Genomic DNA, 72,089 nt, shown 5'->3' with positions numbered 1-72,089 from the left:
TCTCAGACCACAGACTAAACTAGGAGTCAATACAAAGTGGAACTTAATAAACTATACAAATGTATGGAAACTAAACAACATGCCTCCAAATGATCATTGGGCCCACAAAGAAATTAAGACAAATTTTAAAAGTACTTGAAACAAATTAAAATGAAAACACAACATATCAAAACCTAGGGGATACAGCAAAAGCAGTGCTAAGAGAGAATTTTATAACATTGAATGACTACATCAAAAAAGTTACAAGATCATAAATTAATAGCTTATATCGAGGAACTAGAAAAGCAAGAACAAACCTAAATCAAAATTAGCAGAACAAAAGAAATAACAAATATCAGAGCAGAATTAAATGAAATAGAGACCAAAAAACACAAAGGATATATAAAATAAAATGTTAGTTCTTCAAAAAGATCAACAAAATTGATAAACTGCTAGCTAGAATAATCAAGAAAATAATAAAGAATATACAAATAAAATCAGAAATTATAACTGATATTAAAGAAATATAAACAATAATCAGATTCTAGTAAGAACAATTATATGCCCATGAACTGGAAAACCTAAAGGAAATGAATACATTCTTAGAAATATCCAACTTTCCCAAATTAAACCAGGAGGAAATACAAATTTGAATAGTGAGTAATGCGATTGGATCAGTAATACAAAATATTTTCCAAAATATAACCCAGAACCAGGTAGATTCACAGATGAATTTATACCAAGTGTACAAGAAAAAAAAACAACTAATAACAATTCCCTGAAACTATTTCAAAAAATCAGCAGGCAGGAAAAGTTCTCTACCTCATTATAAAATGCCAGTATCACCCTGATACCAAATCCAGGACAGGGGACACACACACACCCACACACCCACACAAAACACAATAGACTGATATCCCTGATGAACACAGATGCAAAAACTCTTAACAAAATACTAGCAAACTCATTCCAGCAGCACATCAAAAATAACAGCAACACATCATTATCAAAGGGATTTTATGCCATCTCTGCAAGGATGGTTTAACACATGCAATTCAGTAAATGTGAGAAATCATGTAAACAGAATTAAGGAGAATAACCATATGACCATCTAAACAGATATAGTAAAAGTATTTTAAATTCAGCATCCTTCATGCTAGAAACCCTCAACTAACTAGGCATAGAAGAAACATACCTGAAAATCATATCCAACATCTTAGAGAAAAGGTGAAATCATTCCCCCTAAGTACTGGAACAAGAAAAGGATACCCACATTCACCACTCATGTTTAACATAGTACTGGAAATCCTAGTCAGGGCAATCAGCCAAGAGAAATAAATAAGGGGCATCTAAACTAGAAGAGAGTAAGTCACATTATCCCTGTTAATTGATGATATAATCTTATAGCTAGTAAAACCTAATGATGCCACCAAAAAATCCTTTTAGATTTGACAAATGAATTTGTAAACTTTTGGGATACAGTATCAGCATACAAAAGTAAGCAGTGATTTTAAATATCAACCTGAGAAAGAAATATGGAAGGTAATCCCATTTACAATAGCTACAAAAATATACCTAGAAATATATTTAACCCATGAGGTGCAAGGAAAACTACAGAACACTGATGAAAGAAATTGTAGATGACATGAACATGGAAAAACATTCCATGCTCACGAATTAGAAGAATTAGTAAGGTCAATTTACATTTACATTTACATTTACAATTTACATTGATCTTACTACCGAAAGCAATGTAAAAATTCAATGTAATCTCTACCAAAATACCAATATCATTTCTCACAGAATTAGAAAAAGCAATCCTAAAATTCATATGAAATCAAAAATGAGCTTGAATAACCAAAGCAATATTAGGCAAAAGAACAAAGCTTGGGGCATTATGTTACTTCATACCTAATTTCAAATTATACTACCAGGCTATAGTAACCAAAACAGAGTGGTACTGATATAAAAATAGACACAAAGATCAACATAACAGGAGAGATAACCCAGACAGCACATATTTACAGCTGACTGGTCTTTGGCAAAGTTGACAAGCATATAAACTGGGGAAAGGATATTCTTTTAAATACATGGTGCAGGGAAAATTGTATTGCCACATCCAGAAGAATGAAACTGGGCCCTTATCTCTCACCATATACAAAAATCAACTCAAGAATAATTGATGCCTTAAATGTAAGGCCCTGAAGCCATATTTATAATGTAAACACTAGAAGGCTATCTTGGAAAAACTTTTCTGGACTTGGTATAGGCAAAAAAATCATGACTAAGACCTCCTCAGAAGCACAAGCAAAAACAACAACAAAATTTGATAAATGGGACTTAATTAAACCAATAAACTTTTGCTTAAGAAAATAAATAATCCATAGCATGAACAACCAACCTGTGAAATGGGAGAAAATATTTATAAACTATCCACAGGTGACTAATATCCAGAATTTACAAGGAACTCCAACTCAACAATAGCAACAAAAAACTGATAATTTCTTTAAAAAATGGGCAAAGAAAATGAAAAGACATTTTTCAGAAGAAGACATACAAATGGGCAGCAGGTATATTAAAAATGGCTCAACATCATCAATCGTCAGAGAAATGCAATATAAAACCACAATGAGATCTCTTACACCAGTTAGAATGGCTACTATTAAGAAGACAAAAAATAACAGATGTTGGTGAGAATGTGGTGAGAAGAGAACTCTTAAACACTTTTGGTGGGCATGTAAATTAGTACAACCTCTATAGAAAACAGTATGGCAATTTCTCAAAGAACTAAAAATAGAACTACCATTCAACTCTGTAATTCCACTGCTGGGTATCTACCCAAAGGAAAAGAAATCATCTTATCAAAAAGACACCTGCATCCATATGTTTAGTGCAGCACTATTCATAATAGCAAAGATACAGAATCAACCTAAGTCCATCAATAGATGAATGGATAAAGAAAATATGGTATATATACACAATGGAATACTCTTCAGCCATCAAAAAAAAAAATGTAATGATGTCTTTTGCAGCAACATGGATGAAACCAGAGCCCATAACCTTAAGTGAAAGAACTCAGACACAGAAAGACAAATATCACACGTTCTTACTTGTAAGTGGGAGCCAAATAATATGTACACGTGGATAAAGACTATGGAAACACAGTCAAGAGTTGGAAGGGTGGTGGGACTGCAGGGGAGTGAATGATGAGAAATTACTTAATGGGTACAATGTATATTATTCAGGTAATAGATGCTATAAAAGCCCTGGCTTTTAAAAAAGCAACTTGAATCAACTAATTATATATTGGGGGAAAAAAGCTTTTTCTAGCACTTTCTAAACTAGTACATTCCAATAGTGCTTATGAGAGAAATTACTTTTGGTTGTTTTTGTCTTGAACAGTCTATTACATCGTTGTGTAGAGATCAATTATTATATATTTAAAGAACTCAATAAAGTTAAATAAGAGATATTCGGGCTATAAAACTTCAAATTCATAAGTCCTAATAACAAGATAAAGGTTTTTTAAATCTACTCTTTAACAGGAAAAGCGAGGTTTTAAATATATTTCTATTTTATAATTGTCTTTGAATTAAGGATTTAAAATAGCTTTAATTATTATCTTAATTCATAACTTACCCAAAATAATCTGCAAAAACTGTATAAAACACAGACAACCACTGGGTCTGGGAAGAGCAGAATAAGGCAAGATAAGAACAGAAAAGGCATAATCTATTAGTTAAAAATATCAAATTTTCCTTTTTTTCTTCCAGATAAGGAAGGAAAAGCCCCTGAACCACTGTAAGTTTCAAGATGAGGTCAACTGCACTACTTATTGGTGAACTACGGGGCATGTGAAATTATAGACTTATAATTTCCTGGGGGTCAACTTTATTAAAAACTGTTAGAAAAATTAAAAATAACTAATAATTTGAAGAAAAATTATAATGATGTAGGTCACTCTCATGAAACACTGTAGACTCCTCCAAAGTAGGAAAAAATCATGTGCAGTAATTGGAAAAGTTGCTCATTTTTATTATCACATAACTCATGTTATTACTGGTACATTTATGTTGATGTAATGTGGCATAGTACCTTAGTAAGAACACATTAATGTCACTAGCTAGCTCCATTAATGCTAGTCAGACAAGGCAGGAGATTTGCAATTACAATTCCTAGTCCTTGGTGGCATCCAGCTTGGCTGATTTTAGAAGAATGAGTTTGTTGACTTATGAACGCATTTTTTTTTCCCAGTTTCACTTAAATGACAATAAAATTGGTTTCAAGAAACTTCTTTTACAACCTCCTGGAACTACTTAAAATAAAAAAAAAAAAGTTAAACAGGCAACCACTTTCTGCATAGGAGTTTTTAATAATAAAAATAGCCTATATTTTGGCAAGTTTGTATAATTTTAGTGTCAATTCTTATTTTCGTTTTCAAAGTTTATTCTTACAGATATATATTAAACTGATATTTTCACTGGTAGGAGTCTCCTACAAATAATTGGTTATTTTAGCAGACAATGATTACCATATTCCAATGAAGCTTTACCTTTGCATGATACCTGATGGGATTTTGTTTCTACAATAGACTGTTATTTGGCTCATAAGAAGTCACACTTTTTGGCATTCATCCTCTTGAGTCATCAACTCTCCCTGAATTAAGCTGGGCTTATGATCTGCTTTAACCAAAAGAATATCATAGGCTGGGTGCAGTTGATCGTGCCTGTAATCCCAACACTTGGGGAGGCTGAGGCAGGAGGCAGAGGCAGGAGGACTGCATGAGGCTAAGAGTTCTAGGATGTAGTCAGCAATGATTGTACCACTGCACTCCAGCCTGAGCAACTGAGCAAGACCCTGTTGTGATTTTTTTTTTTTTAAAGGAGTATCACATGAGCGATGTTGTACCATTTCCAGAACTAACCTTAAAAATGTCTGGCAACTTCCTCTTTCACACTCTTGGCATTTATATATGGCACCCTCCAAATATAAAATCTTTCTACATTGCTAGAGAGATCAGTTAACGTGAGACAAACTCACTACCCCAAGAAAAGCCCAACTGCCCCCAAATCTCAGCTGTGTCCAGTTCTCTGCCAATCAATAGCAGAGTATAGCTATGTGAATGACAACTGGTTAGAACACCATAACTACCCAGCTGAGCCCAGCTTGTCTAATCATGAGCAAATAAAACAGCTGTTTGAAGTAACTAATTGATGGGAAGTGTAGTAACAACAACAGACCACCAAAGAGTTACAGTGTGGTATTTGAATTTGGCACAGACACTACATTAGACTTATAAAGTTGTCACAGGTCTGTAGTGGTGTGCTGTGAATTAACTGGTGAGTTCTTAAGGATTTTCAGCCTGGCTGTTGAAGGCCTTTCCAAATTTTAACATAGCATTATCATCTTTTTTTTTTTTTTTTTTTTTTTTTTGAGGTGTAGTTTCAGTCTTGGTGCCCCGGCTGGAGTGCAAGGGCATGATCTTGGCTAACCGCAACCATTGCCTCCCGGGTTCAAGCAATTCTCCTGCCTCAGCCTCCCAAGTAGCTGGGATTACAGGCATGTACCACCACACAAGGCTAATTTTGTATTTTTAGTGGAGACAGAGTTTCTCCATGTTAGTCAGGCTGGTCTCGAACTCCTGTCCTCAGGTGATCCACCCACCTCAGCCTCCCAAAGTGCTGGGATTACAAGCGTGAGCTACCGTGCCCGGCCAACATCATCATTCTTTTAGGCCCATCAAAGAGAAGACTCTCTGACCATTTTTCTTAGGTAACAATGCAATAAGACATACCGCACAGTGCCATCTACTACTATTTGAGTGCCCGTAACCCACTGAAATAACTATTGTTCTTAGTTTAGGTAGTTATGGCTGATCCAATGCTCCTCAAGAACCTTCAGGCTTTCCACATATCATTTTCCACATACCTCTTCTAGAGGGAGGAGAGCCATTATCTCTAAGCACAGAGAATGTTATTCCCCACTTGGCCTTGGTGCTTGAAGTGTCATTAAAACTTCATACATCAGGCCAGGCATGGTGGCTCATGCCTGTAATCTCACCACTCGGAGAGGCTGAGGTGGAAGAATCATTTGAGGTCAGGAGTTTGAAACCAGCCCAGTCAGCTTTATACATTAAATATCATTGGCAAATCCACATTTTTCCTCTCAGGGAGAACCTCTCAGAGGGGAGATATTAAATAAAATCTACTTCTTTTCTTACATTAGAAATAAGATAATTACATTTAATTAGACCATAACAGAAGTTACATAAAGAAATTTTGAAGCATAGGGTTTCTGTTCCATTGAAAACATGCAACATAATGAAGAAAAACATGACAAATTAAAATCATCTACCTTTGTGGTAGGCAGGATTTTTTTTTTCTTTAACCTCTTCACAATTGCCTAGGTAGTGATGAAGATGATGGTACTTAACAAAATATTAAATTGTTAGCAAGAAAAGTAGTCACTACACTTTTCATATGAGGGAAATACACGTTTGCTTAAAATGTGTGTGTGCATCTGTGTATATTTTATTAACAATGCAATAAAAGTAACTTTAAGTATGTTTTTTAAAAAAAATTCCTGAACAGTAATGCAAGGAACATAATTCTTACATAATATTTTAAAAGCAGTCATAAAATTTAATGAAATTAGTGAAAATTTTAAAACTTTTCAATAAGTGAAGTCTGGTTGAAGAATAGCATAAGACAAATAAATAAATAGTATTAAAGTTTCCCTCAAGTTTCTTTTCAGATTTGCTTTATGGAGTGAAATGTGGACACGTCACAAATTCCTGGGCTTTGCAGAGTAAAAGATGCCTTGATTCAAGAGACAGAAAAAGACTATTCAATTTTTTTAGAAAAATTAAATTCAAAAGAACAAGTTAAACAACTTATTGTGTAACTTATTGTCTTAATCTGCTCCAGTTGTTATAACAAATTACCATAGACTGGATGGTACCCACAATTTCTCACAGTTCTGGGAATCAGGAAGTCCAAGATCAAAGTAAGGCCAGATTCTGTTCTTGGTTAGGGCTTCTTTCATGGTTTGCAGACAGCCATTTTTCTTTAATGTACAGGTGACAGGAAGCAAAGGGGAAATCTCTCATGTTTCTTCTTATGAGGCAATGAATCCCATTATAAGGGTTCCACCCTTCTAAACTAATTACTTCCTAAAGGCCTCATTTCCAAATACCATCACAATGGGGATTAGGGCTTCAACATAAGAATTTGAAGGAGGCAGCACAAACATTTGGTTCATGATGGTCATGTTAAGATCATTTTCTATCATAATTTCCAAAGAGCTCAATGATAAATAAATAATTCATAAGCATGTGTTTTTTAGGGGGTAGGGTACAAAATATTATGTTAGGAATAAAAGGATAGAAAATGTGTGCACAGATAGCCCCCACTCTTGACAAGCCCCATTGTAGGAATGCTAGCTCAATTCAGATTATTTTTCACATAATCCAAAGAATTTGCTCTTTCTTTTAAAGTATGATTAATGGGATGAATAAATTGTGAACAGACATCTAATTAGGCCACAGTGCAATGAGATGGGAAAGACTTTGCTAGCTTGTGCCAAATCCATGTAAATGTTATCACTGGGAGAAAGTACAAATGCACACAGGAATGAATTGGTATTGTACATCCAGGACAAATGAAATGTATCACAGTTGGTATACACCAAGGTAGAGTCAATACTTCATTGTTCCCAGTGTTGGTTTATTTAGTGACAAAGACTCTCTGCTTGATCAAACATTATTCAGGCTCTTTTGAAGTAGGTCTTGACCTTTGGGCTTCTGTGTTTGTTTTTGCATTGCCCAATTTCAGCAATAATCCTGTCAAGTAAGTGCAGTCAAAATCACCCTTTACTCTTGATATTTTAATAATTTTTCATCCACTGACCCACATTCTACCCATGGGCTTTAAATCTCCACTTTCCCTTGTTCTGTTACAAATTGATCTGAGTTCTAGGCTGAGGTATTTTTTTCCCTTATTGCAATAATATTGAAAAAAATCTGTTTTTACTCCTTTAACTATTTTCTGACCTGTGTTTTTTCTTTAACATTTGTAGACACAATTTGAGGCCAACCACAGGAATTTATTTAAACCATAAACTTTGCATATGCTATTGCATATATTAGAATTTCTATTATTGACATATTTAAAACATTTATTGAGGCCTATTATGTGCCAGACACTGTTATACAAACTAAAAAATGAAATTTTAGAATTAGACAGATTTGTTCTTAGTGACTGTTAATCATATGAAATTCTACCCATTAATCAGGGTTGAAATTTATGACATTGGTGGAAATCTAAAGGGCATAATCATCAATCACATTTGTTCTCAGTTAAGGTTTTCCCCTCAAAACACTAGACATTTTATTCATTACAGTCAACACAAGCAAACCTCATTTGTGTTATTTTGTAGATCTCTAATGTTTTCTGTTCACACACACACACACACACACACACACACACACACATGCACACGCGAGGTCTTCAAAAAGTTCATGGAAAAAGTGTATTATTAAAAAAACTATCCAAAGTTTTCAATGTTTTGGATCAGAATAAAGTTGTCATAACTTGTTATAACATGTCTAAACAGGATCCATTTTGAAGTATTAAGAAGGTTGAGACACTGATTTGAAAATAGCCCCCATCAGAGCAACATGAATTCTGCTAAAATTGAAGCAAGAACAAACATCGGACTTACAGTGAAGCTGAAGCTTGGTTGGAAGAATGGTGAAATCACTGATTCCTTACAAAACATTTATAAGAACAATGTCCCAAAGAATCAGCAATTTACAAATGGATAACTTATTTTAAGAAAAGAGGAGACAATGTGGAAGATTAAGCCCTTAGCAGCAGACCATCCACATCAATTTGCAAGGAAAAAAATTTATCTTGTTTATGTGCTAATTGAAGAGGATGAAAGACTAACAGCAGAAATGATAGCCAACACCATACACATAGCTACTGGTTCACCTTACACAATTCTGACGGAAAAATTAAAGTTGAGCAAACTTTTCACTCAATGGGTACCAAAACCATTGCACCCAGACCAGCTACAGACAAAAGCAGAGCTTTCGGTGGAAATTGTAAACAAATAGGATCAAGATCTTGCAGCATTTCTTCAAAATATTTTACCAGGAGATGACACATGACTTCACCAGTAAGACCCCGAAGACAAAGCACAATCAAAGCAATGGCTACCAAGAGGTAGAAGTGATTCAGTCCAGGAAAAAAAAAAACAGGCCAATCAAGAACAAAGGTCATAGCAACAATTTTGGGGGATGCTCAAGGCATCTTGCTTGTTGACTTTCTTGAGGCCCAAAGAACAATAATATCTGGTTATTAGGAGAATGTTTTGAGAAAGTTAGCTGAAGCCTCAGCAGAAAAATGCCTGGGAAACCTTCACCAGTGAGTTTTTTTCCACCATGACAATACTCCTGTAACAACGGCAATTTTATGGGAATTTCAGTGGGACATCAGTAGGCTTCTCACAGTGCTGATTTGGTTCTTTCTATTTTTGTTTTATAATCTTTAAAAAATCTGCAAAGGGCACTCATTTTTTAATCTATTAATAATGTAAAAAAGACTCTACTGAACTGTTTAATTTCCCAGGACCCTCAGTTCCTTAAGGATGGAGTAAATAGCTTGTATTGTCACTTACAAAAGTGCCTTGAACTTGATAAAGCTTATGTTGAGAAATAAAATTTATATTTTCTATTTCTAACTTTTAATTAGATGTGTCCATAAACTTTTTGAAGTCTCTCTGTGTGTGTGTGTGTGAGTGTTTATATTTCCCTTGTAGTTCAATGTCACAAAAAAAAAGATAACACTGGATCAGAGATCCTTTTAGCTCATTTTATGGCATAAGCAATTTGACCTCTAAAGAAGGTAAGACAAACATGGGTATTTCCATTAATGGTAACATAAAAGCATTTTCACATTTTACATTTCTACAAGAGAATTTTGAGCATCTTTCTTTAATAATTAGTCTGCTTTGGCTTGTACACAGTGTTTAAAATGATGCTATTTAAATACACATATTTGCATGCATCTGAGTTCTCAAAATATGTAATGATGCAAAAACAGGTAACCTATCTGCATGTTAAATCTGATATAGAGTGTCAGCTTTCTTCAATTCAGCACAATTTCCAAAAATTAAAAAGACTGCACACAATGTTTTCATTATATTAACAAGTAAGCCATTTTTCATCCTGCTGGTAAATAATGTAAAACATCACTTTGATAATAAAACAGCAGATATATCTATGAAGTTGAGGGAAAGTTTGCATAATTTTTTAAAAAGAAAACATGAGATGTAGCCAGCTGGCTTCAGACATGTCCTTAGGTTTCCTGGGACCACATTTTTATTAGCAGTTGCCATTAAGGTAGTTCTTTTTACAATTTTGAGCATCGTTTTAATTAAGACCAGCAGGGAGTTATCACAATGAATTCAGTTTTCATTTGCATTTAACTCATATTATCAGTTCTTTATTTTACTTGAGGTGCAACTGGGTCCCTGCCTTTGAGTATTTTTAGTCTTCACAAGGACAAAATTTAACACATGCATGAAGATGATTTTCTAGTAGGTCAGAGACTTAAAGACAGCTTTACTTCCTTTTTCAAACGTGGCATTTCACAGGTTAAGTCAAACACCTCAGAGGGACTTAGCACACTGGTGAGTGGGTAAGGGTTTATTTGACTCTGGCATTCAACTTTTGCTACTGTGGTTGATTTTTTTCTAAATTGCCAGATGGTATTTGATTATCTAGATCATAAAGAATAATTGATATTAATCATGCACCTAATGCCTTTTTTACCCTTATTTTGCATGGGACACAAAGATTGGGGCTTCTGTCATAATGTAGAAATTAGAAGTACTAAGACAGAGGAAATGTCCTTTTCCTGCTTTGAATTTGAATGGAGGACTGAAGTAAAATGCAGGAATGTTCTTAAAGTTTATTTACATTTTTTTTTCTTTCTTGTACATTTGTGTAGGTATTATTTTAATTGTACTTTGGGCTCTGCATCCTGCAGGATTGTTGCTTAAGTACATACATGCCACATCCTCCTCTCCCTCTCCCCATCACCTACAGCAGGCATTTCTCCTGGTGTTAGCCCTCCCCATCCGCCCCACCCCATCCCTCCTCTCCCATCTACCTCCACCTCCCCACTTAACTCAGTGAGTGTTGTTCCCTTCCCTTTGCCCAAGTGTTCTCCTTGTTCTTCGTCCACCTATGAGTGAAAACATGCAGTGTTTGGTTTTCTGTTCTTGTGTCAGTTTGCTGAGCATGATGGTTTCCTACATGTCTCTATAAAGGACACTAACTTGTCGTTTTTTATGGTGGGATAGTATTCCATGGTGTAGATGTGCCACATTTTCTTTGTCCAGTCTATCATTGATGGGCATTTGGGTTGATTCCAGTTCTTTGCTATTGTAAACAGTGCCACAGCGAACATACATGTGCATGTGTCCTTACAACAGAATGATTTATAATCCTTTGGGTATATACCCAGTAATGGGATTGCTGGGTCAAATGGAAAAAGAGGAATTTCTATTTCTAGATCCTTGAGGAATCGTCACACTGTCTTCCATAATGGTTGAACTAATTTACACTTCCACCAACAGTATAAAAGTGTTCCTTTTTCTCCACATCCTCTCCAGCATCTGTGGTCTCCAGATTTTTTAATGATCGCCATTCTAACTGGCTTGAGATGGTATCTCAATGTGGTTTCAATTTGCATTTCTCTAATGACCAGTGATGATGAGCATTTTTTCATATGTTTGTTGGCCTCATATGTCTTCTTTTGAAAAGTATCTGTTCATATCCTTTGCCACTTTTGATTGGGTTTGTTTTTTTCTTGGAAATCTGCTTTAGTTCTTTGTAGATTCTGGATATTAGCCCTTTGTCAGATGGGTAGATTTCAAAAATTTTTTCTCATTCTGTTGGTTGCTGGTTCAGTCTAATGATTGTTTCTTTTGCTGTGCAGAAGCTCTTAAGTTTAATTAGATCCCGTTTGTCTATTTTGGCTTTTGTTGCCAGTGCTTTTGGTGTTTTAGTCATGAAGTCCTTGCCTGTGCCTATGTCCTGAACAGTGTTGTCTAAGTTTTCTTCTATGGTTTTTATGGTGTTAGTTCTTATGTTTAAGTCTTTAATCCATCTGGAGTTAATTTTTGTATAAAGTGTAAGGAAGGGGCCCAGTTTCAGCTTCCTGCATACGGCTAGCCAGTTTTTCCAACACCATTTATTAAACAGAGAATCCTTTCCTCATTGCTTATTTTTGTCTGGTTTGTCAAAGATCAGATGGCTGTAGATTTGTGTTGTTGCTTCTGAGGCCTCTGTTCTGTTCCATTGGTCTATATCTCTGTTTTGGTACCAGTATCCTGCTGTTTTGATTACTGTAGCCTTGTAGTATTGTTTCAAGTCAGTTAGCATGATGCCTCCAGCTTTGTTCTTTTTGCTTAGGGTTGTCTTGGCTATGCAGGCTCTCTTTTGGTTCCATATGAAGTTTAAAGTGTTTTTTAATCCAGATCTGTGAAGAAGGTCATCTCACCACTCCTATTAAATATAGTATTGGAAGTTCTAGCCAGAGCAATTATGCAAAAATAAATAAATAAATAAATAAATAAATAAAAAGTGTATTTGATTAGGAAAAGAAGAAGTCAAGTTGTCCCTATTTGCAGACGACATGATCATATATTTAGAAGACCCCATCATCTCAGCCCAAAACCTTCTCAAGCTAATAAGCAACTTTGGCAATGTCTCAGGATACAAAATCAATATGCAGAAATCAAAAGCATTTCTTTACACCAACAACACACAGAGAGCCAAATCATGAGCGAACTCCCATTTACAATTGCTACAAAGAGAATAAAATACCTAGGAATACAAATAACAAAGGATGTAAAAGACCTCTTCAAGGAAAAGTCTAAACCACTGATCAAGGAAATAAGAGAGGACACAAACAGATGGAAAACATTCCATGCTCATGGTTAGGAATAATCAATATTGTGAAAATGGCCATGCTGAGCAAAGTATTCACATTTTAAAAAACTTTTATTTTCTTTTTTATTTATTTTTACATATTTTTAAAGACATTGTTTCTCCATGTTAGAGGTGTTTCAAAATCAGTTGATAGTCTTTGAACTGGTAGAAACAAGAGATTAAGAGGGTGATGAAATAAAAGACTCACTAATTTACTCCTTTTTTCACTTCCTCTTATGGATATTTCATGATACAATCATCCTCCAAACATTTCCCTGTATCAACGCTTATTACACAGCTCTCAAGACGAAGGCACTGTGACAGATTCATAATGATGAATTAGATATGTCCCTTATCCCCAAGAAGCTTAGAATCTAGTGAGGAAGACAGACATTTAACAAATAGGTTCAATAGATGACAGACATATGTGCAACGTTCTGTGCAGCCTTATGTTGGAATGGTTAATTTTACCTGGATCCAAGACTATAAGAAGGTATTATATAGAGCAGTGCTGGCAAAGAGAACATTCTGCAATGATAAAAATGTCCTCTATATGTATTGTCCAATAGGGTAACCCTGTATGTTTATTGAATATACAGAGGAGGAAATATTTCTTTTTCTCATCAATCACTTCAATCATGGCCTGAGGACTCTATAGCAAAAGACAGATTAACAAGGGAAAGGCATGCAAACTTATTTAAAATAAGTTTTACATGTCACAGAGGCATTCATAAGGACATGAAAACCCAAAGGAATAAGAAAACATGTATATTTATGCTCTGGTTTGATGAATCAATGCATAGTCATAGAGAAGTATGTTTGGACAAAAGAGGTCTGATCTAATGACAATAAACTGGTGGAAATTTGTAAGAACTAGTTTGTTCATATTCTTATCCGTGTCCCTGTGTCTTTAAGGATATGAATGTTCCTTTCCACTGGGTATAGAGAGGGCATATCTTAAATGAGTGTTTTCCGACCTGCTTCAGAGGAGAAGGGTTAAAGAAAGATGAGAATGACATTTCTGCTTCTCCTGTTTTCTGAAATAACAAGATGCCTTATTTTGGGGTAGTATGTCCTGAACAACATCAAGCATTTAATATATGCTATTATAATAAAGAAATTAAATTTCCATTTCATTTAAATTTAATTAAAGTACATGTTCAACTTTTATTTAGTTTTTTGAGATGGAGTCTCACTCTTGTCGCCCAGACTGGAGTGCAGTAGCAGGGTCTCAGGTCCCTGCAACCTTCACCTCCCAGGTTCAAGCTATTCTCCTGTCTCAGTCTCCTGAGTAGCTGGGATTACAGGAGCCTGCCACCATGCTGGGCTAATTTTTGTACTTTTAGTAGAGACGAGGTTTCGCCATGTTGCCAGAACTCCTGACCTCAGGTGATCTGCCAGCCTCAGCCTCCCAAAGTACTGGAATTACAGGCTTGAACCACCATGTCCCATCTAATGCAAAATTAAGCTGGAAGAGTTTCTTGCGGCTAGTGGCCACCATATACGCAAGACAGTGGTAGTGGGTTGAATGTAAGTTGAGTCCTTTTTGCCTCTGTTCTCATTTCTTATATTTTTATTCTGTAAATATATTTCTGAGGTCTGGATGGAACTTAAAATAGGACAAAACGTTTACTTCCCTTTAAAAGTCCAACTTTCATTTTGAAAAAAATGTGGTTTCCTAATTAACATTTTCATTAAAACTCACTAACACATTTCACTTCAGGGTGGTTCAAATTCTAGACACTTGGATTTGCTGAATTCTTTTGATACTGCCAAGTCAGTGTCTGATAAGAAATAATTTCAAGAATCCTAATTTCCCCCAATACCATAACACCATGATTACAAGTCTCTTTAGGATAAAATATATTACAAATCTTAAGAAATAATTGAAGGAAGTTATAATCTAGAGAAAAAATTTCTAAAAACTTTATATGGTGGTAGTATATATGACCATCCTTATAATCCAACTTCAAAAGACATTCTACTTTTTCACTGGTTATGAGATTAAAAATGTTTTCCTAGGTTTGACTTTTTTTTTTTTTTTTTTGAAATAGAGTCTTGCTCTGTTGCCAGGATGGATTGAAGTGGCACAATCTTGGCTCATTGCAACCTCTGCCTCCTAGGTTCAAGCAATTCTCCTGCCTCAGCTTCCCAAGTAGTTGGGACCACAGGTGTGTGCCACCACACCCAGGTAAGTTTTGTATTTTTAGTAGAGACAGGGTTTCACCATGTTGGCCAAGCTGGTCTCAATCTCTTGACCTCGTGATCCACCCGCCTCGGCCTCCCAAAGCGCTGGGATTACAGGCGTAAGCAACCTGGGCAGGTTTGACTTTTATATTGGCTATTTTTATAAAATGTTCTCAAGTTGTTTCCATTGAACGATTTGTATGTATTTATTAAATTGTAAGAACATAAATTTTGGGACTTACAACCTTTGCCATACATCTTACAAATGTTTTAAGTCTGTGTGTAGCACTGTTGCATTTCGTCTCTTTTTGTTTTGTTTTGTTTTGCTTTCCTGTCTCTGCTGTCATGCTTAGACATACTCTACTATGCCAAGATTAGATGTTTTTTCAATAACATTTTCTTCCAGAAACGATTGCATTTTTTACACTTAAAGCTTTAATTTATTTGGCACTTACTATTATGTATGATGTGCAATATGAGTCTAATGTTACTTTTCTCTCTAAACGGCTAGCCATTTGTCCCCAAAGCATTCATTAAAACATCCATCATTTTCTCCATCTGATATAAAATGTCACCTTTATCATAAGCTAAGTTTATTATATTCTCTGGTAGTTTTAAAATTTTCTATCTTGTTTTATTGATCTGCCTTCTTATTCTGCATCAGATACCACCATTTCTTGTTTATGTTTCTCTAAATGTTGGTGTCAAGAATAAGATGATCCCCTTTCTATCACATCTCTTTAACAGAAGTAATTTATATTTGCTTTTGTTTTTTCCTCATCACTTTTCTTTCCGCCCTCTATATATACTCCAAATGCCTTTTGATAGGCTTTGAAATTTGTCTTACATTTTTAAAATATTTTATATATCTTTCATCCAAGATTCATTTTGGAACTTATATTAAATTTACGAGTCAGATTGAGAACAATGATTTGTGTGTTGATAAAAAATATATATGTAAATATATGTGTGTGTATATTCACACACACAGTTTTCAGTGCTTAAGTCCTCTAATTCATGAATTATCCATTCTGGAGCTCATAATATTGCTTCTATTTTATGTATATATTAGTTTTTTATTAAGAATGGTATAAAACTAAATATAAATACTTCCTTTCCTAGAAGAGTCATTGTATTTATTTAGATGTGAAATGTAGCTTGGTTTTATATAATATTCTTGATTATATACGTTTTTTTCCTTGAAAATTGGAGATTTTTTTCCACGTACATCTCTTATTATTTAGGCAGTAAAGAACACAGAAGTAAATCTGATTTGTGTTCCTTTACAGATAATCTGTATCTGTTCTCTACTCTTCTGGCTTTCTTTGGGGTTCAAATAGTATTTCAGGATTTACCTATAGAGAGTTCCTTTTTAAATATAGGCTCATCCTGGAATGTGACTATTTCTACCATCTTTTATTAGTAGTTACTTAGATGAAGATATATTCTTCATTTATATTTTTGGTTAGTCCTGGTGTATATGTTTTTCTCTCCAGTAATACCAAATTACTTATATTATGGCTTTCCTTTTGTTTTATTTTGTCATCTTATCTCATACTATTTTTTATTTATGCAGACATTTCATTTGAATTTTGACATTATCAAAATTGCAAGTTACATAATGAACAACACTCTAGATCAATTTGCCATTGACTGTCATTAATGGGTAACTTAATACTACTTTTTATACTTGTGAAAACATTGCCTGTCTCCTAATTCCAATGTTTTATATATTTTCACATGTGACATTTAATACCAGATTTGACTCTTTCTCTCATAAAAAAAAAGATATTTTCCCCTCTAAAATAATTGCAAGTGTTTCTGCATACCTGACTATCCTAATGCCCAGATGTTTGTGTTATGTCTTTGATTTGGCTTACCTTGGTGAAATGAATTTAATGTTAGATATAACACGATTGCTTTTCTTATGTTTATTAAAATATTGACCTTTAAAATATTTTTGTCTATTCAAAATGATCATTGATTATAAAAAAAAATACATGTGTATAGATGCATGAATTTTTGGCATGTTTGCATATTTTGCATTCTTTAGGACTTACAATTGTTCTAAATAGTAATAAACAGGCTCAGCAGCCAGCTGAAATGGGTTCATTTCTTGCGATGCAGCTAACCAGGTTTCTGGTCATGTTTCTAGAAAGTCTATTTGTGACTCAGTGGTCTCTTCTGCAATATGGGAATAGTAGTATTTACCTTTTACTGTTGTTTTGAGGATTAAACAGTGCACACACAGATAAACACATGAAGCATAGACAACAATATCTCACATGAACTGAACATTCACTAGATATCAGCTGTGATTATTTTCTGCATATTCTTTACGAGATTCTTTCATCCATTCACCCAAAATATTTTTTGAATACCTATTATGTAGCTCCTCAAATAGGTAACAGCAGCCTACTATTAAATAACCTTTAATTTACTTATTAAAGCCTTACTAAGTATAGGCTTCATTCTAGACACTAGGCATAGAGTATGAACATAATAGATGATTTCTTTCCTCAAGGAGCTTATCTATATTCTAGATATTAAAAAAATATATAAATAAAACAAATTTAAGATTGCTTTGAGGCCCTGAGTTTAGTTATAGATAGGAGACAGAAATGGGTGAGGTTTTGCAATTTCTAGAGAAAGCATCACCTTGAAGCCTAGGAATTCAATGACAATCATAACTATCAGAGTGCTTGGTCTCTGGCTTTAAGCAGAACTGTGGAAAACCTAGACCTCTCACACAATGAGTACTTTTCATTCAGCTGTATTTTATTGGAATTTGTTTCTTTGGTGAGTTCAAAGGAACAAAAAAAGAGGTGTATGCTTCAAAGAGGACTGCTAGGGGACTCAGCTGGGCATTACTAATTATGGCACAGTCGTCCTACAAAAAGAGAAAGGACATAGTGACTCAGAATCCTTGAGATACTGTTAGGAAAAGATCATGGACCTGAGATTTGAGACTATGGACTCAGTTGGGCATTACTCATCATGGGACAGTTGTCCAACAAAAAGATAAAGGATGTAGTGAGTCAGAATCCTTGAGAGACTGTCAGGAAAAGGTCACAGACCTGGAATTTGAGACTATGGATGTGGAATGGAGAACTCTCCATTACCCACAAATCCAGGAGACACCAACCCATGAACATACACAAATTGATGTCAAAGGGTGCAGGGATATGGCGGTAACACAAGTGTTCATTTCTTCCCCATGAGTGATTGTTGATTGATTGAAATGAATGTAACTATTAGCAAGAATACAGGTGATATGGGAGGATGTTACTGATAATCAATAAGAAGAATGAGTGTGACATTGTTTGGCTCTGTACCCCCACCCAAATCTCATCTTTGACTGTACTCCCATAATTCCCACATGTGGTGGGAGGGACCTGGTCGGAGATAATATAAATCATGGGGGGCAGTTTCCCCCATACAGTTCTCATGATGTGAGTAAGTCTTGCGAAATCTGATGATTTTATCAGAAGTTTCTGCTTTTGCATCTTCTTCATTTTCTCTTGCTGCCACCATGTAAGAGTGGCTTTCAACTTCCTGCCATGATTCTGTGGCCTCCTCAGCCACGTGGGACTGAAAGTCCGATTAAACCTCTTTTTTTCTTCCCAGTCTCAGGTATGTCTTTTTCAGCAGTGTGAAAATGGATTAACACAGTAAATTGGTACCCATAGAGTGGTGTGTTGCTGAAAAGATACCCAAACATGTGGAAGCGACTTTAGAACTGGGTAACAGGCGGAGGTTGGAATAGTTTGGAGGGTTCAGAAGAACACAGGATAATGTGAAAAAGCCTGGAACTTTCTAGAGACTTGTTGAATGGCTTTGACAAAAATACTGGTAATGATATGGACAATGAAATGCAGGCTGAGGTGGTCTGAGATGATGAGGAACTTGTTGAGCACTGGAGCAAAGGTGACTCTTGTTATGTGTTAGCCAAGAGACTGCCAGCATTTTGCCCCTGCCCTAGAGATTTATGGGACTTTGAACTTGAGAGAGATGATTTAGGGTAGAAGAAATTTCTAAGCTGCAAAGCATTCAAGATATGACTTGGGTGCTGTTAAAGGCATTCAGTTTTAAAGGGAAGCAGGCATAAAAGTTTGGAAAATTTGTAGTCTGCAAATGAGATAGAAAAGGAAATCCCGTTTGAAGCTGGTTGAAGATATTTGCATAAGTAACGAAGAGCTGAATGTTAATCCTCAAAACAATGGGGAAAATGTCTCTAGGGCATGTCAGAGACCTAGCGGCAGCTTCTTCCATCACAGACCCAGAGGTCTAGGAGGTAAAAATGGTTTGGTGGGCAGGGCCCATGGTCCCCATGCTGTGCGCAGTCTAAGGACTTGGTGCCTTGAGTCTCAGTCACTCCAGCTATGGCTGAAAGGGGGCAATGTAGAGCTTGGGCCATAACTTCAGAGGGTGCAGGCCACAAGCCTTGGCAGATTCCACATTGTGTTAAGCCTGTGGGTGCACAGAAGTCAAGAACTGGGGTGTAGAAGTCTCTGCCTAGATTTCAGAAGATGTATGGAAACACCTGGATGTCTAAGCAGAAGTTTGCTGCAGGGGTGGGGCTCTCATGGAGAGCCTCTGCTAGGACAGTGCAGAAAGTAAATGTGGGTTGGAGACCCCACACAGAGTCCTTACTGGGACACCACCTAGTGGAGCTGTGAGAAGACAGCCACATTCCTCCAGACCTCAGAATGGTAGATCTACCTGCAGCTTGCACTGTGCACCTGAAAAAGCCCAGACACGCAATGCCAGCCTGTGAACACAGCCAGGAGGGAGGCTGTACATTGCAGAGTCACGGGGCAGAGCTTCCCAAGACCATGGGAACCCACCTCTTGCATCAGCGTAACCTGGATGTGAGACCCGTAGTCAAAGGAGATCATTTTTGAGCTTTAAAGTTTGACTGCCCCACTGGATTCTGGACTTGCATGGGCCCTGTAACACCTTCGTTTTGGCCAGTTTCTCCCATTTGGAATGGCTATATTTACCTAATACCTGTAACCCCATTGTATCTAGGAAGTAATTAGCTTGATTTTGATTTTACAGGCCAGGGTGGAAGGGACTTGTCTTGTTTTAGATGGGTTATTGCTGAAATAAGACTTTGGGGAATTGTTGGAATAAATTATTGGATTTGAAATGTGAGGACATGAGATTTAGAGGGTCAGGGGTAGAGTGATGTGGTTTGGCTCTGTGTCCCCACTCAGATCTCATCTTGAATTGTACTCCCATAATTCCCATGTTATGGGAGGGACTCGGTGGGAGATAATTTGAATCATGGGGGTGGCTTCCCCCATACTGTTATCATGGTAGTAAATAAGCCTCACAAGATCCAATGGTTTTATCAGGAGTTTCTGCTTTTGCGTCTTCCTCATTTTCTCTTGCCACCACCATGAAAGAAGTGCCTTTTACTTCCTACTATGATTCTGAGGCCTCCTCAGCCATGTGGAATGGTAAGTCCAACTAAACCTTTTTCTTCATCATCTTGGGTATGTCTTTAACAGGCATGAAAACAGAAGAATACGGAGTGTATTATAATTAGTTGAAGGGTCTGATTATTTTTCTCTGTATAACCTATGTAATGAATACTAGTCAGAGGGCCTGGGATCTTGCCTCCCTATCAAATTGCTCAAAGTTAACTAGATCATAAAAACAAGCTGCTGATATTGGCCTCATTTACACTGTCTTCCATTAACAGAATGGTAAAGCCTGAATCTATCCAGACTTCCCAACCATTTTCAAACACTGTGGCAAAGTTCTTCATGAATCCATTGTGCTTTACAGATTAGCAAATGGGAATTATGCCAGTACTGACTAGTGTGTTTATGACTGAGTAAAACCTAACAGGATTTAATGAGTGCTTTCATTTTGTGTTAAGTTTGTAACTTTCCAGGTTCGTAAAATATGACCAACAGTTCAGAGAAAGTATGATTCATTCCATTCAACATGCTTGTTCAAAAAGACAATTACCTTCAGAATCCTTATGCAATAAAGTATAAAGATGTAAGATATTGGTAGAATTTTAAAGAGAATATAGGTGATCTTACTCAGTTATATTGCCCAATATTCCTTCCAAAACATTTCAGTGTCCAAAAGATGATGAGTAGGTGTGTAAATAATTGAAATGCATATAACAGTACATTCCATAGTGATAGTTTTTAAGTTATCAGAAAGCTTTCAGAGGGGAAGGAGTGAGGCAAATTTGCCTAGATGGAACAAGACAATGGACATTTCAAGTAAAGAGATCATGCATACTACCCAAAGAAATTAATATTATTCTTCGTATAAGCAAGAGAACGCTGCTGAAGCTAAATTCTAAGGTTCACGTAAAAAAACTGAGGGAAATTAAGTCACAACTGATGTGCTAATTAGTTGGTACAGCTTTTGCCAAGATCCCAGCTATGGAAAAGTAGGATGAGGTGGGGAAAAAAGCACGTGGTTGCTAGTCAAAGAGCCTGGATCTTGTCTTTCTTTCAATTGCTCAACCTCCTTATCTAAATAAAACATATAGGCACAAAAATCAATATAATCTTAGGAATGTCACAACACAAAGTTATTTTTGGATGTCTAATGAAAGGAGATATTTAATAAACGATTTTAGATTATATAATCATGTTTCTTTCTGAATTGTCACTAGCATCAGAACAGGAAATAACCTTACAACTTTTTTTTTTTTTTTTGGTACAGACAATGTTCGTGCTATGTTCCCAATGTTGGTCACGAACTTCTGGCTTCAAGCAATTCTCCCACCTTGGCCTCCCAAAATGCCAGAATTACAGGTGTAAGCCACCACATCTAGCCACGGTTTACTTTAGAGCTGTCAATGTTTTTTTATACAACTTAGCTTGTTTTATCATCATTACAACTGTAATGGAAGAAACCTATATAGAGAAGTACTTAATATCCAGATGTTTGGGTTAATACACGGTGACCTAATGGTAAACATTATTATACTTTTTTGTCCCATGTATACAATTTCATGTATATAAACAATGATAGGTTGGCAAACTACCACTCAAAACATAAGCCCAAATTTGTAGTATTTGTTAATTATTTTATTTTGAGACAGAGTCTCTCAATGTTGCCTGGGCTGGAGTGCAATGGTATGATCTCAGCTCACTGCAACCCCTGACTCCCGGTTTCAAGCAATTCTTCTGCCTCAGCCTCCAGAGTAGCTGGGATTACAGATGCCTGGCTAATTTTCTGTATTCTTAACAGAGAGGTCAGGCTGATCTCGAACTCCTGACCTTGTGATCTGCCTGCCTTGGCCTCCCAAAGTGCTGGGATTACAAGCATGAACCACTGTGCTTGGCTCAGTATTTGCTAATTCACCTGGTCTTTGTATTGGCACTATAGTCAGTTTCAAGTATCAATAGTTTAACAACTTACTAGTAAAATTTCTGAATATTTAGCAATGCTTTTATAAGCTACTATTAAGCTGGCTCCAGCACATCTTTGCATGTGGGTACATGTTAGGGGAAGTATTATTCAAAATAAATAGTATTGGAGTGTTTATTTTGTTCCAGACACTGTGACATGGGCTTCATAGATTTATTACAACAACCTAATGAAAATGGTATTATTGTTTGACCCCATTTAAGCACCCGTGGTTTAAAAGTCATGAAGTAACTAACCAGAAGTTACAACTCATAAATTTATTTTATAAATATATTATTTATAAAATAATAGAATTTGAGTCCACTGTTAAGAAAATGTTGACCAATAATTACAAACCTTTTTTCTGTATCAAAAGTCACTTATTGAATAGAAGTGTAAGATCAAATTGCCTTGTGTGTGAAGGATTTTTTTTGCTTTATAAAACATAATTGTATTAGTCAGGGTTCTCTAGAGGGACAGAACTAATAGGATATAAATATGTATATGTTATATATATGTATATACTATGTATATACTATATACTATATGTATATACATATATTATATATACATATATACTATGTATATACTATATTATATATACGTATATATTATGTATATACATTATATATGTATGCTATGTATATACTATGTATATAAACTTCCCTTTATATATGCATATATATAGTATATACATATATACAGTATATATGTATGTATATACATATATATACTATATATACACATATATACTGTATATATGTATACAGTATATATATAGAGAGAGTATACAGTATATATAGAGAGAGTATACAGTATATATAGAGTATACATATATATACTATATATATATACTCTATATATAGTATATATACACTATATATACATATATAGTATATATATATACACACATATATATACACATATACACATATATACTGTGTGTATATATATATATATATATATATATACTATGTATATGCATATATAAAGGGAAGTTTATTAAGTATTAACTCACATGATCACAAGTTTCCACAATAGGCTGCCTGCAAGCTGAGGATCAATGGGAGCCAGTCTGAGTCCCAAACTTAAGAACTTGGAGTTTGATACTCTATGGCAGGAAGCATCCAGCACAGGAGAAAGATGTAGGCTGGGAGGCTATGCCAGTCTAGTCTTTTCACATTTTTCTGCCAGCTTTATATTCTAGCCATTTTGACAGCTGATTAGATGGTTCCCACCCAGATTAAGGGTGGGTTTTCCTTTCCCATCCCACTGACTCAAATGTTAATCTCCTTTGGCAACACCCTCAAAGGCACACCCAGGATCAATACTTTGCACCCTTCAATCCAATCAAGTTGACACTCAGTATTAACCATCGCATGGCAAAAGAAGAGATAGCGAGGAGAAAGGAAAGAAGGGAGGGAAGAAGAGAAGCAGGAAAGCAAGAAAAAAATTCCCACAAAACTCAACACAAAAATCCAGACAAATTTGCTCATCTAACCACGAGCATGAAGAATTTCAAGAGGTATATTGTCAGAGGATTTGTAAATTGTCCAATAATGAGTCTATTCCATACATCCCTAATAGGAAAAAAATTAAAGCAACAAAGGCAATAATAACTACTCAATGCATCAAAGTTCCTGGGCCAGGCATTTATAGGAGGCTCTTGGGATATTAAAATTGTGTGGGTATGAAAGAGTCTGTTTCTAGGTTTCTGGTTTTCACAGAGATACTTACTGAATACTTGAGCTCTGACCCTAGTTATTGTTTTCCCTCTAAATGAGGAGTTTTGAGTTTCCATGTAAGATAGAATAAACCTTTCCCCAAGCTATCTCATTCACTCTTTTCTGCATTAAAGAAATTCTCAGGCCTATGGAGCCTCACTGATAAGAATTCCCAAGCCTAAGGCAGGGGGTCTATGTTAGCAACAGCAGAAACCATAATTCTCATTTTGATATCTGCACCCGAAATCCCACTACACAATTTATGCTTTAAGAAGCTGGATGGATGTCGAGCATGTTTAATGTGATCAGCTCAGGCAGGTTACGGAGGAAATTAGACATCTTAGCAAGGGGCTGAGAGCTATAAGTCTTCATTAGTGACTCACACCTACCCTGAGGTTACAACAATCTGTTATAAAAGTCTGTGAGTTAGAGCCACCTTTATCATCCTCTTCTTCTCTAAGGAGGGAATTGAGGCTTAGAGAAATTAGATAACTTATACTAGGTCACATAATAAGAAAATGTCAAAGTGGCACTGAAAGTCATGTTCTTTCACTTCAAATCACATTCTTTGTCCACAATATTATTCTAGTTCATGGGACACCATAGAGGCATTAACATAGGAGACAGTACTATAAATTATTATAACACTGATCCCTAGTGTACTTTTTATTCCATAAATATAGAAGCTGAAAATAAAACAGTTTGAGAGAAGCTCAAGTTCGAGAGCCTTGATGTGATCTGATGATGTTTTGGTTAGCTGATGTGTTTTTCTCGAAGACTTAATGTATTTATTTATTTAACAAACACTATTTTGTGCTGGATTGTGTTTCAGGAGCTGAAGAATAAAGAATAAGAAAAACTCAACTTTTGAGAAAGACATACCTTTCAACAACCACAGTATAATATAGGCTATAAAACAGCCAAATGTTCAAAGTGAGTGCATGTAGGAGGTAAGGTATGTTTGTCTCAAAGATTTGAGAGAAGGTTCACAGAAGGAATGTCATTAGGATTGGCAATTAGAAGATGAGGAGGTATGCTCAGGTGGGAAGACAGGGTCTTCCAGAATGATTGAAGGAAGGCATAAATAAGACACATGACTGACAAAAACATTCCTTTGGGGAAGAATGGGCTGAAAAATTAGTGTGGTTTTGAAGCTTTTGTACCATATTAAGGAGTCTAACCTTAATTTGGAAGCAGTGAGGAAACTGAAATAATCTATTTTTTCCTTTATTACATATTGTTTATTAATGAACCATGTACCTTACATTTAGAAACACATAATTTAATGCTTTTTCTCAATATCAAGACTATAGGTATGATGCCATCATTTTGAAACACCCTTCTGCTTCTTTTTCCCACTATTTCATTTCATTTTGATGAAAGTTAAATCATGGATGACACTGAAAGTGGGCTGGAATGGAGAAATATTTGAAGCAGAAAGCCAATGTATTATATACCACTGCATTTTTTCTCTAGAGAGAAATGGTTTTGGCTCAAATATAGCACCAATAGTGGGGTCTGAATGGAGGGAAGGCATCGGCAAGACTCTTCCAGACTAACAGGATTTGTTGACCCCATGTATGTGGGCTTTGAGAATGTGGAGTGTCACAGAAAGATAGTAGTATAGTTGCAGCTTCTGAAATCGGAAAACCATAAATGACAGCAATTAAAAGATGGCAATAATTAAAATGTATATTCTTATATTAAAGTGTGAAGCAAAAATGCAGTAGAAAAAGATTTATTGTTATTGTTTAGCCTCTTTGCACCCATTTTATTAATGTCTTCTTTCATAAGGTACATCAAAATAATATTCTATTTATAAATTGAATATTTTATTTTATTAATATTAATAACTTGAAGTTAAATTATCAAATTGCATGTTTATGTGAACTCTAATTGAGCAGCAAATAGATCCAATATGTAATTAACTTAATGGATTTGGCTATTAAATGAGCCCATTATTAAAGAATGAAGGAAAACGTTGATTAGTTAATTCCATAAGAAATTTTACTATAATAATATGAGACCGACTGAAATCTTAGGTTTCCTATAAATGGAAAATGTCACAACTGGAAATATCAATAACTATTTCATATTAATTATCTATGGAAACTATTCAGGAGAAGCATAATATTTTTACATCATCTTTTTGTTTACATTACCCAGAAAATGAGACACCTTTGCTTTGATCTTGGGCCCGCATTCTGTACTTCCAAAGTCAACACTTGTAAACACTTGCAATTATATACGTTGAACAGATTGGTCAGGAGGACTAATGAAAAGTGTGTGGTGACTTTCTTACTCAGCAAAGCTTTTGGGTGGATTTTATTACACAATTAAGCCAGATCCAGCATGTTAAAGCACAACATTCAGGTATCATAACAGTTCCAATGCCAATTAGCTTAAGAACTTTGTCAAGGCAAAAGCTGTATGAATCTTAATTACCCCATGTATAAATTATACATAACGATGCCCACCTTACCAACTAACAGGGATTTTGCATGCCAGGGTCATCGCATATGAAAGTAACTGGAAGAAAACAATACGAGTATGAAGCTGTGAAAATGAGAACAGTGAATTATAAGCTAAGCATATTACAGCGATTGAGAGGAGTAATTACAACTATGTTCTCACTCTGTACCTTCCATTTTTCTTTTTCTAGTCTGGCTTCTGTCACCTGAGTCTGTGTAGTTTCAAGTTTAATTTAGGTGAGAAAAAAAGTAGACTAAGTATCTTCTCTCTACCCTTCTAGACTAAAGATTTTATCTTTTAAATACCTTGTACTTTCTGAGAGAACTAATTTTGGGGCTTATATGTTTATGCTATATAGCAACTAAGTTTATAACAACGAAGTTCTCTAAGTTGTTATATGACAAGTTTAGCACAAAAAGAAAATAATCAACATAATAATAATAATAATAATAATAATAAAGAAAACACAGAGTGTTTTCTCTGTGTCAGGCACTAAGTATTTTAAATTATTAGGTATTTTTTTCCCTAAAACTCAGGTTATTATTTACAAATATTCACTTGCCACACTGCCTCACTGGGTGGAGTTGATCTCTTTGTCTTTTGACTTGAAGTTTGGTCCTGTGACTTGCTTTAAACAAGAGAATGTTAGCAGGTAGAATGCAACCAAAGGCTTGGAAGGTCCTGGCATGATTGAGGTTCTCCTCTCATGGTGGGAATAACTAGTTTAGGCTAGACTACTGGTCCTAGGAGGAGGAGGATAAATATGTGGAACAGAAACATCACAAACAAGCTGCTACCAGCTGAGACTCATCAGATCGCCTAAGCCCCAGTTGTCCACAGAAATATCAGCTAAATCAATGTTTCTTATATTTAACACCATTGAGATTTAATGGTTTTTGTTACACATCATTATTTTATTAGTATTGACTGACACAGTAAGGCACTATTATTAGTTTCATTTAACAATTGAGGAAACTGGAACACAGAGAGACTAAGTAATTTGCACAGAATCACGCTGAATGAAAGGAACAGAGCTGTTATTCAAACCTAAGTAGTCCAGCCCCAGCACTCATAAAGACCAGGAAGTTAGTGCATCATATTTGGATTCCATTTGTCTTATTCTGTATATACAAATTACGAACTATGATAGCTTTGTTTATTGATTTAATTCAGTTCTCCATATCTGATAAGAATTTTCCAAGGGGATGTTGATAACAAAGACTGATGTCACAGGAGTAGCAGAAAGGTAAAGATGTGAATATGCTTTAAGATGTAATTAGTAATACAGTAGATTATTAATGCAAATACTACACATTATATTATTAGTATTTTAACATTAAATGTCCTTCATTCAGTAGCACACTGACTTACTGTGGCTTTACATTTTTGTTCAGTCCAAGTCCATTCTCATCCTTCATTTTCTAATTTGTCTGCACAATCTTTATGCATTATTCATCCATACAACCATTTGAATTAGTCAATGCTCCCTTCACCTGTCCCCCTACAAAAGGAGAACACAATTTTTCTTCTATTCTCCTTATAGTTTGAAGTTAATATGGGAAAGTCTTAATTGTATTAGACTGTCTCATCCAGGAAGGTAAATTTCTTCATTTACTCATTTTATATCCTTAAAGCTTTGTACTTTTCTTCAGTAAAGATTCAGTGCATATTTATAATATTTGTTAGTTGTTTTTTTTTTTTTAACCTTCATTTGAGGGTCTCACTCATTGTGTTGTCAGTCTTTACATCTGGTGTACAGAAAAGCAACTGGTGTCTCTGTATTTGACTTACAACTTATCTCCCTCCCATTTTGCCTGGGATAGTACCATTTGACACCTGTGGTCCTGATATAATTATTATATCAGCTCTTTTCATTTCTAAAAAAATAATGGCTTGGATAATACATTAGTCACCCTACTTGTAATCATCTTATTGCTGATAATTTAATTCCTTTATTTTCTATTAAATATTATATCTTTATTATATAATTACCTTTATCATAGCTCACCTCTATTTCTTTTTGTTCTTACTAGGTTGGGTCTGTTACTCAATTGTTTTTTATTGTTAATTTTTATTTTACATTTATTAATCCCATCTTTATCCTTCTCCCATCAGATGTAGCCTTAATTTTTAAAATTTATAAAATGTGATGCTCATTTAATTTAGTTTTGGCTTTCCATGTTTGATTATAAAAACATTTAATGCCCTGGATTTGTTTTTTAGTTCAGCTTTGACTGTATCTCATACATTTTGAAAGTTATACAATCTTGCTAAAAATAAATTAAAAAGCAAATTAAAAGAGATAGTTATTGTCTATCAGACTGAAAAGTACTAAAGGGATGAAAGAAGGACACTATGGGGTGATTATCATTTGCAATCAAATATAACAAAATGTGGAAATACAGATTAAAAGCTTATAACCTGAGTTGTTGCTGTTGTTTGAGATGGAGTCTTGCTCTGTTACCCAGGCTGGAGTAAAGTGACGTAATCTCAGCTCACTGAAATCTCTGTACCCTGAGTTCAAGTGAATTTCCTGCCTCAGCCACCTGTGTAGCTGGGACTGCAGGAGTGCACTACCACCCCTGGCTAATTTTGGTATTTTTTAGTAGAGACAGGGTTCTGCCATGTTGGCCAGGCTGGTCTCTTGACCTCAAATGATCTGCTCACCTCAGCCTCCCAAAGCACCTGAGGGTTTTTTTTTTTTTTTTAAGAAAATAGAGAAGTGTCCAAGAAATACAAAATAAGCCCTAGTCTTACATATCTTATATTTTTCTGCTGTCTTCCCAAATAAAAACATATAATCACACATATATGTTCTATATGCCATAATTTGCTTTGGGAAGTCTATCCCAAAGAAGATTCTAAATACTATTTATGATGCTGCTCTGGAACATTGAGTATATTTTTTATTCTCAAAGTAGTTTTAGAAAAAAAACACTTATTTCGAAGTTTGGCCAGAAGTTTGTCAGCTCCACCAAATCATCACCTTTGTTTCATAGTCCGAGATTATTCACATTTCCAACTAGAACACAGATTTTGTAGCTGAGTCTAAACAAAAAAAAGTAGTACGAAGCAAAATGACCTTTAATCTTTTTCCTGGCAAGCTCTGATTTTAGGGATCGTTTGTTGTCATGACATGAAACCTGGAGTCGTTTTTAATGCAGTTTCCTTGTGAGTGGGTTCTTTTCAGAAGTTTTTAAATTTATTTTCTTATTTTTTGTTTACTTTTCTTGTTTTGTTTTAAACAAAGGCAGAAACTAAGGCTCAGGGATTGTGAGTGACCTAAGAAAGTAAACAATGTTTAAAAATGGAAAGCAAATGATGGTTTCCAGGTTCGGTGTTGAACAATGAGAACACATGGACACAGGGAGGGGAGCTCTACACACTGGGCTCTGTTGGGGGGAAATAGGGGAGGGACAGCGGGGGGTGGGGAGTTGAGGAGAGATAGCATGGGGAGAAATGCCAGGTATAGGTAAAGAGGAGGAAGTCAGCAAATCACACTGCCACATGTGTACCTATGCAACAATCTTACATGTTCTTCACATGTACCCCAAAACCTAAAATGTAATAAAAAAAATGGAAAACGAAGTTCAATGTACCTCCACATTGTACTGAAATGAAGACCTGTTCAAAAGAGTAGAAAGCTTTTAGTTTTATTTTCCCAACTTTAAACTTTTATTGTTTAAGATAACAAAACACATACTACTGAAAATTTAGCAGAAGCAACTTCAGGGATAGCTGAATAGACAGACATCCTAAGGGAAACTGGAGGTCTGAAGTTCTCTTTTGAGTTATGCTATCATTTTAGTATTAAAGTAGTCTTGTTACCACTATGTACGCTGTCTTTAGCAATTAATAAGTAATTCTTTTAAATATGAATTCAGAGATGTCACAATAGTTTTCACAAATAGTGACGAAAACACCATCGTACCCTTACTTCCCTTTAATTGCTTTGATAGATTTAGAGGGAAAAACTTTATAACATAGTAAGTCATTTTCGTCTTTTTAAAGAAGAAAAAGCTTGCTTGCCTTTGGACAAACAATAAACTACTATTAAGCAAGTATTAAAATCTGGGCACCTATTTAGTTAGCTTCTCAATAAGTCACATGGTTTTTATTTGTACATGTAAATTATACCAGGGGCTAAAGCAGAGGCTGAGAAGTAAATTGTAAAAAGCAAGAAGTTCGGAAATACAAGAAGGAAATTTAGGTGATGAGCATCTATCACAAGCTACACATCATGAGAGTATATTAAATGTATTCTTATCCAATACTCATCACCCCCTTGTGGACCATAACATTTTCCCAATCGAACCTCAAGAAAAATGCTTCACATTTAATCGGTCATTCAAGGTCATGTGGTTAGTACATTCAAGCCTTAGTTTCAATGCAATGTGGAGTTATATTGAACTTTCCTTTCCATTTTCAGACCTTGTTTACTTTAGTAAGTCGCTTGCAATCCCTGAGCCTTCGTTTGTTTTTGACTTTTTTTAAACAACAACAAAAAAGATTATTACCTATCTCGTAAAATTGTTGTGAGAGTGAAATTGGAGAATGAACGTGCAAGTGCTTTTAAAATCATGTGGTGTTACACAAACGTTAGATATTATTTATATCCTCTTAAAGTGCTCATCATCACCAGGCTTTACCATCACATTTAGCACTGAAAGGCAGTCAAGCATTACAGAATTCTGTTCTGACAAGGGACAGATAACAGCAGGTTAAAATGAATGCTCCCTAATCCCCAGCCACTCATCCACGGTTGCTGTGAATTCATAATACTACTCTGAATTTTCCACTGTAGTTTGCTAACATCAAAAGTCTGATGAATGTGTGAGCTATTCACCTCCAAGCAGCATTTATCTGCAGAGGTTCCTATCTTTTAGCTTACAAAGTTGTAAAAACAACCTGCCAAGATGAAAGACATAAAATATTGTGCTGTATTTATTTATAGTAGTTTATCCTATTCTGCAGAAGTACTGATTCTGTTCATCCACACTGATAGAACACCTAGTAGCCATCATTAAGCGTGAAAGTGGAAAGTTTGCCAAATCAGGATGGAAGTTCCAGGCAGTTTGTCTTCACTCAAGGGAAAAGGCTTTAAATGGAAGGATGTTGTTTTGACGTTTTGGTGACTTCATTTAGTTTGCCATCTTAGTATTCACGTGCTTCTATGTGCTATACTATAATAGTTATTTTTCAAGAATAGAAATTTTTACATTTTGCAGACAAATTTAAACATGTCTTTGAGGAAAATTCTGTTGAATAAGGGAACTTTACTGGGATAAAAAAATGTCTCACCTATTCTAGTATGTTTAAAATAATTTACAATATTAAGAAAAAGAATTTTAAAATACTATTAAAAATATGTTTCTAATTGTGTAAATCCTAGACAGGGTATTTTATTAAGCTACTAATGAATTATACTCCTGATTAATGGATAAGAAAACTGAGGCTCAGAGAGATTCGTTGTTTTCATAATGTCACGCAGCTCTAAATTATTAGAGTCAGGATTCAAAGTAAAAGTGACATAAAAAGGATGGTAAATGAAATTGTTTCCTCTCTTCTCAAAGCCTCTTCCCTTGAGTAAAGGCCAGCTGCCTGGAACTTCCAACTCCAAGAAGATGGGAAAGAATTTCATTTACCATCCTTTTTATGTCACCAGAGAATCTCTCTCTCTCTCTCTCTCTTTTTTTTTTTTTTGTACTTTTAATGCTTTTATTAACTATGAACCTTTTTATGTTGGAGAATATTAATTTAAGTAAATTCATTAGGAAAGTAGACATTCTGTATTACTAAACTCCCAGGTAATGAAATTTTATTTTTTATATCGCGATCACTCAATTTACACTTGGAAGAATGTGAACTAAAGATGAATTTTATATTTATTCTATCTCTTCCTTGGTAGCTCAGTGTCATTGTCTTGAAGGTGAGCAGCCAGCAGTTTGCCAACGCCTGGAGAATTACATGGGAAATGGAGGGTTGTTCGCCCCTTCTGAAAGGTCTGCTTATTTTCTATTCTGTTACTAGTTTTCAGTGTACACGTTCCCATATTTCTATTTAGAAAATAACATGCCTCCCACTTTTATCATCAATCCCTGTTTTTCAACTTCGCTATTTAATTGTTTTCAAAGTAAGGGCAATATGCTTAGAGTTGAAGATCTATGGGTTTTCCTGAGATTAAAATTCATAGGATTTAATGCAAACCAAAAATATGGAAAAAACATGCATAGAGATTCAGCTAATTATTCATACAGTAAATATTGTGAAAGAAATTCTTAATTTTGCACAAGTAACATTTCACAATATTTATGGTATGAATAATTTGCTGAATTCCTTTTTTTTCCATATTTTCATCCTTTACTCCTATACAAAGCATTTTTATGAGTTTTATACTAAACATAGGATTTCAATACAAAGATGTACTAAATTGAAATATTAGAAAACTGGGGTTCAAAGATGTCTCTTTGAACAATAAAAGAAGTGTTTTAAAGCGAAGGGAAAAGACGCAGTGTGGCTGATACGGTTTGGCTGTGTTCTCACCGAAATCTCATCTTGAATTGTAGCTCCCACAGTTCCCATGTGTTGTGGGAGGGACCCAGTAAGAGATAATTGAATCATGGCAATGGTTTCCCCAATATGTTCTTGTGGTATTGAATAAGTTTCATGAGATCTGATGGTTTTATGAGGGGCTTCCGCTTTCACTTGGCTCTCATTTTCTCTTGTCTGCCGACATGCAAGACATGCCTTTTGCCTTCTGCCATGATTGTGAGGCTTACCCAGTCGCTGGGTACTGTGAGTCCATTAGGCCTCTTTTTCTATAAACTACCTATTCTTAGGCATGTCTTTATCAGCAGCATGGAAACTGACTAATACAATGGTCATTGGCATAACGGTTGTTTTTCCTCAAGGGAAAAGGGCTCCTGGGATTCTCCTCTCTCTGCATTTAGTGCCTTTCATGTAAACAGGTATCAGTGAAGATCAGCCAGTACCTTTGAAAGCAACAGAAAGATCACAGGGTTTGAGGAGGGGCGGAATGAGTTTGTCATCAGGATAGAATTGAGAGACAATTTATAGCTTCTTCCCTCATTTGAAACTCTAAATTGGGCCTAGAAAAAATGTTTTAAAAATAGACAAGAGATGAGACTGGCAGCAAATTCTTGTCTACACAGGAAAATTTCTCAATTTTTACGGGTAATAGGTAAAGAATGGATTCTCTTATATCTTTTCAAGGGCACACAAAATGTTCTGTATTCTGTAACACAGAGAGCGTTGGGAGGATGCCCTATTTGCTCATTGTTTTGCTTTTCTTCAGAAACCCTGACCCTGAATTGCTGAAGAATCCAGTGGATGTTTTGGGGGGCAGGGGACTCCTTTCAGTGACTTAGCTACATGTATGACAGTTTCCACTGTTGCTCGCTCCTCACCCTCTCCTTCCAAGTCTCCTCTGCTCTCAATTCTCCTATTATATAATGCAGAGGTATTACTCCCTCTTTACTGTCTTGGCACTGGAGACTGTATCTACCTAAGGAAGCTTTTAAAACATTTTCTCACAGGATGAGTTACAATATTGGCTGTGATTATCTGTGACTAGAAAGTGATACAATTTTTAATTTACATTTAAAGAAAAAAACTAACACGTGGGAAGTGCTTGATCACAGAGAAATTCTAGAAGTATTAGAAACACCTAGAAATACTTCATAAAGATAATTACTTTAGCAAAATCATAAACAGTTTAATGAACTGTGTTGCTACATACTCAAACCCAATTCTTTTTACACTTTTTTTACTTTTTAATTTTGAAAGTTTCCAAGCATACTGACGTAAATAGCACAATGACCATCATCCAGCTTTAGAAATCATCAGTGTCTTTCTATACGTATTTTACCTATTTATTTGCTATTTTACTTTTGCTGCAGTATTTCAAAATACTTCATAAATTCTTCAATCTGCATCTCAAAAAAGTCAGTTTACAAACTCATTGTGCCTTATCACTTCTAAATAATCAACAAACTGATAACATTTAATACCTAATATATTTTTGCAAGTTCTCTGGTTATTGAAAACTCTTTCTTTCTCGTAAGATTAGGATCAACTCAAGGTCCATTATATCTTCTAACATGCCTTTATTTTATATATGAAAACTTTTAAGTATTTCATGGCCTTGAAGTAAATCTACTGAAAACAAAATTCAAACACAGCCGACGAGTAATGCTGTGCGTCTCCGGAAAAGAGCCAGTTTGAAGAGTGGGCAGTAAGAAAAAGGAATTACATCTCAAAGTACAGCAACAGCAGAATGCAATGACTAAAGCAGTGCGTGCTGCCTTAGAACCCGTGCAGAGATTTTTCATCATTAGCTGCTTTTCAAACTTAGATCGTATTCTTAAATTCTTTTATTTCCTTTTCACCCTTGGGTTACTGTTTTCATCTTTTCCCATGGTCACATTTTCTAGATGGGTTCATTGTCTCTTCAAATATCATTTATTTTAAAGTAAATTTTATCATTTCAAAGTTTGATATCACTGGGATCTTTGACAACTAAACTGCTTTGGCAGTATTTGGATTCCCCCCTCTCTTGAGTGATATATTTTTTTGTTCTTTTCTGTTTACCCCAAACTTGGAGCTTATAAAAGAGTTTTTCCAAATATTTCTAGCAGTCTTCAGAGTTCCACTCAATCTACAGTCTTCTTTTGGGCTGAGTTCTCATTTTTATTAATGCTGCTATGACTGGTCATGATGTTGGGGTAGTATCCATCACATGCACCCATATTCTGGTTTTGCAGGATTACTTTGTCACCAAATTCTGTTTAAGATGCTCACACGTTTGTTCAGATTTTTATTTCACTATTTTAGTTTTTCCTTAATTTCTAAGAAGGATTTTAGGGAGATAGATTAGATAGAGTGATTGTCACGTTCATGCTACTGGAAGAAATCTCATTATGCAACTGATAAAAATGACTCACACTTTGAGAACACTGAATTGCTATTTCTTGTATTAGTGATAACACATGACAAAACAAAAATCCTCCAGTCCTCATTCTGTATGTTTGTGTGTGAGCATAGCCAGAAATCTCTGGAGGATATAATACCTATAAATCTTAATTGTAATTATAGTTGTAGTTATTCTAAAAATTTAATATCACAATATAACTCGATGTAGTAACACTGAGCTTCATGAATGTCAGCTTTCCAAAGGAGTGACTAAATCACTTTGTTACATCGCTTCATGCGCAGAAGAAACAGAACAGAAATTGGGAACATGTCTTGGGATGTCAACATGATCTCTGTTAATCGTGTTGGTGTTCATGTGAGTTTAGTGAGGATGTAATGAACAGTTTTCCATCATCACAGAAATTAGAAGAGATAATGACTTAATGTAAAGATGTGAGAACAGGGACAGAATTTAATAAAACAAATGCACTTTCAACACTACCTACAGATGATAGCTAGCTGTCAACGTACTATCACCAATCCCTTTCCCTGGCTACTTGTAAGGAAGTACAGAAGCTCATGCGTCTGGTAAGATTGAAACAAGGGATAAGTCATATTTACACATTACCAAAGATAACTTATGGGTGTTTGGCCTCAGTTTGCTACTTAGCCTAGTTTGTTTTTCTTTTCTTTTTTTCACTTTTTTTTTTTTTTTTTGAGATGGAATCTCGCTCTGTCACCCAGGCTGGAGTGTAATGACACAATCTCGTCCCACTGCAACCGCCACCTTCCAGGTTCAAGTTGTTGCACCAAAGCGAGCACAGAAAATCAACACCAAGAGAAAAGTATGCCAAATTGCAGGGTCTTTACTGCTGGCGGCCACGGAGGACTCATGTCTCTCCAACCCGTGGCCCCGAGCTCAGGGGGAGCAAGGCATTTATCCTGCAAAACCACATCCTTGATTGGGGGGAGCACAGGGGTTTGCAAGGCAAGCTGTCTGTACAGAAGCTAAAGTTAGCGGTTTGTTGCAAGGGAAGGGGGGTAGCAGTGGAAATTTTTACCCTTAACACTTCTGAGAATTGCAGTACAATAACAGTTCTGAGAACTACACCTCTTCCCAGGGCCCAGGTGGCTTCTCTATAAGATGGCAGTGCTTAGGCTTCTGTTTGAGCCCCTATCTCAAAGTGATTCTCCCACTTCATCCTCCAGAGTAGCTGGGATACAGGCACCTGCCACCACGCCCAGCTAAATTTTGTTTTTGTTGTTTTTTTTTTTAGTAGAGACAGAGCTTTTTACCATGTTGGCCAGGATGGTCTTGAACTCCTGATCTCAGGTAATCTGCCCATTGTGACCTCCCTTTAATTCTCTTTCGACTATAAAAACTCCTAGAATCCAGGCATGGTAATGCATACCTACAATACCTACAACACCTAGCTACTCAGGAGGCTGAAGCGGGAGGATCACTTGAGCCCAGAATTTCAAGACCACACTGGGCAGCACAATGAGACTATATATCTTTTTTTTTTTTTTAAAGACTCTTAGGATAATAGCGTAACTGACAGAATCCAAATGCTAAGCTGGTCTGTGCACCTGATGAGATACATTGTTATGATTGGGTTTTGTTAGTTTGAACATTCTCAGACAATGCTGAGGCAGCATGAAAGGAATGTTTAACAATCAGGTTTCACTCAACTTTCTGGACTTCCTCAGTAGCACAGAAAGTCATTGGCTGTTAGAGAAAGCACGTGGAAATAGGTGGGTTTTAATCATGCATGAGAAGCCCTTAAAAAGGACTCCTTCTTCAACAGTAAACCCCCTTTGCCCCACTGATTTCTTCAGACATCCTATGTACATTTTCCTCGTTCATAATAAACAACTAGCCCACATTTTAAAAATATACTCAGTAGTCCTGGTGTGGTGGTTCACACCTGTAATCCCAGCACTTTGGGAGGCCGAGACAGGCAGATCACAAGGTCAATAGATCAAGACCATCCTGGCCAACATGGTGAAACCCCATCTCTACTAAAATACAAAAAAAATTAGCTGGGCATGGTGGCATGCACCTGAGTTCCCATCTACTCTGGAGGCTGAGGCAGGAGAATTGCTTGAACCTGGGAGGCGGAGGTTACAGTGAGCCGAGATTGTGCCACTGCACTCCAGCTGGGCACCTGGCAATGGAGCAAGACTCTGTCTCAAAAAAAAAAAAAAAAAAAAAGAAAGAAAGAAATATATATATATAAATATTCAATACTTTTTAAGTTAGCAGTATATTTACCTTATGTGTATCTTTAGGTTACTTCCCTTGAAGAGTTTTAAAATCTGAGCAACTACTGGCATTGGCATAAACACATACCACGATCCACATGCTGATCTACTGATTTTTGTTATTTAATATTTGGATTATATGAATTGGTTTGATCACTATGGGTCTCAACTGGTAACTGTGAATTTAAAAGCTTTACAATTTTTATTGAGAATCATGTGTATGGAGTTTTAACATCTTAATGCACACACTTGATCAACAGGCACCTATGCTGCTTATGCAAAAACATAACCCCTCAGTTCTGAAATGCCGACTGTGCCATGATCATTCTACTTACTACACATGCACAATCTTTTATGAGGATGTTCTTGAGGGGCAGTGAAGAGTGTGGAGCTGGATACTTTTATAGAAAAATTATAAAGTAAAGGTGAATAAATACACAAGCAACACACAGGTTCCATACAACACTCTTACTTGCCTGTTATGGTGTGAGCCATCTCCCATTTGCCAACCTGAATTTTTCACTGACATTTTTATGTGGAGTCTCAGTGTCTATTCAGTGGAGTTCTACGCATTATACCAGAATAAAGAGATTCTCCAGATTTTCAGCATTGAAAATTGAGGTGCGATGTTTTGTTCAGATTGAAAATTATGTCAGAAAAAAAAGTGTATTCCACAACCATCAAAAGACAGCATCCAATAGGAATCTAAGTAAGACAGAAAAATGTCTCACTCATCCAGTGGACCAGGGTACTCCATAGAGCCATTGCTCCTGTCATACTAGGATGTGCTTTAAGCCTGTGGTTTCTTAACACCACCACCACATCTTTTCTCTAGGATCAAAAAGCATCAAGTGGGGAGCATAAACTGTTACCCAGCACAAATCCCTTACCCCATACGTAATGAATGCTAAAGTTATCCGACTTTTTCTCTCTATATGGTTATTAGAATAGTGAAAGAGAATTTATATAGAATTCATAGATATATTCCTGGGAGAAGAGGTTAAAGAAAGAGCAAGAGCATTAAATCATTCCTAGGGTTGAGTAATTAACATATAGCTAATTTTCAACAGAGGTCAGTTTCAGGTTTTCATATTAACAAAGAGAAAGTAAGAGATACAAATATGGAGAAGAAAAATAAGATGTTATAGGAAGTACTTAACCAGATGCATGGGAATTACTTAGCTGGTAAACATAAAGACATGAGGTTTTATCAAAGATTAAATTACAGGACTGTAGTGCCAAATAATTGATAAGTCTAACAATAGTAGCAAGTGTTGGGCACAAATACCATTTTTTTCAGCTACTCGTTGCTACATTTTCTTTCTGAGAAGGAGATCACTTTCAGTATTGTGAAATTATAGTAGCGAATTGAATTTATTACTGCTTAATTAAATGCTCGAAGTAAAATTTTCAATCAGGTATGGAAACTATAATTGCTGAATTTGATTTGGAATGCTAACATCAGTTGTGGGTATGGGGTTCTTATGCCCTCAGCAACTGCAGATAAATAGTGGCATCTACATGCATTGATTATCTTTTCATGATGTATAACATTCAGGATAAGAGGCATCTCTACCTGCATTCACTAAACATTTTTTGAGCATCCTAAGTGCTAGGTACTTTGGTAAGCAGTGAAGAACTCAGAGATAAACAGCTCACATTCTAGTGAGGAGCACTCACTAGAGTCCTGAACTAAAAATATTATTTTAATTACTGAATATGTGGAAATAGCTTGCTTAACCTACAAGCCAGCTTATAGATACATGCTGTCATCCTGTTGATTTTGGCTCAACTTCCTGGCCTGTGAAGATAATTTCAGACTTTGATTTTGTCATCCACTATATTAGCTTCTCTCTTGTTTTTATTTATAAAATTGATATTTCAATTATATTATTGTCATAAATTTGCTGCCTCAACATTCAGTTTTAGGCTGGAAAGAAAATGTTTGAAACCCAGTTGTATCTCGTCAGCTTAACTTTCTCTCCCACGTGGTTATTTGCAATATAGCCCGCTTGTTTCTCTCCCCAGTAACCCTAATCCCAACACATCTCACAGCTGCTGAACACGATAAAAACTATTGGTAGACATGACTAGAATATGTTAAACATGATAAAAAAAAAACTATCATTCTCAACATGATAAAAACTATTGGTCCACATGACAACCAAAGATGCTTTCTTCAGACTAGCCAATTCATGGCCCCCACAGGAAAGCCTAAGAAACAAGGTTCATGGCCCTTATTAAAGGTATGGTCCTAGAGATCCTTTCTCTCCTGTTCATCAGCAGCTAGTTGAGCTCCATGCTGCCTTCATACTTCCCATTAGCCTTCCCTTTGGCACCCCTAATCTCTGAGACTTCTGAGCAATAAATTTTGTGTTATGCATTTTGATTTCACCTCCTCCTCATGTCTCACTTGACACACCCACTCAAACCTAACTGGCCCCACCTCTCCCCATCCCATCAGAGCTCTCATAGGGTGTGGCTATCATGGCTTATGGCCACTGTCAACAGATACCCTGAGAACTAATTAGAAACGATAAAAATAGAAGCCATAAATATGACCATTGAAGTAAATGATAAAGTTGAACAGCATAGTTGTGACTTTGGAATCAGGCAAAATTTCTTCTCCTCAAATTATAGTCCGTGAGATGTGGAGAAACTTTACCAAACTGCCTTTCTTTTAAGTCTGTTCATATATAAACTAGCAAAGATAATATTTATTTCTGAGAGTTTATGTGGCAATTAAACTGATGTTCCATTAATGTATCCAAAATGCCTGGCACATTATAGGGAATAACTAAATAACTAACTAACCATGGCAGAATGTCAGAATCATGCTTTCTGACTATTTTTTATCTCATTCAAACATCTATTAAAATTGGCTCTAGATTTATACCAGACACATGAGGTATAATACATTAAGTGCTATACTAGACACATTAAGATATATTTTTGAATTTATAATTAATTATGAGAGAGATAAATAAGCAGAATGAAGTTAAAGTAATTGCATCGTCAAGTAAGTCATAGCATCAATCCATTTCATCCATATTTTTCTGTATCACTCACAAATATGTTGGTAATGCTTTTCAAAACACAAAGACCTAGTTTCGTTATCTGAGGGTAAAGTTCAAATTTCATATGATAAAGATGAAGGCCCTTTATAGTAAAATTTAGATCTATCTTTCAAATCTAAGTTTAATTCACTCCCCAACTTATTTTCTATATAATCTCTTCTCCAATCAAATTAAGATCTCACGATTCCACACATATTTTAGACTCTCTCTTGCTGTCACAGTTCCACACACATACATTTTTTTCTCTATGTCTGCAATTTTCTTGTTCTCTTTGCCTGGCAAATTCATATTTGGAGAATAAATTTAAATGCATCCACTTTTATGAAGCCTGACTGATTTCCTTAGGTAGAGGGAGATTTTCCTCTTCTAGGTTCTTAAAACATGTCAATATGCTAATAAGTCAATAATTTGGAAAAAATATCAATCTTAATACAAACATTGTCTAATAACATGGTATTCCTAGATCCAAAATATTTACTTAATCATATTCTATTGTTATATAACTGTATTTTGCTTTTTAAGACATTTTTTCTCAGATATATTTGCTCAAGTAGTTTTAAAATTAATGGCAAAAGTTGAATTACTGAGTCATTTATTATTAAATATCTACTTTCGTTGACATTGTTAGCTTGACTGATATTTAAGTATATTGAAGCATCTCAAACTTTAAAGAAGAGATCTGCTTGAGAATCAGAGGGCATTTATGTAATATAAATACTCATCATGTTTCTTTTTATCTTAGTCTTCAGTTTGTTTTTTGATACGTAAAGCATGTTTAATTTAAGAAGACATCCATCTGTGTTACAACTTCCAAGAAGCTGATGCATTTTGCTAAATTTCAGATTTTTATTTCTTTAAACAAGAGAGGTTTTATATTTATGGCACAAATAATATGCTTTCCCTCTAACGCAAATGTCTTAAAATTTATATCTTTACATGACTGCCAGGTATCTAAAGTTTCATCTTGAAACAATCATATTCAAAGATGCTTCCGTTGCCCAAATACTTTTTGGATTTCTTTTTTGGAACAGTCTTGAAGACACACTCACAAAAATCATTTTACCTGTATCTCCTTTTTTTCCTCCTAAGTAATTCATCACATTGCTGTTAACTTGCATTGTTAATCAAATTATATTCTAATTTCCCAAAGTTAAAATATACCTTCCAAATGTGAATATTCTAAAAATCTGAAATACTTTCAAAAGGGGACTTAAATATCTTTAATAAGTTTCTAGGAAGACTTCTTAAAAGATAACATAACTCATCTTTTTCATTTATTGTGTAACTATCCAGAAAATGTATTTCATTATTTTGATGCTCTATATTTGTATGGCATTTTACAATTTAAAAATAACTTTTACATGCATGTTGATTCAACCTACACATCAGCTTTGTAATGTGGGCAGGCAGTTTTTAACATCTTTATCTTATGGATAACTGCATGACCCTTAAAGTTATTGTGGTCAGCCTGTCATGAAAAGCACAGTGTGTGGTGAAATTGAAACTGGTACTCAGGAGTCCATTTCTAGTCTATTATCACTTCTCATACTGTCTCCAAGTTTTTAGAATTTCTTATCTGAAAATGCCTTCAGAAATGTGAATTAACTGACTTAGTAACAGGCTTTGTAAATGTCTGTACTTTATAATGAGTTCCTATGCCTTCTGAGAAATATAATAGACTTCATTTTCTAGTACCTTTATAAATTTTTCCAGTAGGCTGTATATTATCTATGATTATGAGCTCTCATGCTATATTGCATGTACCAACACTTTAGTAAACTTACTGTACTCTGGGGTTTTAAGCACCTAAAATAGTCTTTTAAATAATTAATTACTGAACTAACTGCTTTAGTCCAACAAAGACAAAATATGTCTCCAAGTCTTACAATAAATTTTTTACCTAATCATAAATATAAAAGATTAAAAGGCAAATCCCTTATTGTTTCATGATTCATAAAGAACTGTAGAGACTGAAAAGGCATGATTTCTACAAAATGAGTTAAGATGATTGATTCATTAAGTACCTTGCCATTTTTATGTAAGTAACATATTGAATATCTTAAAATAAGGTACTCCTGGGAAATTCCTAGTTAGGATGCTTAGGAAAGTTTAAAATCTCTAAGGCTGCTTTAGAAAGTTCCTTGTTATGCCAGATGGTTTTCCAGAATTCTGAGATTATTATGGGATTCCCAGGAGCCTGTGAGGCAGATCAGAAGTCTAAGTAGAATCTGTATCCCTTCTGCCACTCTCTGTGTGTACTTTTGACTTTCAGAAACTTTAATAGGTTCATTAGCAAACATGTACTTTATGCTTAACGATTTACCAGACATTTGGTAGGGTTGGCAACAAAAAGGTGATTAATCCAACGCTCTTATGTGTAAGTATCTTATTATCTAATAAAAGAAATAGGCAAGTAAACAACAAAACTAAGTCTGGTAAGTATTAAAGAAATATGTGCAAGATACATGAGTGACAAAAATGAGACTGGCAAAACTAGGCAAGAACCAGCTTCAACAAAAACCCCTTTTATTCACTTTTTTACCTGGAGCAATTTGGCAATCCGAATTACATTTATTCCACAAAGTGCTTCAGTGACTTAAAAGCACCACATCTAAATACCAGTACGGTGAGATTTCCTTGGGATTTCACTTGTTATCCTGGTGTTTCAGATGCTGGAGATAAACAGAGAACCTCATCTAATATGATGCTGCTAATCCCTCTACTTTAGAATTGGATACTGGACTTTTTTTTTTTCCTTTTATTAATGAAATAACGTGAAGGCAAATCATTAGCCTAGTCTTTGTGTAGTTTTATCAAATGTTTTCTTTAAATTATAAGGTACAGGACATTGATACCAAAAAACTTAATCAGGGTTAAGTTAGGAATACAGATACCACGTTACGTATTTTGAGTTGAGTCAGGTATTTAAAAGAGATAATTAGCTTGTGCAATATTTAATATGTCTACAAAAGCAAAGATCAAGAAAGTCACTATAGAGAACATCAGCTTATTTTAGCATAAAAAGTAGAAAATTCTCAGGAAAATTCCTAGAAACTTGGAGAAACTGCAGCTGGCTTGCAGAATCTTCCTGAGAACCCTTTAGAAAATGAGATTCCAAAATAATTAGATCAAGTTTTCTCCCTTGCCTTGAGGTAGGTGTTGTATGGGGTTTCCAATGAATTATAAATAGACCCTGTCATGTACTTGCCAAGATGACCCCAAACATACATCTATAAATTGGATTACCAATTTGTTATTACATTTATCATTGTTTCCATGTTTGCATTATAAGTTCAAACAGAATACATATGGAAGAATGGGCAAGAATCACCATATAAATGGCAAGCCACTTAATAGCTGCCACTTGAGTTTTATGTGAGAAAGCAACTGTATATAAAATGGTTCAGAGAAACCACAAAGGTATTAGACCAAGATTTCAGCTCCATCTTTACCATTTATTAGCTGCATTTTTTTATACTTTAAATTGTGGGGTACATGAGCAGAACATGCAGGTTCATTGTGTAGTTATACAGGTGCCATGGTGGTTTGCTGCATCTATCGCCCCATCATCTACATTAGGTATTTCTCTTAATGCTATCCCTCCCCTATTCCCTAACCCCACAACAGGCCCTGGTGTATGATGTTCCCCTCCCTGTGTCCATGTGTTCTCATGGTTCAACTCCCACCTATGAGTGAGAACATGTGGTGTTTGGTTTTCTGTTCTTGTGTTAGTTTCCTGTAGCCGCATATTTTTGAGCAAGATATTTAAACATATTAATTCTCAGTTTTCACATCTAAAAAGAATGAGATATTTTTTGAAATACTTGAACAAATTAAACAATGCAGAGAGAATACTTAGCAGAAAACTTTGCATATAATAAGCACTCAGGAAATGACGGGCATTATCATTGGTTATTACCATCACAATCATTACCATTATCATATTTGTTGAATAAAACATAATTTTTTTATTACTCAATCTGGTACGTAGGCTGAAAATATTCTAAATTTAAAATAAAATGACAAGTTTGGGGGAGATTCATCCACATTATAATTTAGAGGAGTGGGAGTGTGGGGATGTTAAATGGAATATTAGCCAAATAAAGAAGTATATGTGCGTGTGCATGTGCGTGTTAATGTTTCAAAGGCTGTCATAAACAACAAGAAAAGCATGCTCAAGATCATAGATGCATGAGAATAAGATATTCTCAGGAAACTGCAAACAGTTCAATTTAGCTAAAATTTAATGTTTGGTAGAGTACAGTGTGTTAGGTTTCTACAGATACATAGACATTTATTTATTTATAAGTATTGGCTCATTTGATTATAAAGGCTCAATCCTACAATCTGCAAGCTGTAGACCCAGGAGAGCTGATGGTGTAAGTTTCAGTGTGAGTGGCAGAGAAGACCAATGTCCCAGCTTAAAAAGACTCAGGCAGGGAGAATAAATTATCTCTTTCCCTGCCTTTTGTTCTATTTAGGCCTCCAAGGGATTAGATTACCCTTTCAGGTTGGGTAGGACAAATTTCTTTAATCAGTTTACTGATTCAATTTTAATCTCATTCAGAAACTCCCTCACAGATGTGAGTAAACAAATATCCGGGCATCCTGTGGCCCAGTAAAGTTGACATATAAAATTAATGATCACATTGAGGGCATGAGGAAAAACAAGGATGAAACAATACATACAATTTATTAATTGTGAATCAAGCTAAAGGGTTTAGATTTTATCTTAAAGGCAAACATGAGCCAATAAAGAATTTTTTGGCAGTTTGGTGACAATATCAGACGTGTTTTAAGAAAGTTCCCCGCCGGGCGCGGTGGCTCAAGCCTGTAATCACAGCACTGTGGGAGGCCGAGGCGGGTGGATCACGAGGTCAAGAGATCGAGACCATCCTGGTCAACATGGTGAAACCCCGTCTATACTAAAAATACAAAAAATTAGCTGGGCATGGTGGCGTGTGCCTGTAATCCCAGCGACTCAGGAGGCTGGGGCAGGAGAATTGCCTGAACCCGGGAGGCGGAGGTTGCGGTGAGCCGAGATCGCGCCATTGCACTCCAGCCTGGGTAACAAGAGCGAAACTCCGTCTCAAAAAAAAAAAAAAAAGAAAGAAAGTTCCATCTGTTTAGTGTATGGAGAATGAATTAAGCACCGAAAGACTTGAATCAGGGAAACAAAAATAGAGACAATTATGCTAATCTAGACAAGAAATGATAAGGGCTTGAACTAAAGCAGGGGTGGGGGAAGTGGAAGGGAGTGGATAGATGAACTATATTTTAGCGAGGTTGGGATGTAAGCAAGAGCAGTACTACAAAACAAACAAAGAAACAAACAAAAAATAGAAGAGTCAAGGGTGACACCCATGTTTCTCCCTTGAGTTAGTTGTACTGTCTACACATGCAGAGAGAGAGAACAGGAGGATGATGGAGTAAAGCTCAGAGCAGAAAAAGCTTAGCTTGATGTGTTACTGAAATATTATAGTGGAGGTATCTGGTAGATACATGGACACTACAGCTAAGAGAACAGGTCTACACTGGAGATTTAGCATTATAATTCATCTGCCTATAGGATGGTCATGGGAGAAGTACTTTCTGAAAAATATGTAAAGAAAAGGGCCATGAATTGATAAAAAGGAAGAGTGGGAAGGGGGCAGGGTGGGGGCCGGGAGAGGGACTGCAAGAATTTGAGCCTGGTTTTAAAAAACAAAAGATGAGGGCACAATAATATAAGGGCTTCTGCTTACCATCTCTGAAAGAAATTGTATTAATCTGTTCTCAGGCTGCTGATGAAGACATACCTGAGACTAGGTAATTTATAAGGAAAGAGGTTTAATTGACTCATAGTTCCACATTTCTGAGAAAGCCTCACAAGCATGGCAGAAGGCAAAGAAGGATCAAAGTTATGGCTTACATGGAAGTAGACAAGAGAGTGTGTGAAAGCCAACTGCTCTTTATAAAACCATCAGATTTCATGAGTCTTATTCACTATCATGAAAAATCATGGGAAAGACCCACCCCCATGATTCAATTACCTCCCACTGGGTCCCTCCCACCACAGGTGGGAATATGGGAGCTGCAATTCAAGATGAGATTTGGGTGGGGACACAGCCAAACCATATCAGAAATAAAAACCAAAGTTCAAGGATTCTGAATGATTGGTCTGATATATTTCTCAAAACATTGTCAATTTTTCATTTTTCTTGGTTAATTTTCCCAATCCATTTCACCACTCTACTCATCAATAAAACCCTAAAATGAATACATTTTTTTTGTAATTACTGTCAGGACATGAAGTAAGATGATGTTGGGAGACAGAAGCCTTTCGCTCTGGAAGCAGTTTTGGTAAGAAAAGGTAGGAAGGGTAAATGAAATGAAGAGAAGCATGTATTAGAGTTTCTACTCCAAAGAAGAAAGAAGAACATTGCTGTTGAAACCAACATATTTCCATGAGGCTAGTTTTTATGTCTAAGAGAAAGACTTAAGAAACCCTGTAGATTTTCGTCTAGATACTATATGGAAAGAAAGAAAGTGAATGAAGAAACTCCAGCTATAGAAACTGAGGGGGCATTTGGTGGGAACATTCCTGGAATAACAGTTTTTAGAAACCTGATTGTAATGAAAGGAGTACAGCAGGGAGAGAAACCTTTAGGACTCTACTTTCTAATATATCTATCCCTAATGGAAAACACAGGCTTCTGGGAATTGAATTAAAGAGGTAAAAGACTCAGGCAATCCCTTAGCAGTTGATTTCTGATATTTTTCACTGAAACCACCTTCCTTTGTATTTTATGAATATCATTTTATGAAGTAAGAAAATCATAATTCTCCTAGTTGTGGAAACTGTCCTTCAACTTAACCTGATAAACATTTCCTGGAATAAAATTCAGTTTAGAAATTAGAAGCTGTTACAAAATCTATGATCTGCCTTCAGGACAACACTTAAAGTATCAGGCTGGCATATTTCTATACAGTACTCTTAGTCCAGAATAAGTCCTTTATCATGCACAGTGCCAAAGGCTTTTTACTAATGTTTCAATGGTAGTTTTCCTTTTCTTCTGAAGTAACTTCATTGAGGCTGTTGGATGATTTGAGTAGAAACTTATTTTTCACCAATAGAATGTTAGGATCAGTGAAATATTTTATCTCTGAATATAAGTGAAACATTCAGATTTGACAAACATGCTATTACTCCATTGTTTGCCTAGAGAATAAAATATCTGACTTTTCTTCTGGAAAATAAGGTCTTCCCAATACTCCAGTGTTTTTTTTTTTTCCTCCTTTTAACTATCCCCCTCATTTTAATCCAATGCATTTGTTTACAGCACTGGACTCTGTTTCTCTAAGTCTCTCAGTAACGCATTGTATACTTCCAATCTCTTGACTTACAAAAGGCAGTCTGATTCATTGCGACTGACATTGCTTGACTCTCAAGAGTTCAACAACAACCTGGACCTCTATTTTCTACAATCTAGTTCCAGTTCCTTATTTCCAAAATAAAACTGTTGTCCCATCTCCAACATCATGCTTAGGTTTATCTTGAACAACTCATTCTCTTTCTCTGAGCCCCCGCACGTACTGTCTCTGTTCTTCCTGGTCATGATCACCATCTTCCCCCAAGTTGGTTTTATGGAAAAGTTCCATGATGACTTCTGTTCACCTCCGATACTCTCAGTGCTCCTGGAAACATAGCCAGGTAAGAACAGGCTGATGTTTATGAGCTTGAATGAAAGAGTTCTGTGGTGGCGGTTTCCAGTGAATCAATAATCGTCATCCATTTTATTTTCAGTGAAGCATATAACATCATGTATAGATATGTAGTATTTTCCGACAAGGAATAAGGATTAGAAGGGTTATATACCTCCCAGAAGCAATAATAACTAATATTGAGTATTGAGAACACGAGAGACTCTCCTTTAAGTTAGGTCCTAATTAAATAAAGTGGATAGTGGGACATACCAGACACAGAGAAACTGAAAAAGATTCACTCTTTGACCAGCCTCTAATCAGGATCCTCTGAACTCTCTTCTCAACTAGGCCCTGAGTTTTGGGCTTAGGTGTTTGTCTCTGCATTGCTCAATTTTAGCAAGAATTTGCTAAGTTGATTTAACCAGAATACTCCATCCTTGATAGCTGATCAATCCCCGTATCTGATTAAATTCCCCATTCCCATCATGCCCTAGGTCATGCCTGATCATGTTGATTGGTCTTCAGCAAGAATCATGTTATTTTAGCCAGAATCTCTTCTTGCCTCGATGTTTCCTCTTAGTAATTTTCCATCCACTAACCTTCACCCTACTTCTTTGCTGTAAATTCCCACATTTCCTTGTTGTATTCAGAGTTTAGCCTGATTTTTCTTTTCTACCACAAAAACCCATTGTATAGTCCCCACCCTCGAAAAAAAGCCTTCCTTACTATCTGTAACAAGTGTCACGAATAATTTTTTCTTTAACAATTTTGGTGCTACAACTTGAATAGTATCAGAATGGACCCACAGAACCTGTCACTCTGGACCTTAAGTGTGCATTCTTACTGAAATCTTTGTCTTCTTGTGACCAATTGATTAGGAATCCATTGAATGAGTCAGATTCCTGAACCATTGGTCTGGATAAACATTTGATGAAACTGGGAAGGTCAGATTTTAATTCTTAAGATTCTGAGTACACTCTTTGAAGCTGGATTGGAAACCTAGTTTTCTTTGTTTGAAAGTCTCTTCTGATCTGGAAATTCATCCTTCCTGACCCCTCATTAAAATGGGAGTTTCCATTCCCTGACTACTGGGATAGAGAATTTTTACAATACAGAATAGAGAGGCTCTTTCTGAGTCCTCTTTATTTTTTCTCTTTGATCCTGCCTCTACTATGTGAATTTCTTAGTAAACTAAAACCTCCCTGTTAAACTTCTGCTGACTATATACTCTGCCAACTCTGCTCACTCTCTTGTTGGCATAATTTTGCTCTTGATAAGTTCTTACTTCAGTGACCTCTTTGAGAAATTTAAGATCTTGCCAAACTGGCTCCTCTGAAACCTCTTCCTTTTGATCACCTCCTCTCCCCCTTCCTCCTCTTACCATCTTCTCTCTTCCCTTCAGTTTCCTTGATGATTTTGCTATGTCCCACTTCAAGCCCCTACTCCGTAAACTTCTGTCCACACCTGTTAGGCATTTCCTTTCCTGAGCTTCCTATAGAACCCTTAAACATTAGGTCCCTTGCCCTCATCAGAACCTCTCAAGAGGCTCAGGGTACCCTCAAAGCCAGCTAGCTGAGGCTAAAAAGTAAAAAGGCTAATTATAAATGAGCTGGGTATTTTGTGAACTCAGATGGACTTTGAAGACCTCCAGACAGTTGTTTTTTGTCTCTTCAATAGCATATAGCCTTTATATGAATACATCTCTGGGCAAAAGAAAATGTTAAATGTCTTCTTCATGGAGATCAGTTTAACAAGAAAAACAGGCTTTTTCCATTATTGAGTAGGTAAACTTGTCTCATTTTTTTTTTGTCAGAAATGTAATTCATATACATGTAAAATTCATACAATTCATGTAAAAGGTGTAGATAAACAAGTGTCACTTGATTCGTGGATAACCTTTTAGAATACAAGCTATTTCTGTTTGCACCCATCTGTATGTATATGTATGTATGTTACGTGTATGTTGTACTTTTCCTACCTCTAGAAGATGTTAGCAAATGATACTATTACTTAGTGGAGTTCTATTCAAATTGGCTTAGAGATGAGCACTTATATAAATATTTCTTAAACTCTCAGAAATATAGGAATAAACTAGGTGTTTTTCAAATTCGCCTGGGTTGAGTATATCTTTGGTAAGTAGGATTAATATTGTTGTTTTAAAATAGCTGTCTTCTGAGTTATTAGAATTAGGTATAATACAAGCATGCATTTGTACTCTACTTGGGTTTACCAGTCAAATAAGATTCATTGCAGCACTGTTTACAATAGCAAAGACCTGGAACCAACCCAAATGCCCATCGACGATAGATTGGCTAGGGAAAATGTGGCACATATACACCATGGAATATTATGCAGCCATCAAAAACGATGAGTTTGGGTCCTTTGTAGGGACATGGATGAACCTGGAAACCATCATTCTCAGCAAACTGACAGAAGAGCAGAAGATCAAACACCGCATGTTCTCACTCATAGGCGGGTGTTGAACATTGAGAACACATGGACACAGGGAGGGGAGCACTACACACTGGGGTCAGTTGGGGGGAAATAGGGGAGGGACGGTGGGGGGTGGGAAGCTGGGGAGAGATAGCAAGGGGAGAAATGCCAGATGTAGGTGATGGGGAGGAAGGCAGCAAATCACACTGCCACGTGTGTTCCTATGCAACAATTTTTCATGTTCTTCACATGTACCCCAAAACCTAAAATGCAATAAAATAAATAAATGGGAAAAAAAAAGATTACAAAAGGAAAATAACTTGAGATGATGGTTAGCATTGTTTGGTGCTATAGTAAGTCTGCCTGAAAACAGCCTTCAAAATCATTTTGAATTTTTGGAAACCTTAGAGTTACGCTAGGTTAAGCAAAGTAATAGACATTTATTAATATTTCTAACTAAGATAAACTACAGAAACATTCACTACTAAGCACAAGTTTACATTTACAGACTTTGGGTGTCTTATTTTTATATGGTACACAGACATTAAATTTATATGAGTCTGTTACTAAACATGTTCTTTTGCCACACTGAAATATTGTATACAAAGTAGAATGTACCTATAAAATTGTGAAATGACATATTCATAAAATATTCTAGCCTCCTACAGAATACTGGTATATGAGAGATGATTCAAAATGGTCTTCCTTCCTTCCTAGTTTTGTCTGTACAAAAAAAACGGTTAGTGATGGTTAAGTATTTTAACCAACATATTTAATTAAAACTACTAGAAACAATCAGGGTGAAAAAAACAACTTTACAGAAAAAGTATGAGGTATGCAGAATGTGTTTTTTTCAAGAAAATAAAAAGGTAATTTTACTTCAAGGTAGAATGACTCTTTGACCCAGAACAAGAAAGAGGAAAATATCATAAACACACACAAACAAAATAACCTGTATGTATATAAGGAAGTTATAAAAAATTTACAGAAAAGAGATCTCAAGTAGTCAAGCTAGCTAAGATTTGAATTGATTTATTTATGTCTTTTTTTCTTAATGGGCCTTGGCATAAAAAGTATATTAATGCCAAACCAGATTTGTTTTTATCTGTTAAAATGAAAACACTTTCTTTGACTATTGGTCTCTTAATAAGCGCTTGTAAAAGGAATTTTCCATTTTTAGTAACCTGCTTAGGAAACCAAGATTCTGTGTCTTATTAGAATAATTTCCTGTGCTTTATGTTAACCCTTACCATTTCCTTAGTTGAAAAGGCTGAAACTTCACAGTTTTTAAAGTAGTAAAGTTTTAAAAAAACATTTTTGAATATTTTGCCTTTCTAAAATCAAATCTTAAATGAAATCCTTTTGTTCTTGAACCATCTTTGAAATTTTCCAGAGATCTTCAATGGATTTATTCTTTTACCTTTCAGAAGAATGTTAAAAATGATTCACTTTATTTGATATGTTAAATTGCATAAAAGGCATTGGCCAATAAGAAAAGATGCTTAATCTTCCCAATGCATATTTGTATGGGTAAATCCTATTAATATAAGTATTTCAGGAGTTGTCTGAAGTTCAGGGAAATTTGTCAGTACTCTTGTTGCTAATGATAGTTTTGGTATAATGCTATCAATCACAAATCTGGTTATTACTTTAAGATATTGTATTTCACAGAAACAACTATATTCTCTTGTTAAATAAACCATAAAATTTTTAGCCATGGCCATTTTAAGACTTTTTTGGTATTCACAGATAGTTTTTATTTTATTCTGATGCTTTCCAAAACTTTTTGCAGCCAAAAGGAAATGTTTATTTTTTCTTCCCATCTTATCCCTCCAAAATTTAAAAACTGTTTTTGAATATTTTTATTTTCATGGCAATATAGTTATTTTCATAAGCACAATAAGAATATATTCTTCTTATAGCAGGACATAATTGGAAACACTGATTATATAACTAAGACTTTGACAGGAATGTCACATTTGAGAAGGAGAACGTGCATAGAATCTGATTTAAGGAACTGAAGTTGACTTTATGGAGCCAAAATATATAAAGTTCTCTTGGAAAAGCGACTAGTACCTGGCTTATAGGGTTCTCAGCCTTAGAGATAAATAATGAAGGTCACTTCCTGGCAAGTCAAGGATACTCAGAATGCCTTGAGGACCTTAAGAGGGGAAGAATTTATCCAGATCTATAGATACTGCAGGTGAAATCTGGTGATAAGTTCTTGGCTTGGCATCTTAAATTCATGTGGCTTCTAAAGGGATAATCTGAGATTCTTTATGAAAATTTCTAGCACAGGAAATTCAAAAGGCCTATGTGGGAAATTACCATTCTTATTACCCTTATGTCAATAATTAGGCTACATCTAATGAGATCAGACTTATCTTGTAAATAAAAATAATCTTTCTTTGGTTATAGTTGATCAAAAAGGATGGTTACCATAGAGAGTTTTCCCCCACAAAGGAAATGATACCATACTACTGTGAATTCTCAATTCTTCTAATTTCCTCCAATATCTGACTAAAACTCTTCAGACTAACACTTCCCATTGTTTTTTTTTTTTTTATTCTGCCATCCTGATTTGGCATCACTGCAAACTAAAATTTCCCTTTTACCTGAAGCCTTGCAAGTTGAAGCTGATTGACCTGAAATGAAATAAATTCCACAGAAATCATCATGATAGATATAGACGGGCAACCTTTGCGCCTGTTGCTGTGTGGACCATTTAAAAAGTTCACTGAAACCTCCAGTGGCATCACCAAAGACATTCAAACTATATACCAGGAAATTCACTGGGTTCCCTCCTCCATCTTCTCTCACCATCTAAAGAGGCTTCAAGCCCATCATCTATCAATAGAAATCTAGACATGCTGCCCTCTGGACTCAGAAACTGGGTTTCTAACTATTAACCTTTTTTTTTCATAGAAACTTTCCTCATTAAATGCATGACTGCTCATGCCATCTAGCAAATACCTTTATTACCAATTCCTATCAGTTGATTCATCTATTCCTTAATAAACAGGAGGTGACTGAATGAAAAAATGGACTTACATTCTTCACAGAAAAGAAGAACGTGTATTCTTTCTTTGAATAAGACGAGGGGACTAGCAAAGATTGTCTCCTTGATTAAATTTGAATCAGCCTTTTTCTGAAGTCTTTTCTCAAGTAGGTCCTGACATTTGGGCCTCCATATTCATTTCTGCATTGACCAATTTTAGTAAGAATACTGCTATGTCAGTTTAGTCAAAATCTTGTATCGTCTTGGCAACTCACCACCTTCAATATCTAATCAGATTCCTCACCTCACCTTATCCCATAGGTGATGTCTGTCACTTTGGCCTGGCTTCAGTAAGAATATTATTAGGTCAGTTTAGCCAGAATCTCTTACCTCTGATGTTTTCCCTGAGTAACCCTGAGTAATTTTCCTTCTACCAACTCAAACCCTACTCTTTGGATATAACTTCCTACTTTTCTTTGTTGTATTCAGTGTTGACCATGATCTACTACTAAACTTCACTTTACTAGTCCCCTCAAAGTGTTTCTTATATCTTTAACAAATATTAATATTTGGTTGGTGCAAAAGTAATTGCCGTTTTGGCCATCACTTTCAATGGAAAAAAACTGCAACTGCTTTTTCACCAATCTAATTTTTATTTAACAAAATATTATTTCTGCTGAAGTCCTTTAAGGAAGAGAGCACACTTGTTCTGGATGTCTTGGGAGAATGGTCACAGTCAGTGAGTTGAACCTCAGTAGAAGAAAGATTGTGAATCTGTGTGTGTGTGTTTGTATCTATATTTACATCTGAATATATTCCTGATCATTTGAAGGGTATAAAAAGTAAACTTGTGTTGTGACATAATGGCCTTCTTCATCCCTGGGAAGTTCAAAGAGAGGCTGCTAGTCAGGAATATTGCAGACAGTATTTATTAAGTAGATGACTGGGTTGGACATATTACGAATAAATTCATAAAAACACACCCCAAAGTCCAGCATTTTGGATTCTAATTTCTGTGGTTCAATTAGAGTCAGTGCAGCCCATTGGAAAAGATGAATAGATTTTGAGTCAGGAGAGCTGTCATCAGTTCCTAGCTCAGTTATTAATTAGGAGTATGACTCTGAATAAGTCCTATATTCTCACTGGGCTTCATTTCTTTCATCTGTAAAATGATGGGAATGCTATCTGTCCACCAGGAAGTGCAGGTAAAATGAGAGAACACGTATAACACCTAGGACATAGTCTGTACAGAATGGATTTTCCCATTAATTCTATAGGCATTGTTTCTGATAGAGTTATCACCCAAGCAGCATTCTAAACTAGGAGGAAGGAGAGAGGATGGGAAGTATAAAAAGCATAGATATCCAGGGAACACAATTGGCAGTAAACACTGCTCTATGCCACCACATGGCTTTTCTCTTCCTAATACTACTTACTCCAGGATAAAATTGTCAAAATCATGACAAGTAGATTTCTTGTGCTTTCAGTTCAGATATCAATCCCTGAACTAACCAACAGACAATAGCAATGCATCAGGTATGCAGTTCACAAAGATTTGGCGAGTGCCTAGTAGGAGCAATATGCTACATTCCATTCTTATAATTTGGGGAGAAAAAAACACAGCTATAGCCCAGAGGTAACATGCGGAATAATGAATTAAGATTTAAAAAGGATATTTCAAAAATAAACTGCCTTTCTTGAAATATATAATTAATCTTATCTTGCTTTCAACATCTTCATGGTAAAGATCACTGCGGCAAGGGAAGCATCATGCATAATTACTTTAAAATTGTCCTTTTATAAAAAGTACATTAATATGTATTATACCGCTGCTGTCCTCAAAGTGAAAATAAAAGTTTTACCTGCTTCTTTTCTTTTTCTAAGACTTAATTTTTACAGATCTTTTTTTTTCCCCTTAAATTTACATGAATATTTTGGGCAGAATTTTAGCCAAACAAGTTTGAAACCACCCTGTAAACTTTATAAAATGAATCAGGGACGAAGGGAGGGGGAGAAATGGAAATAAACCGAGTTTGCAGCACATTCAGCATTAGTCACGAAGTCAGCTCACTCTCTGACCTGCTTCCTCATCAATGTGTGGTACCTGTGATCCGGCATGATGTAGACCCTGTTACAAGATCCCACTTCCCTTTAAGGGAAGTGGGATCTTGTAACCCTACAGACAATAGCTTGAACATTATGAAGCATTAAATTTTCCATTTGAGATATTTTTTCAGGTCCTGCATACTGATGGAACACTAGCTTGTGTGCAGGACCCCACTGGTGCCAGCTGGCCTGAAGGATACCACTGACTCAGCTGACCTGAGGGACCCCACGAGACGTGGACTCCCCAAAGAATGCAGTTTCCACATCCTGATGATTTCACCCTCCCTGACCCAACCAATCAACAACCCTAATTCTTCAATCCCTCGCCCTCTTATGATCCCTTTAAAAATTCCAGCCAAGAACTCCTCAGGGAGATGTGTTTGGGGATGTCCTCCCATCTCCATACTTGGTGCCCTGCAAAAGTTAAACTGCCTCCCTGCTGTCTGTGTCATTGGTCTGTTACTGTGCAGTGGACCCATGAACATATTGGTCTTATAACAAGTAGATGAGTCCTCCGCAATGTGTTAGGAAACATTCTTAAGTAAAGGAAAAAATCCAGATTTTTAAATACATGGACAAAATACACCACATTGTTAACAAAACCTTTTCTTTTTAAATTGAAGGCTTTATCAGTTGGGGTTCAGGCAGGAAACACAAATCACAAATTAATTTGAACAGAACGCTTTATGTAAAGAATTATTAACCAATTATCTTAGGATTAACTACGAAGTGTTAAAGACAGTTGTAAGAAACATAGGAAAAGCAGATATGGGGAGCCAACTTATATTTAGGGCTGATGTAGAGTACCCAAGCATGAAAGGAAAATATCTTGGGCCCTCAAATCACTAAGCTAAAAGAAAAATTCAAGCTGGGAACTCAAAGCCATTTCTCTGCTTACTGAAATAAATGCATATCTGATTGCTTCCATTGCAAAAGCTAATGAGAAACTCAAAAGAATGTAAGCATTTGTCTCTCACCTACCTGTGACCTGGAAGCCCCCTCCCCACTTCAAGTTGTCTCACCTTTCTGGACCAAGCCAATGTTCATTTTACACATATTAATTGATGTCTCATGGCTCCCTAAAATGTATAAAACCAAGCTATGCTCTGACCACATTGGGCACATGTTGTCAGGACCTCTTGAGGCTGTGTCACAGGCAAGTGTTCTCAACCTTGGCAAAGTAAAGTGTCTGAATTAACTGAGACCTGTTAACAAATTTTGGGGGTTCACACAAGGAAGAAAACAAATTTAGGAGATACACTCCCTACCCAAGATAGGGATCCAGATGTTATTGGAGGAGTGACTGTAGCCTATTGGATAGATGAGTATTACATGGAGGCGTCACAGGCTGAGGCTGGTAAGCAGGAAACTGCCCATTGGAGTGCTGACAAAACTTTCTAGGACACTACCTTCTAGGGTACTGAAAGTTACTAGCAAGCTGCCACTAGGGCAACTCTGAGTGCTGGGAAACCAGTTGCGGTGCCGGTGGAGCTTGCTGTAAATCCTGCTGTGGAATTTGCACTGAATTTCCTGGGAAAATGGCTGTGGTGCTTGTGGAATTTGTTGAGAAGGCTACCTGCTGAAATTAGACTGACCTCCCTAAAAAGCCTTCTATGGTACTGACAGATCTCCAGAGTTTCAGGGAGAATCACTGGGAGGTTGACATCACCAGGTGCTCTGCATAGAGACCAGCACTGCAGCAGTAAGAAAGTGGAATACAGTGAAATCAGAAAGAGAAGCCCCTTCCTCTCTAGTGTCCTTCCAGCATCCAACAATTATAGTTTAACATCACACCAGCTGGCAAAAGATCTATGTTTACAGGATGTGGATTCAGTATCACAAAGCAAGGCAATAAAGGATGGATTTGTTGCTGAGAGGCAATTTGTTGATAACTGACATAAAGAACAGTAATCACTTTCACTGGTGGAAATCTGGGTTGGTTGCAATGAATTACGCAAATTAAAAGAAGTCTGCAGGCCTGGCCCAGTGGCTCACGCCTGTAATCCCAGTACTTAGGAAGGCCAAGGTGAGCGGATCACCTGAGGTCGGGAGTTCAAGACCAACCTAACCAACATGGAGAAGCCCCTTCTCTACTAAAACTACAAAAAATTATCTGGGCATGGTGGTGCATGCCTGTAATCCCAGCTACTTGGGAGGCTGAGGCAGGAGAATTGCGTGAACCCAGGAGGCAGAGGTTGCAGTGGGCTGAGATGCTGCCATTGCATTCCATCTTGGGTAACGAGAGCACAACTGGGTCTCAAAAAAAAAAAAAAAATTGCAGTCTTCCACAATAGTTGAACTAATTTACACTCCCACCAACAACATAAAACCATTCCTTTTTATCCACAACCTGACCAGCATCTGTTATTTTTTGACTTTTTAACAATAACCATTCTCATTGGTGTGAGATGGTATCTCTTTGTGGTTTTGATTTGGATTTGTCAAATGACCCAGTAGTTGGCTGCATTTATGTCTTATTTTGAGAAGTGTCTCATTCAAGTCCTTTGCCCACTTTTTAATGGAGTTGTTCGTTTTTGTTCTGTAAATTTGTTTAAGTTCCTTATAGATGTCGGATATTAGACCTTTGTCAAATGCATAGTTTGCAAAAAAATTTTCTCCCGTTTTGTAAAAGCTGTTTGTGTACTCTGCTGATAGTTTCTTTTGCTGTGTAGAAGCTCCTTAGTTTAATGAGATCCCATTTGTCAATTTTTGCTTTGTTGTAATTGCTTTTGGCATCTTTATCATAAAACCATTGCCCATGCTTATGTCCTGAATGGTATTGCCTATGATAAAGCATAACCATAAGTATAACAGCTCAAATTCATGAGTATCCTTGATCTTACAACTCACATACTGTATGTTATCTATGGTTACATAACAAAACACCCCAAAATTTAGAAGCTTAGAACAACCCACATTTATTCTCTTGCAGTTTCTCTAGGTCTAGACTCTGGTAATGGTTTAATGAGTCTTCTACTTCAGAGTCTTTTATAAGACAGCAATCAATGTATAGTTGAGACCATAGTTTTCTTTGAAGGTTTGAATGTTTCCAAAATTATGCACATGATTCTTTACAAATTGATATTCTCAAGGGTATTTGGATCAAGAGCTTAAGTTCCTTACTGGCTGTTGGCTGAAATCTACTCTTAGCTCCTTGCCACATGGGCCTCTCCAGAGGGTAACACAATATATAGCATTTTGTTTCATCACAGCAAATACATGAGATGAGTCAGAAAGAATGCCAGAAGATAAAAGTCGCAGTCTTTTGTAGTCTAATTTTGGAACTGACATCCCATGCTATTGCCATATTCTACTTGTTAGGATAAAGTCACTAGGTCTAGGCCACACACAAGGGAGGAATAGCACAAAGGCATAGGGAAATGAGAATCTTTGTAAGTCATTTCAAAAGCTGTCTGCCACAAACAAAGTGTCTTATGAGGATTGAATAAAATAATGGCTATGAAAATACTTAACACACCTGTTTTTTTGTAATGATTAATGTTATTAGTCCAAAGGTATAGCTTTGTAAAAAGTTTCTAATTTGAATTTCTGTTCTAGTAAATTAACTGGTTCTTTCATTGCATTTTATAATTGGAAGTTGACTTGGCACTGGTTAATTACACTCTGGGAATTACAACAAGCCACGCCAAATCCCTGAACACCAGGCACTAAGGTTGATGTAATTATTTCCAGTGTCAGGCATTGCAGGTTTTTACTGCCTGGACATAGAAAATTGATTCCCCATTATTTCCTCATTTATTTGTTTTGTCACTGGCTCAATCTCAGAGCCAAACTTTTGCTGAACTGTCGGAAATACACCTTGTCTGTTAAGCCAATTCCTTTGGCCAGCTTTCTGAGAAAGTACTACACTTGACACAGGACTTACTTATCTCTATTTATAGTGTGTGTGCCTGGGATGGGGGTGGGGGTGGAGGCTGGGGGAAAGCTTATGACACACAATATTACTATACTATTCTTTTTTTCTGTGTGATTTTAGAAAACTTTTATGGAAAGTGTAACACACATGCAGAAAAATACACATAAGTTATTACCATCTTCTTAACCAGTGTTCTAAAATTACACGATCATGACTTATGGAAAAGCAGATGACCATGCATTTTCAATGTTTCAGAGAAATATAGGATGATTCAGTGAAATTATATGTATATATATATGTGTGTGTGTGTGTATATATATATATATATATATACACAAACACACGCATGCATATATACACACACATATAATACATACAGACATACAGACATATGCATTGTATGTGTGTATATATTATAAATGTAATAGACACATGCACACATACATACATATGGTGTGGAGACAAGAGTAAACATGGGCATTTAAGAATAATAATCAGAAAGTCCTAACCAGATCAATCATGCGAGATAAAGAAAAAAAAGGCATGCAAATAGTAAAAGGAGAAGTCAAATTATTTCTCTTGCTGACAATAGATTCCATACCTAGAAAACCCTAAAGACTCTGCCAAAAGGCTCCTAGAACTCATAAAAGGCTTCAGTAAAGCTTCAGCCTACAAAATAAATGTAGAAAAATCAGTAGTATTTCTATATACCAATAACTTTCCAGCTGAGAGCCAAATCAAGAATACAACACTGTTTATAATAGCCACAAAATAATACAATGCCTAGGAACACATCTAACCAAGGAGATGAAAAATCTCTACAAGGAGCATTACAGAACACTACTGAAATAAATTAGAGATGACACAAACAAATGGAAAACCATTTCATGTTCACAGATTGGTACAATCAATATCATTAAAATTGCCATATTGCCCAAAGCAATCTACAGATTCAACGTGATTCCTGTCAAATTACCAGTGTTATTTTTCATAGAATTAGATAAAACTAATCAAGAACTCATATAAAACAAAAATAATCCCAAATCACCAAAGGAATCCTAAGCAAAAAGAACAAGGTTGAGGGATCACATTACCCAACTTCAAACTATACTATAAGGCTAAAGTAACCAAAACAACATGGCACTTGTGAAAAACAGACACATAGAAAAATAAAATTAAATAGAATGGAGAATCCCAAAACAAATCTGCACAGCAACAACCAACTAATCTTTGACAAAGTTGACAAACACAGGAAATGTGGAATAGACTCTCTCCATATCTAATATATTATGGTTGGATAACTGGCTAGCCAAATACAGAAGCGTGAAATTGGACCCCTACCTTTTACCACATAGAAAAATCAACTCAAGATGTATTCGCGATATAAATCTGAGATATCAACTATAAAATTCCTAGAGGATAACCTAGAAAACACCATTCTGGACAGTGGCCTTAGCAAAGAATTTATGACTAACTCCTTAATAGTAATGTCAACAGAAAAACTGAAAACTGGGTGCTAATTAAACTAAAGAACTTTTTGCACAGCAAAAGAAATTATCAACAGAATAAACAGACAACTCACAGCATGGGAGAAAATATTTGCAAACTATGCATCCAACAAGGGTCTAATATCCAGAATCTATAAGGAAGTCAAACAATAAGAAAAACAAGTAACCTAATAAAAAAAAGGAAAAGGACATGAAAAACATTTCTCAGAAGAAGACGTACAAGCAGCCAAAAAAATATGAAAAAATCTCCATAGTGCTAATCATAAAAGAAGTACAAATCAAAACCATAATAAAATACCATCTCACATTGGTCAGAATGGCTATTATCAAAAAGAAAAAATAACAGATGCTGTTGAGGCAGTGGAGAAAAAGAAACACTTATACATTCTTAATGAGAATGTAAAGTAGTTTGGCCTCTGTGAAAAGCAGTTTGGAGGTTTCTCAAGTATTTAAAACATAACTGCCATTTGACTCAGTAGTCCCATTACTGGGTATATATCCAAAGGAAAATAAATTGTTCTGCAAAAAAGACCCATGCACTCATATGTCCGTCACAGTGCTTTTGCTATTGTGACTAGTGCTGCAATGGATGTATGAATGTATCAACTTAGGTGCCCATGAATGATGGATTGGATAAGGAAAATTCCATGATGCTTCATATACATCATGGAATTATATGCAGCCACAACAAAGAATGAAACTGTATCCTTTGCAGCAATATAGATGAAGCTAGACATCATCATCCTTAGCAAATTCACACAGAAACAAAAAACCAAATACTGCATGTTCTAACTTATAAATGGAAGCTAAACATTGGGTACAAATGGACATAAAGATGGGAATAATAGACATTGGGGACTACTAGAGAAAAGAAAAAGGAAGGTAGGCAAGGCTGAGAACTGCCTGTTGGGCACTATGCTCACTACCCAGGTAATAGGATCATTCATATCCTAAATCTCAGCATCATGCAATATACCCATGTAATAAACCTGCACATGTACACCCTGAATCTAAAAGTTGAAATTATTTTTTAGAGAAAAATAACCAGTGATTCTGGAACAAATTTTTATATAAGTCTTAACTGGCAAACCAACTATGGAATCTAAGAATGGCTATGAAGTTGGAAAGATTATTTAGCAAAGGAAAATATTTAAAATGATTAACAGTTTTTCTGTGAAGGCTAAATTCAGCTTCTCGTACTAGTGGAACTTTGTCATTTTTGAGGTCAGTTTCATTAACCTTGCTCTCTTTTGGTCATATTAGACAATTGTGCTCCACAGCAGGACAGGAATTTGTAATGTTGCAATAGTTTATGAAGGGTCAGTTACATTATTTGATCTTTACATGCATGTGGAACTCCTTATTCCCACTAGCAGTTGTTAAAGCATAATCCCCCATAAGTTTAAATTCTACCCAAATCGTGGAGCTTCTTTTGATTTGCTGCAAGAGTCTCGCTTTAATAGTTTCCTACTGTCTCATCTCAAATTTCATACCATTATTTCATATAAAATGAAAGCAAATTCCTATTGTTTTAGTTGCAAATGACAAGGAGTCAAATTTAGGCAAGGCTTTAAAAAGGTTTGCAAGGAAGTTTTCCAATTATGCTATTCACTGCCTGATTTTGTCTTTCTGGATTTACTATTACAAGGGTCTTAGGAATGATGCTTCCATTATCGAGGGATATATATGATTGAGAAATGAAAATGTCAATCTTACAGGAACATTTTCTACCTTTTAAGAATCCAAGGTAGTATCTTTGTCAGTAGACAAGGTGACGGTTACCAGTGAATTAAACCAGGAAGAAAACCCAGGTTATATCCTATCGCAAATTTCAAGTACGTATCTAATGCAGTATTACTGACTATAGTCACATTGCCGTACATTAGACTTCCAGAGCTTATTCATCTTGCATGCTGAAACTTTGTACACCTTGTCCAACATCTGTCTCTACTTCTCTACAACCCCTAGAAACCATCGTCCTACTCTCAGCTTGTATGAATTGGTCTATTTTAGATTCCACTTATAAGTGAGATACTTGAAATAAACATCAAAGTGTACACCATATGTGTGTGTTTGTGCATATATTTGTTAATGATACGTCAATAAAGCTGGAAAAAAAATAAGGGAATGGTAAAAGTTTAGAAGAAAAAGAGAAATGATTCATTCCTGCCTTGAAAAGAATACCATCTAACATATCCTTCACATGCCTAACGTTGCATCCGTCCCAACTGTTGTAGGGTACTTCTAGGATAACTCCTAAGATTCCTACTCCTCCCTTACCCAACCCCAGAATACATATACTGTACAATCTCTCTATGAGCGTGCATGGAGCATGTGAATATGATTGATGTCACTACTTCTGTGATTAGGTTACATTGTAAGCTGATTTGGGACCAATTAACAAAGGTAAAGAGATTTAAGCAGATCTTATTAAGGTCCCAAATCAGTTTAAGTTGATCAAAGGGGAAATTATCACATGGACCTGGCATAATCAGATGAGACTTTAAAAGAGTTTCTAGAGTTGAGAGATTTGAAGCAGCAGATTTTCTCTTTCTTTGTGTTGCTGGTTTTGAAGCAAGCTGCCACAAATTCTAGAGCTGTAAGGAAATGAATTCTGTAACCACAGGAGTTTGGAAGACTGCTCCAACCCTCAGATAGGACCACAACCCCGGCTGACACCTCTATTTCAGGTTGATGAGACTCTGAGCAGAAGACCAGTTAAGCTAGGCACACATTCTGGAGCTACAGAAAGTATGAAGCAATACAAGTATGCCATTTTCAGCTACTAAGCTTGTAGAAATCTGTTATGCAGACATAGATAATGTATACAAATTTTGGTACCTGGAAGTAGAATGATGCTGTTAAAAAAGTACTTACAAAGTAGGAGTGGTTTTAATACTGAACAGTAGTTAATGCAAGAATAAGTTTGAAGAACATGATGGTGAATGTATCAATGGCCTTGCATATAGTGTTGGAATTATTGACCACAGGAAGCCTGCTGGTGAGGGTTCAGTAAAAAATGAGGAACATGTTATTGAAAGTAGAAGAAAAGAGATCCTTGTTATGTAGTGATAAAGAACATAGTGAAGTTATATGGAAAACAGAATTTGTAAACAATGAAGTTGATTTTGTGGCTAAGGAAATTTCCAAAGAGTCAGGACTACCACCTGGCTGCTTCCTTGTAGTAAAATGTGACAAGGGAGAGAGAAATTGAGGGGAGAACGGTTAAACAAAAGGATCTAGGACGAGATAACTTTAAAAATTTCAGCCTCTCCAGGTGGCAAAAGATGGTAAAAGTCAGAAATGACAGCTGAACATGTGGCATAAAGAAATGGCTGAGTATGTAACTGTTCAACCTTTTACTAAAACTTCTGAAAGATCAGAAGGTCAGAATATTCAGTCATGTAAAAGGTCATTTCACAGAAATTAAGTATATGCCTTAAGACACCCTCAATCAAATCAGAGGGACTGTAGGAAACTTAAGAGCCCTGTCTCTCAGCCATCTCATTAGGACCCAAAGACAGAGGAAGGATTATCTGGAAAAAAACATGGTAGGTGTGGCTTTTGTCTAATGGGGTGAAACCCAATAAAATCAATGCAAGATTCTCACCATTCTTGAGAAAATTATTTCAGCAGAGGCACTGCCAAGTTGAACTAGAAGGGTTAGAAAATATAAAATGAAAGAAGGCTGTCAGAATCCCAAGATTCTACTGGCAGGAAGTAGGCTAATAAAACCACTGTACTCAGCTGAAAGAACATCTTTTCCTATAAAAGGAATGACTCAGTGGGCAGAACCAAGGGTCTTGAAGAAGCAACTGAAAGCCAAGGAGGATTATTCTCAGGATTTGAAACACAGTCAAGGAACTCTAGTTGGATTTCAGAACTGTTATGGACAAGTGAGTCCTTTCTGCCTTCTATTTCTTCCCTATTTTGAACTGGAATGTTTATGGCTACTGTCATATGCCTGTCCTACCTTTTTAAGTACGTAGAGGGTAAATAACTCAGTGCTTTAGTTTCACAGGTGTGTATATGGACAGAAATAAAGCCCCAGCTGCTGCACTTGACTGATTACATCTGGGAGCCTCTTGCTCGCTTGTATCTGATTTAAATGATGAGGTTTTAGACTTTGGGCTGGTGCTAAATAGCATAAGATTCTTAGGAATCTTTGGACAATATGAATGTATTTTGCAAGTGTGAAGGAAGTGATTTAGTAAGAGCTATGGAGTGGACTGTTGTCAGCAAAACTCTAAGATGGCTCCTAAGATTTCAACTCCCTGGCATAAAAACTATATATAATGCTCTTTCTTGAATATGGGCAAGGTATGTGAATATGATGGATCTCATTACTGGTTACATTATGTAGTGACCTCAAGAAATTTTTGCAGATATAAAGTTAATTTATAGGATTATTATTATTATTTGACCTAATCAAGTGATTCCTTAAAAGAGGGTCTAGAAGTCCGAGATTTTCCTATTGGTCTTAAAGGATTAAGCTACCATGCTGTCCAGGACCTGCGAGAGAGCCATATGGCAAGGACCTAAGGGTGGCATCAAGCTACTGAGAGGAGCCTCAGCTTATAGGCAGCAAGGAAATAGGGACCTCAGTCTTACAAATTCAGTAACTCAATTCTGCTAACAACCATGTGATCTTAGAAGAGAACCCTGAGGTCCATGAGGCCATGCAGTCTAGCCATCACCTTGATTACCCTCGTGAGATCCCGAGCAGAGGATCCAGTAACACTGGGCCTGGACTCCTGAACCATGGAAACTGTGAGATTATAAATGGATGTTATTTAAAGTTACTGCATATGTGGTAATTTTTTACATAGCAATAGGCAACTAATTCTGTATCATTCAAGGTTCAGCTAGAGGAGCAGAATCAGTAGGATATGGCTTCGTAATTTGTGGAGCTGGCTGAAGAAGTCTGAACTCTGTAGGGCAGGCAGGCAGGAACAATCACAAGTCCTTTATTAGATGTACACATTGAAAATGTCTTCTACTCTGTGGCTTGTTCTCATGTTTTGGAAAAATTTTTTTCTTTGTAGTTAGTGATTGTTATGTCCTATTTATGATTGCCTAGTCGAATGCAATGAAGCTAGTCACCTGTATTTACTTCAAAAATTTTTATTATTTCACCTTTTACATTTAGATATATGCAGTATCTGGAGTTTAATTTCTTGTATTTTATGAGGTAGTGGCAATATTGATTGTTTTCAAAATGAGTATCTGGTGCCATTTATTAAGAAGGATGTACTTTTTATATTATACTGCAGTGATATGCTTTTCACAAATTATTCCTTTATAATATATGTATGCCTATTTCTAGAATCTGTATAATGCTCCATGAATCTATTTGTCTGTGCTGTGTCAATATCACAATGCCTTAATATCTATAGCTCTGAAATATAAATAAGTGTTAGTATATGTCCCCAACTTTTAAAATGTAGGATTGCCTTGCATATCATTGATCCTTTACTTTTCTTAAAATTTATAATTTTCCAGCCACTTTCTACAAAATAATTCTGAGATTTTACTTTGTCTTGCATTTAATCTAAAGATCAACCTGAGGCTACTTGACATCGTTAGAATATTGAGTCTTCCAATTCATGAAAGCGGTATACCCTTCTACTTATTTAGGTATTCTTAAATTCTTTCAATGTTTTATAATTTGTAGTCTTGTCATTCATATATGCTTTAGATTTATTCCTAGGTGCTGTATATTTTTGATGCCACTATAAATTCTGTCATTTAGAAGAATTATTCTACTGTATTGTTACTTGTATACAATTATTCAATAAATCATGTATATTGACATATTCAGTGATCTTACTAAATTCACTTATTACTTTCAATAGTTTATATGTTCTTTTGGATTTTTTACAAATGCATTTATAAAGTATAGGTAGCAAGCCAGCTACATTCTAAGATACTAGATTGGGGGACAAATGAGCCTTTAGAGTTATTTTGATTTGGCTTTCATTTTTGGGGGAAAGAGGCACATAGATACAGATAAAATTAATTATAAAAAATTGTACAACTCTATGTGGCTAATAAAGTAAAATCCTGAAAGAAAGAGAATTTTGTAGAAAATATGTGTATTCTAAAATTGTTCCAAAGACTTTTTCTAGCTTTACAGGTGTAAGTCTCATCATTCATAACAAGGTGTCTTCCCTGACCAGGAAGTTTCCTTTGTCACAGAGTGGCATAGATTCTTAGCTCCTACCCTGCCACCTTCCTAGTGTGGTATATATGTTAACATTTAGGCAAAGGAAAATCCTAAGCCACCCAACTAAATGAACGGACAATTTCTTGGTCAAGTGTGTCCCAGAGAAATCTTAAAAACTAAGCACCTGGGCAAGACGAGATGGAAGGTCAGACATGCTTCATTATCCTCCCCAACTTTCTGTGGTTTAGACACAACAGTGACCAGCAATCATGTTAAAATAGAGACCAAAAGACTGACAGAATGGACCATTTGTGGAAATAAGATACCAAGTTATAAATGAGACTTAAGATTATGCCAGGCAAGTTTGTGAAGTCCCACACCCCTACACTTAAAGGATAAACTATGTTCTAACTGCCACAAATTTTTTTTCACTCGCTACCAAACAAGTACTGGCCTCAAGAAAAGGAAATGCAGCTCATCCACTGCCAGACAGGGACTCATGTCCTGATCTACAAGCCAGAACTATGGCTTTGTGGTTTATTCTTGTACATTGTTTAACTGTTTTTTTGCTTGATTGATTTGCAAACACGATTTCATAATTTTTATGGCTTTATAGTATTCCATGGTGTATATATACCACTTTCTCTTTACCCAGTTGAACACTGATCAACATATAAGTTGATTCCGTGACTTCGCTATTGTGACTAGCCCAGCAATAGACGTGTGAGTGCAAGTGTCACTCAGTTAAGAGGATTTATTTTCCTAAGTAGTGTGATTGCTGGGTGAATGTTAGTTCTATGTTTAGTTCTTTGAGAAATCTTTATACTGATTTCCATAGGGATTGAACTAATTAACCTTCTCACCAGCAGCATATAAGCATTCCCTTTTTTCCACGTCCTCACCAACATATGTTATTTCTTGACTTTTTAATAATAGCCATTCTAACTGGTATAAGATGGTATCTCACTGTGGTTTTACTGTGCATTTCTGATAATTAATGATGTTAAACATTTTTTTCATGTTTGTTGGCTGGTTGTAGGTCTTCTTTGAGAAGTGTGATTCATGTGCTTTGCCCACTTTTTAATGGGATTATTATTATTTTGGGAGACAGAGTCTCACTCTGTCACCCAGGCTAGAGTGCAGTGGCTCAATTTTGGCTCACTGCACTCCACCTCCTGGGTTCAAGCAATTTTCTTGCCTCAGCCTCCCAAGTAGCTTGGACTACAGGTGCACACCACCACGCCTGGCTAATTTTTTTGTATTTTAGTAGAGACAGGATTTCACTGTGTTGCCCAGGCTGGTCTCAAACTCCTGAGCTGAGGCAATCTGCCTGCCTTGGCCTCCCAAAGTGCTAGGATTACAGGTGTGAGCCACCGTACCAAGCTGGGATTATTTGTTTTTATCTTGTTGACTTAAGTTCCTTATAGATTCTGGATATTAATCCTTTGTCCAATGCATATTTTCAAATATTTTCTCCCGTTCTCTAGGTCTTTCATTTATTCTGTTGTTTGTGTGTGTCTGCAGAAGCTGTTTAGTTTAATTAGGTCCCATTTGTTTATTTGTGGTTTTGTTGCATTGCTTTTCAGGTCTTAGAAATTATTTGCTCAGGCCAATGCCAAGAAGGGTTCTTTCCTAGGGTTTTCTCCTAGGATTTTAATAGTTTTAGGGTTTTTGTTGTTGTTGTTTTGAGACAGGGTCTCACTCTGTGGCCCAGGTTGGAGTACAGTGGCATAATCTCAGCTCACGGCAGTCTCATCTCACTGGTCAATATTAGAATAGATAATTTTCTAATCACCTTTTAAATAAGGCTAGACTTTATAAACTCTTTAGTATCTCTAAGTTGATACAAACCTATTAATAGTATTGTCTCTTTTGTCTACAGATATAGCCTCCAAAAAAGCAGTAAATATTCAATTATTGCCTAGATATTGAGTTAAAAAGAGAAAATCTACAAGTTCCGTTCTCTTTGTATGAAAGTAAATTTATTTTTCTTCTTCCTTTTTGGATGTTTTGGTGTTATATATGGTCACTGTTTTCAAAACTCTTTTATCTCATTTTATAATCATTGAAACTAAGCAAAAAAGCCCTTGTAGTGTTGTTCTGGTAAGTGAACCAGTGAGGACAGGGGGTCTACCTAAAGTTCCTTAGTAACTATCACATTTTAATTATGTGTCTACCACAGCAGCCTCTCTCATGCCACTCCTGTATATAATGCCAGGAGCTAGTGCTTGGAGCAAGTTTGAATAACAGCAATAGAGAGCTATTTCTCAGAAACAAATGTTAAGAAACTAACACATGGCATACTCATGGCTCAGCTTTTTTTGTTATTCTTAACTAGACCGCTGTACTTAACAGTAAATCCTCTCCTGGGCTCACAGCTGGTACTGCAAACACTGCTAATTGGAGAGACCGAAGTGTGAAACTAAATATATATGTTGTCATTTCACTCAACAGTTTCTGGAAAATGTATTGCAGGTAAAGCAGCAGGTGTTAGCAAAGCTTTTGAGAAAGCACACAAGAGCATGTTAAACCTCATGATGGATATGTTTCCCTGCTGGAGCAAAACAAGCGTCTGACTTTTGTAGCCATTACTGAAGTGGCAAAGATTTGTCATTCTACAAACAAATGAGACTTTTTCTTTATGCAATTTTGAATGTTCTGATTTATTTTTGGATAAAAGCCTTTCTAATTCCTTTCTAACAACTTTTTTCTTCTCCAACATTTTGTTCCCTTCTCTTTAACCTAAGAGAAATATCAAAAATTAAATAATTCCAAAATATAATTTTAAATGCCTTTCTTGTGTCAGATACACAAAAGAAATTTATTAAACGTATATCTAATGACTAAAGAGACAATCTTTAGTCATTAGATTTATTTTAACTCATTTTGTTTTGCATCATGGAGTCTCAATGAGACAGAAGCATTAGAAATAAGGCAATTTGATATTTGAAAGAAAAGAGAAACCTCTTCAATATCCCTTGGGATACAGTGTGTTATGTAATTACGTGATAATATTTTCCTGTTCCAAATGTTTATAATGATTTTTAACTTCCTATTAGAGACATCACTGATGAACTTTGAACTTAGAAGAGACACCAATTAATGACAGTGCTTGTGTTCACCCTATGACAATCTTGATTTTATTGTCCATTCTTTTCTGCTCTTCTCTGCATTGTGTTAGAAAAAATTCTCTTAAAAGGCAATATACAGGCTTTCTTGACTTCTGGCTTTCTTTGGTTTTGGTCAGTAATATGTATTGACAGAAGGTGGGAAAGTAGAGAGGTTGGCTATTTATTTTCCTTGCTCTCTCTGTATCAGATCACACTTTTGTTGGTGTCTGTGTTCATCTACCTAAGACTTAATCTTTTTGAGAGTTTCCAGTCACATCACACTCTGAATCACTGTTTCTTCCCCTTTCCTATTAGGAATAGTGTCACTAAAAGTCATAAAGTTCCTAGGCCCTGAGACCATTATTGTTCCTCATTGGCTCCTTAGCTCTGTCCACACACCAGCAAATTGTCCTTTTGTTATACAGGTTGAACATCCCTAACCTGAAAATCCAAAATGCACCAAAATCCTAAACTTTCTGAGTGCTGAAATGAAGGTAAAAGTGGAAAATTCCACACCCCACCTCATATGATAGGTTGCAGTCAAAACACAGTCAGAACTATTTTATGTGCAAAAATATTTTAAATATTGCATAAAATTAGTTCCAGGCTGTATGTGTAAGGTGTATATAAAACAAAAAAGTTTTGTGTTTAGACTGGAGTCTTAGCCTCAAAATATCTCATTGTGTACATGCAAATATTCCAAAATTCAAAATTGGGAGTCTGAAACTTGATTGTAAGCATGATGGATAAGGAATATTCAAGCTGTTGTCTCTTTAAATATTTGATATGGAGTCACGATTATGAAAGATGAAATAACTGGCATCAGGTTTAGACATAAGACCCAAACTCTCAAAGGATTTCTGGATTTGGTTATATTTACTGTATGGGTAAATAGATAATCTCCTTGCTGTGAGTAATTGATGTCATGTAGTAGCAACAAATATTATAATCACCATTGGTGGTACTGGATGGAGAGTAAGTCATTAATAAGACAATAACAAATTGACACTTAGGAGTTTGTGCTTCAAATGCTAGACTTTCTCTAAATAAAAGGATGTGAATGAAATCTGAATGACAAAAGGGGTAGACTGGCTGGCTACTCCCCATTTTTACCTTTAGATACATTACTTGACCTTCTCTCCACTGCTCTGTGCTTTAGAAAGCTGACTTCTACAGAC

Source organism: Sapajus apella, unplaced genomic scaffold (assembly GCF_009761245.1).
Source record: "Sapajus apella isolate SASKATOON/1434 unplaced genomic scaffold, GSC_monkey_1.0 scaffold46, whole genome shotgun sequence".
NCBI classification, from domain to species: Eukaryota; Metazoa; Chordata; class Mammalia; order Primates; family Cebidae; genus Sapajus; species Sapajus apella.
The sequence above is the reverse complement of the archived record's forward strand: the minus strand, read 5'-3'. Positions refer to the sequence as shown.